Raw genomic sequence first — 72,089 nt, forward strand, 5'->3', positions numbered from 1 at the left:
TTTAGGGATAAACTAAAATGTAATTGACTCGTGAAAATTGTTGGTTTTTTCATATACAATATCCTTGGATTGTGGTTTGAACGTCCAGGAAGTTCTCAAGTATGAATAAATAAATTAAAATCATTACCAGAATTAATTTTGTATGCAGTTCAATTGCTGAACTTTGGATCCAATTAATTGATCCCGTCAAGATTTAGGTTGATTGGTATAGCATTAGTCCTTTCTTATATATATAATCCATCTAGTAATAGGTGAAAAGATACAAATCTAACTTGTAGGGTCTAATATTCAATATTATGTAACCTATGATTTTTATTTTAAATAAATAAATACCATTCAAATTCTCCTCACTCTTATCTCTTTTCATGCGATAGATATGAGGAGGATATAGGGCTTGGGACACCTATGTTAAAGATTAAACCTAAATAATAAAATACATCTTGTAACTTAAGTTTAGATGGATGAATTGGTTGTACGAACAAGTTTGGTGTATCGATTTGGAATGGGTGTATCCCCTTAATTGTAGGGCGATTTGGGGTTGTGAAATTGAACGTCCACATCTTATTGAGTTGGTAAGGACCATGTTTCTCGCCAAGTGCTGCAACATAAATTGACACTTGCCTTGCATAAACACCATCAAAACAAACAGTTGGTACAACATAAATTGACACTTTCCCCTGCATAAACCATCCAAACAAACAGTGATCGACACCATTGTTGTGAATAGCACATGGACAACATGCCACGTGGCAACTATGGTGGTAGGGAAGATCATATTTCAAATGTTTCATTCAGGAGGTGCAGGTGACGGTTTGGTCATGCACCCTTGTCTCCTCCCTGGTTCCCACTCCTTCGTCAATTGGCCCATAAGCATCATGCAATTTCTACAAGATTTTAATGGTTATTTGAGTTTAACTTTCAAATTTTTTTTACACTTTCGTATCATGGAGAGCGTCCAAAAATATAAGCCTTGTAACTTGTTCAATATAATCAATCAATCTTTCACACATGAGAAAAGCAACTCCCACCTGTCCTATCCTATCTAATCTATATTATTCAGCTAACCTGGTACATAGTAACCGCATGTGTTGCCACATATATGACCCAAAAAAAAAATCATCTATATTAATCAATAACAATTATTTATCATTCATCAATAACCACCGCTATGATAGGTAGTTATGAAAATTAACTTTATACATCATTATAGAGAAAAACTTTATATAAGACAATTTTATCATGTGTTATATGGTTGATGTAATAAGATTGTTCAATGATATAATAACATATATAGTTTTCATAACCGTCCATAAGATGGTAGTTATTGATAAACAATATAACATAATTATTGATGATTGATAGATGAAATAAAACAATTGATATATATATGTAACAACGCGTACTACTATTTTATCAGACGATCTTACCACATCATATAGATGAGATAATAAAGCTGTCTCATATAAATATTTTGTCGGCGTTATATTATTAAATGGTTACACCACATCAATTAGGTGATGTAGTAAGGGCTGTCTTATATAAGTTTTTCTCAGGACTCAGTAATGATGTTTTTGAAACAATTTCTTTCGTGTAAATTGCGAACGAACAACTATCACAGTAACTGTAAGTACCAAGACAGCATATGGGCCACCAGTAATTACAAATACAAGATTTGGAAGATTTATTTTTACGGATTTGATAAAGGGATCGATGTGTCTACTGTTCTCCCCACAGGCCCACTTGAATTATGTATATATCAAAGTAAATGGACGGAGGAATGGAGTTCTTCCGTCTTAACGCATGGGTAGGACCTGGTTCAGTTAATTTTCATATTACAAGCATACCAAATTCATGCACGTTTACCCAGTAGTTTATTATATGTTTTGACTGAAAAATATAGCTGCTAAATAATTATAACTATTTGTCTCTGAATATTTACATCCATGGTTTCATGCATATGTTCCCAAGGAAGCTTTATAATGTATCATTAATTCTACTTTTGGGTCCCCCGATTGATTAAAAAGTGAGAGTAGAGGGAACAAAAGAGGCCCTCAATATCTTCAATTTTGTTTTCAAGGTTCATCACCCAAACACCTGCATGTTCTCTTTAAGAACGTTTTTCATCTAATACAAAACCTCCATTTAATGCCCTTCTATGCTTCTATCACTACAAATACCTGAAAACCTAACTCCCAATCTCCATACAAATCTCACTGTTATTCTAAGAGTTCAACCTCTCAGAATATTAAAACTTCTATCATGTCTTCTCTCAACCTCCTTATTCTTCTCTTATGTATTTCTGTGCATGCATGCAATTCCCGCTGTTTAAGTAACATTGTTAAAGAGATCGGGAAGCAAGGCCATCTCTTTACCGAGGTCGTCAACTAGGCATAGAAAATTGAATATTTTATGTTATTTAATCACTAATTTTTTTATTTTTTTTCTAAGCATTATTTGAGTGGTTCTGATTTTCATGGTTTGGTGTAGGATGTCAATAAAGCTAATTTATACAAGTCTGTTACTCAACTATGGCCACAAGGAGAACAAGAAGTAGAGAACAAGCAAAAGAAAGCCCATGAGAATTGGGATGGTGAAAACACTATGAAGACAGAGGAATCAAAGGCTTTCTTGAAGGAAGAAGCCTCAAAGCGTGCAACTTCAGGTTCTCTTCAAACGATATTATCGTATCGCTTGTTTACGTTCACGTCTCACCCGAAAAACGACAAAGCTTCTTAAATTTGGGTATTTAACATGAGCATAAACCAAAATCATCTAATCGGTTACACCATTTCTTCAAGTTTATTAAAATAATGACCCTACCCTAGTAATATCTGTTTCATCGCTTTTCTCATCAAGCTGTGACATTTCTTGAACGAGAAAAGAGTAAAAGGGACAACCACTTTATTAAATTTGAAGTATGAAACTATACAAAACTGTTCCAGGTGCAACGTGCACAGAAAGTCTCTTATTCTGATACGAGATGTCTCTAATCATACATATACATACACATATATATGATGCATTATATAGGAATATTAATTGCAACAAAAGATAAACAAATAGAAAATTTTCATCTTCATCTTCATCTTGCAACTTCTTCCTTTAGCCTTTACAATTATTACTATTATTAATGATGTTTAACCATGTTGTATCTACAGGAAATAATATCCAACCTTCTCAACTAGTGGCTAAACCGGAGGTATGTTAAATAGAACAACCTTTGTATTTTTAAATCTTTAGATTAATGTTTAATGGTTGATGGCTGTAGGGGTGACCAAGACTTGTGGGCTATCTTGTTCAAACATATCCTCCATGAGATGGAATGGAGGATATTTGTCTGTCTTTTTTTATGGATATCTATATTTTTTTTAAAGCACGAATATAAATTTGTGTGCAAGAGAAAACTTTTGCATGTGAAAATTGATAAGAGTTGAAAATATTTTAAATTTTAGCCATCTCATTTTTATTATAAAAAAAAAAAAAGATAAAATTTTATGAGCTCCTATCAACTCTTGTACAGTTTGTACGTAAGAGTTAACTTTTGCACCTACAATATGATGTTTAAAACTGAGAACTGTGTGCATATATATATATATATATATATTGATTACATGATTGAGAGTAAAGGATAAATAAATAAAAATAAAAAATAAAAACTGTGAATGGTGTTTAACTGCATGATTCTGATGAGTATGTAAGAGAGGAGAGTAAAAGTTAAACAGTAGTAAGATTTTATAAATTATAATATTATTGATTACATGATTGAGAGTAAAGGATAAATAAATAAAAAATAAAAATAAAAACTGTGAATGGTGTTTAACTGCATGATTCTGATGAGGATGTAAGAGTGGAGAGTAGAAGTTTAACAATAGTAAGATTTTATTGTGGTTTTGCAGAGAGTGAATAAGCGCCAAGGACGGTGGATGCTAGAATCTTCAGGACATGATACCGATGAAGCTGTAAATACCAAGGAAAACGAGGTTGTGGAGGATGTAGTTGTAATGGATTATGCTCAACCGCATCGAAAACCACCCATCCACAATGAAAAACCCTAGATCATCATGTGTTATATATATATTTGTTTGTAATTCTTCTTTTTCCTATGTAAGAATTTCTTATCATAGCAGATGATGTTTCCTCGGACTGTTTGTGTGTTATCAAGAGCTTTTTGTGTTTGTCTTGTATCATAATCACAAATCTGAACTAGCTCTACTGTGAGCCTTTTGCTACCAACGTATGAAGAATATTGTGATAAGTCGTTATTGTCATCAACTAGTACAGGTGGGTTTAGCCTCAAAATCAGTCCATTGTCAAATATTTTTAACCGACCATGTGAATAATATCAGTTGTCCAATAATTGCAAGACAGCTTGTAAGCATAAGGTGAATGGCCCGTAACATGGTTTGTATTTATGTTTCAAATTTAATGAGATTGTCTACAAATTTAGGCACAATTGACAAGGATGTGATGCTCTGGTTGGTATTGTTACTTTTAGTTTCTCTATTTACAGTTGATATTGTTCAACAGAGCCCCCCAATCTGATATCAAATCCTTCGTAATCAGGCCTCAGCGCAATCAATTAACATTCATAAACATATCGTTTAAACACAGTATTTTTCATTAAATTCATTTAAGAAAACCTATAAGCTGACAACTTCAACTGATTGTTAGAAGTTTCGTTTTTTGTTAAGAGTAATTACTCAAAACTTGCTCGCTTAAAATTTGAAGTCAAAAATATGTTGCAAGGCCTTCGTTGGAAAGGAAGCAACAAGAAACAAATCCTTCCGAAAAGAGTCATCCATAGACTTTTGCTCGAATTTTAACTTCTCTACTATAGATAAAATTGTGATAGCTATCTTTTCTAGCTATGCCATCAACGACAATCGACTATAAAAAATATAAGCAACAAATTTTAAATATATTGCAATCTCCCCAGGCCTACCTCTTACGCCAGATAGAGAGAGAAGGCACCATCAATTGAAATATGCAAAATGATTTTTTCTTCTCTTCTAACATTTCAAGCTTTTCTATCTTCTGCAGTAGGTGCACTTGTTTGATTTTGTTCAACTGCAACTAACAATGAAAGGTCTGACAAAGTTGATAAATTCGGAGGTCTTAATTCCCAACTTCAGATCAACCTCTCCGCCACCCAACCAGAAGAAATCAAGATTAAGTTTTACAATTGCTTCATCCAAGACCACCTGAAATAAATTTCAAGTTAACAGTAAAATGCTAACTACAATACTCTCCCTATACAGAAGCATAGCTTGGTCCAACACAAAAAGTCTTTTATACAAAATTACTCAATAAACACAAAAACGATAAAACCTCAGTCTTAACAGGAATATAATTTTCTCATTTTGTCCAACATGAACAACTTAGTAAGTACTCTCAATCAATAGTTTTGCACTTGAAAGAGATTTCTACAGACAAATAAGCTTTCAGCTTTCATGACAACACACATACACAAAATTAGCTAGCTTGAATCAATGCTCGCTGTTTTTGGGTGTTAAAATGTTTCAACCTTTGTGTCAATCCAATTTTTTCACTCTGACAGACTTTCATCATTGATCTTCAACAACAATAAAATAGATTACTCCACACTTGTATGAGGAATCCTAACATTCACCTTCAGGGCTATAATTTTGGCAGACATGATATCTGGACAAGTGGACCAACTCACAGCTGTCATAAGGGTTGGAAGGATTCAATTCACAAGCCTGAGCTCAATGGATTGACACACATATAAAATAAGGGGGTTCTCCTTTCACAATACCTATAAGAAGTTGTGTTTATGAAGCAGCCACACCACCCATAACCAAATTGGGAAGATGAGAGATATAAGCCCAGGCAATTAAGTCCTAGGGGCCTCTGTGTTCATGCTGCCTCAAGCAGCTAGACACAAGACACTAAAGCTGTATTTTCTCTGAATGTCCAGTGCAGCTGTAGTGAAAAAGCCTCAGATAAGCTTAAAATAAGATGCCTATTAAAACGCTTAGAAGTTTACAAGATCAAATCAAACCGTTATTTAAAAAAAAAAAATTATCCTGATTCCATTTTTGGTCAATTTTATTAAAATTAGCAGCATTTACTCTTAACTTTGCTTTAGTAGTCATGGATGCATCACTATAGCAAACATAAAACAGTGCTTGAGAATGATGATCAATAACGATATCCACTAAATAATATAAAAGCAAAAATTATTCTAATTAGAATGATGTGCTAGACAAACACTAAATTTTAAGAACGGCATCTAGTTTTAAAAATTTAACCCTTACAAGACAGCAAAACACACAAAAAAATTGCATAGAAAGAGTAAGTACCGGAATATCTGTTCTCATGCCAATACATGTTACCGCATTGTGCTCATATCCAGTCAAATTCACCGAGGTCTCCTCAGGAGCAAGCCTCACTGCATAATAAATAATATCAACCGTTATCATCATTTTTTACAAAAGCAAGTTAACAATTAGTTAACATTTATGAACTACTACTTTTCACTGAACATGTCCCAACATGAACATATACACTATCACATCCCTATAATTGATAAAACTCAATTATCAATCTGAACATAAATCAACAGAATTAATATCATGATATATGAATCAGATTACTCAATAAAACACTACAGGTTTTTGTATCTTTCAAGGTTCAGACATATCAATTATTATTTACCTAGAATCAGAAAAATACAAGGAAAAAAAAACCTGCTGTCAAGGGTGGATGTAGAAGTGTAAAACAAGTTTTAGAAGAATAATTCCAATCCCATTTTTTATTAGAAATACAGTTTACTTTAGTATTTCCCTTTATAAACAATTGAGACAATATATACTGTAAAGACCTAAAGGTTTTAGTCATAAGGAAATTCACCTTTGCATAGATTGATTGTTTTCCATTCTTCTTGGTTGCTTCTCTTTCTTTTCCTCTTCTTTAGTTAACTAAATTTGTATTGTATCAGAACAGGTTCTCTTTTGAATTTGATATATCTTCTTTTAGAATTGATGTCTCCCTTTATTCTTTTTTATTACAATTGATTTGAAGTTTCTCCTTTGAGATTTCTTTCAACCATAACAAGGGGAAACTCATTATCTACAGGCTATTACAGTAAATTTTACCAATGATAATTACACCTACTCATGGAAGGATATGTGAAGCTACATATTTAGTATAACAAAGGCTCCTACTAATCTTAAGGCAAGTAATTATGAATCTTTGCTAGTTACTTTGAAGATGAATCATATCAAAATTATTACTTGTTAATAATCTTTGGATCAATCTATCGGTGTTCACTAGGCTAAGTTTTCTACCCCCAAGGAAATCTGGGATTACTTATCCAAGTTGTATGTGCAGTCCAATTAAGCTAAGCGGTATTGATTGGAATCTGAAATTCAAACTACAAGACAAGGGAAAGGAGCATAGAAGGTTTTAATTCAACTACTTCTTTTGGGATTATTATTCTAGCGCCTTCGACATAAAGATTTAAGTAATGGACATATAATCATGACAAATTAGAATTATAGGAATTAATGGGTGCTCAAAATATCAAGGACATGTGTACATGGCACATGTCAGAATGCTATGCACGTGCATGTATGTTTTCATCCCTATCATTAAATGATGCCAAGCTCTGCACCATAAGAGGGAGCATTTCTACCTAGTCAGAAAAATAGAAGAGCTTAAACCATTATTTCAAATCATTTTCCTATCATAGAAAAATAGAATAAATTGCAAGGATGCCCTATCAAATTTCACAATTATGTGCTTTACATAAGATAAAAAAATAAATAAAAAAATAAAAACTTCTATAATATATTCACCTACTGAGCATACAAAAATAAATAAGAATTGATGCAAACCATATAGCTTCAGAATTCTTAAAGGAGGGAGTTCCATTATTTTCTTATACTCTCTTATTTCTAGACTTTCCTATTTCTATTTTTTTCTTTTTAATAGTCCTAATTATGTAAGATTTCTCTTTATAGGTGAAGTTTTGCTACCATCAATAGGTTTATTTGCTTTCCCAACAATACTAGGATAATTATAGAGGTCATTTGTAACCTTGAGGACATAGCCTTTTGATTTAACAACATAGTCTTTTGATTTAAGCTCAAGATTGAGTTACTTTTTATATTCTCCATATTCTTTAGAATCAACAAGTGTTAATTTTTTTTATTTTCAGTATTGTTTGAATAAACAAAAATCTTGTTAAATTTTCTTTAACTTTGGGTATTCATTGAATTAACAGCATTGACATCTATCCTACGCTGCATCAAGAATCAACTAAACCTGAAAGGTGAAAAAGATTTTTGATCAAAAACTTCTACCAATTGTCTTAGACTTATTACTAAAGCCTGACACTTTTACAATCATTATATTTTTTTCTACAGCTGAGAAAACTTATCACTTAGTACATTACAGTATTAACAGATCTAAATACAACAGCTCCTCAAACAAACAATAGTATGCTACTATGCTGTACAATGTTTTCTCGTGTACCAGTTTTACTATCACCTGTCAACTTTTGTATTAATCTTTTTTTATTCTTAAGGTGCAACTAGACACACCAGAACTAATATAATTTAGTTGGGAATCACTAATTTAGACTGGATTCTAAAACTTTGAATAATTAATAGAACCTTAGATACATGTAACTGCAATTTTCAAACAAGAATAGGAATGAGTAAATCATAAGAAATTGTTTGGTGATCCAGTGAATAACAGCTTACAGTTAAATTTCTTTTTTGGTATCTTGGCATGGTTGAGCGTGTACAAAAAATTCTTGACAGTTTCAGCATTAAATCGAGCAGTATACTGCAAAATGTAAGATGGTTCAGCAGCATAATCAAATGTAAATCGTTAATAACTGAAGACAACCAAGGTACCTGAACAACCACTACATAATACTTCGAATTGTTGCGGTCACTACAATCAACGACATTGGACTGCGCTTGTGTATTAACCTAACAAAAACATAAAGGACTTAGCCTAGAGTATTGAACGTTTAAATTCAATGTTAAGATAATTACTAAGGAAATTAGAAGATAAGTGTACCAAGACGATGCTTTTGCAAAGATGATCAATGGAAGCCGCACCAAGGATGTCTCTTCGTGATTCGAGAGGGCAGTCGTAGTAATCAGCCGGGACTTTCTTGAATAAAAACTCGTTCACGCCATTCGATTGAAGAATGTTCGAGAGGCGAGCTTCGGTGTCGCAGATTGAAATTGGCTCAGGATGCGGTGCAGAGACGGCGTCGTTTTGTGGAAGGTAAGTGTGCTCCAATTTTGATATTCGTTCCAGTATTTGAGTTTGGACTCGCTCCAGCTCCGCTAGTGTTTCCTCCATTGTGCTGCCTCTTCTTCGCGGTGCGACTGTGAGCGGTCTATGTGACGATCTGGGCTGTTCATCTTCATTTAGTCCCTTGAAATTTGAATGCTGTCCTCATTTGTTGAACTACAATCTCTGGGCCTCCACTCTATAATTTAGATACCTGAATGGTCCATTAACGTGTACAAGACTATCAAAACTTAGGATGGTTAATTATCGTTTTTTTATATTATTTAAAAAAAAAATTATGTAATACTTGCTCATTTATTATTTCCCTTATTTAAAATAAAAAACAAATAAAACAAAAAATATTAACAATAGTTGAAAAAATGAAAAGGCACAAAACATATAAAAAATAAAAAAGTATTCTACATTTCTGTCTCTATTTTGTCATAATATTAATACTTACCCCGGAAAAAATGATAGGAAACGCGTGTTCACTAATTTTAATTTTCAGATAGGCCTGTTGTCCTCCCCTGAAGTTTCAGTTTATATCACTCAGACCCCAAAGCTATGAAAATTAGCCTGGACCTCCCCTCACATTTAAAGAATTATCCAATACCTCCCCTCACATTTAAAGAATTATCCAACACCTCCCCTTTAGCCGTTAGTTGATACTTGCTATGTCATCTCGTATATTTCATTTACCTCCATTGAGATTTTTGTAGGGGAAATCCAATAAGCATGGATTCATGCCATGTGTCCTAGGAATTTGCTTTTGTTCAACGGTTAGATCTACATCATGTGCCAGCCTATCTTGAACTAATCTCATTTACAAGTTAAGTGATGTTTTCAAGTTAAACATTATCCACAAGTTAAAGGTTGGCAACAAGTTAGACTTCACTTACAAGTTTACTATATAAAATGATTTTTTACCAAAATGTGGGGGGGACCTTCTCTCTCTTTTCCATTCATGTAAGCCCCCATGGCAAGAGAGGTCTTCTTTCTTCTACACACATATCTCATTAAGAGAAGAGAGCAACTCTTTGTAATTTGTAATCGAAGGGAAAAACACCAAAAACAATAACATGACAGTGAACGTAGACTTGGTTTTAACCCACCGAACCACTTTAAAAATATAATGTCGTTTCTTCTTGTTTTTAGCTTGTTTATCTCTCATTTTCGACCTATTTGTTCCCCTTTGTTGGTTGATCACAATCATATAATCATCTGACTTGGTCTTGCTAAAGTCGATTGAGTATCACTAGTTGTTGCGAATTTTCATAACACCAGAGATCAATTAATATTCAACTCATCCACTTTTGTTAAGAAAATATTAAAAACACCATTATCATTAATATTATGTTAGTTCCATCCAATTTTTATTTAAAAGTCTATTTTACCACCTCCTATTACTTTCCAACTTCACAAATTTCTTAAAACCTTCACTTAATAAATATTCAAATTCATTAAGTCAACCTTGTACTTACAATTATATTATCCCAAGGAAGGTTACACATTTAGGTGATATATTTAGATAAAAGAGAACCTATGATAATTGTGCTTTTAAAGAGAAAAAGTAGCTAAATTATTAAAAAGGAGATTAATATGAATAGAATAATTTAAACTTGATTAAATGAATGAGAGATGTTAAATTATTGATTTATCTACTTTAGAAATAATTATATTTAATTAAAATAGAGTGATGCTATTGGTCTCTTACCTTTTATCTTAGCTGACCCCAATTACTATTTTTTTCTTAATTACAGTTTTATCCTTTATGAAAATTACTAAATAAGACTCAAAAGTATTTGTACACAATTCATCAAAATAAATCTTTTGATTTTAATTTAAAAAACCTATTTCTTTTTCTAAGTCATAAACCCAAATTTTATTTTGAAATAATCAAAGATGCAGTGAGCTTGATCAATAACATACATGCATTAAATTCTTTAAGTTTATTTTATCATATTTTATTACTTCTAACTTTCAATTGATTTGTACCTACAAACTTTATAAGTTTATTATTCTTTTTTTTTTTTTAAAGAAAACACATGTGATGCGAATGTGAATAATTGCTTATATGCTTGATTGATATGTTAAATAGAGATTAAAAAAAAAAATGTATATATAAAACAAGTAGTACTAAGAAATTATAGCATGCATGAGTAGTAAAAATATAAAGGTAAGGGTTAATTTGTAAATGGATCGAGTTTATTTAGTCATTTAGATAATATTTAAAAAAATTGGAGTTAATTTAGAAGTGGGTTTTATTAAGAATAAAAATTATGGAGGACCCATAGTAACTCTTAAAATATTAAAAGGTCTATATGTTATTAAACCAGTCATTTAAAAAGAAGAGATAAATAAATAGTATCCGATAATCATTTAAAACGAATTTTATAGTAATCAAATGTTTTAAAATCCATACTATAAAATAAAAGAAACACGACTAGATAATTTATAATCAACCTTAAACTAATTTAGAATAGACAAAATTAAAATAAACGGTCTTTTGGTTAAACTAGTTTTTTTGTTAAAAATAATTAAAATATATTTTTTTAAATGATTTATAAAAGCAATGAGGAATTAAAAATTCTTTTTTTAGATTGATAAATCATGGATGGGTAAAGTAGACTTTTAATTTTAAATTGGATGAACTCTAGCACATCACTAATAGCATGGGTATTTTTAATATCTTAATAATGAATGGATGAGTTCAATAGCAATCGATCTCAAAGGGAGGTAAATAAAATTATATAAGATGACATAACCTATCAACTAACACCTAAAAGAGGAAGTATTGGATAATTCTTCAAATGTATGGGGAGGTCAAAATAATTTTTCTTACCTTTGGGGTCTGAGGGGTTTAAGCTGAGACGTTATGGGACGTGTGGGATGATAGTCGTTTCAATTTTCAAACACTAATTTTAGGGAATAATGGTAAAACACATTTTCAAATTCTGAACGCACAAAATTAAAGTAATCATTTTATTTTTTAAAACAAATATATTAAATATAATATAGAAATCTACCTAAATCTATTTTAATTAATTAATTTTTTATTGAGAGAAATTTTTGACTTATTTGTTTAATTATATATGTCGATTGATTTACTTTTTTTTGGATTTATATTTAATTTTATAAAAAGAAATTGATGCATGAAGTTTTTGACTAACCATTTTGATGATTAGACATTATGGATTGAAGACTTCTAAGAATTAAATAATATAAAGAGTCGATAACAAATAATCTCCGTCAGATATAATCAAATAATAAAATCCCTTATTGTTTGAGAAATAATAGAAATTATCGTTAATTTTTGGTGTTAAAATAAATGGTAGAGGGGCAATTAAATAAATGTCAATTCACCTATCTTGTTATAAACTCTAATGGTGAACTAACAGTTGATTAACGATTTTTGTTATTTTCGAAATCTCAAGAAAACTTGCTATTTTATTAAACCTTAGAGGGTCAAGATAAAACCCCTAATATAAATATTAAAAATTAAAACAGTAAATATTTAGTTGATAAAGACTAACTATATGATAATAAAAAAATGTAATATCTAGAGTTTGTATAAAGTAATACTAGATGCAAAAGATTATATATAAATTTTTACATATAAAGTGAATGACGTAAAATGCTTGAAATAATATACATAAAAAAAACCAATTAAATTATTACTAATAAATAAATAAGAATGACATAACAATAAAAGATGTATGTTACTTCAATTTATGTATAATTTTTTTTTTTTATATATATATATAATAACACATTTTATCTCACAATGTTAATTGTAAGAAGTAAGCATAAAGTGAATGTTGAAATCTTGAGAATTTTTTTTTTTTTTTTTTTTTAATGAGTATGATTCTTCTGTCTTCAATGGTTTACCCAAGATTTCTATTGATGGTCGAGATTATTTATGCTTATATATATGTGTGTGTGTGTGCGCGCGCGCGCGCGCTTCAAGCTTCAAATGTTGATTAATAATGATATCACACATGATATTTTAATAATTTTGTAAACTTTGTATTAATATATTATAAATAATACAGTTTAAGTAGTTATAGGTGCGTTTGGTTTATTATTTTGGATAAGATTTTGAGAATAATATTGGATAGTTGAGTAGGGTTATGATTACGAGATTAGGATTTGAAAAATATGTGTTAGGTAGAGTATTTTTACCTTGATATTTGTATTGAATATTTAATTGATATACTTTTTTATAAATGATTTATTAATATAATATTTTGGTGCATTTTGTTAAAATAATGTATTATTATATATATAACTTATCAATTTACATTTTAATAATATTAAACATTTTATTGTTAATTTTTTCACCAGTAAATATTAAAAAACAAAAACTCATATTAATTTCAAGTACTAATCCAACTGTTTAAAAACATCACATTAATACATATATGACAAAAGTACTAATTATCAACATTTACAATCGTTCTTACACATATNATATATATGTGTGTGTGTGTGTGTGTGTGTGTGTGTGTGTGTGTGTGTGTGTGTTTTTCAAGCTTCAAATGTTGATTAATAATGATATCACACATGATATTTTAATAATTTTGTAAACTTTGTATTAATATATTATAAATAATACAGTTCAAGTAGTTATGGGTGCGTTTGGTTTATTATTTTGGATAAGATTTGGGAATAATATTGGATACTTGAATAGGGTTATGATTACGAGAATATGATTTGAAAAATATGTGTTTGGTAGAGTATTTTTACCTTGATATTTGTATTGAATATTTAATTGATATATTTTTTTATAAATGATTTATTAATATAATATTTTGGTGCATTTTGTTAAAATAATGCATTATTATATATATAACTTATCAATTTACATTTTAATAATATTAAACATTTTATTGGTAATTTTTTCACCAGTAAATATTAAAAAACAAAAATCCATATTAATTTCAAGTACTAATCCAACTGTTTAAAAACATCACATTAATACATATATGACAAAAGTACTAATTATCAACCCTTACAATCGTTCTTACACGTATACTCCATTAACAACTACGACATGGTCCACTGTGCTGCCCACAGTGCATTCGTTATGTTATCCCATAAGTCATCATGTTGTCTATAATTCCTTGATGCGGTTGACTCGGTCCTTCTCCATTTCGGCCATCTTCTGCCCCGTTTTGGCGATCAGAATATACTTGTTCATTACCCGTATTTTTAGTATACTGTTTTGAAGATAGGGTCCTCCATATTGTACATTTTGATATAATTATGAAGTACACAACATGCCACAACAATTTTCCATTGTTTGTCTAATGGGTAATTGTTCATTCCATTCAAAATACGGAACCGTCTTTTCAAAACACCAAAGGTTCCCTCGACAACATTGCGCAGTGAAGCATGTCTGTAGTTAAACAACTCTTGTGGCCCCCTTCGATTACGGCAGTGATCAGAAATATGGTAAGCCACTCACCTACGAGGGGCGAGACACCCCTCTCTATTTGGATAACCCGCATCAACCAAATAGTATTTCCTTGTAATAAAATCATACATGTTATTTGAATTATAGGGCCTCGACAGTTGAGCAAATACGCTATAATACGTCAAGAAAATACTTATACCTGGTGGAGGATGTGGGAATCCAAAATTAGGATCATCAATAATTGAATTTAAAACTCTTGAATCATGCGCTGATCCTTCCCATCCAGTAACGACATAAGTGAACATCATCCTAAAGTCGCATGCAGCCATTACATTCTGTGACAACGTTCCTTTGCAATTCTGGTACCTATCGGCAAATTCATGTGGAACCGAAGTGTATACATGTGTGCCATCAATGGCTCCAATACAGTCCTATCATCAAAATTGAATTTTACTGGTTAATAATTCATGAGGAACCAAAGCGTATACATGTGTGCCATCAATGGCTCCAATACAATCCTATCATCAAAATTGAATTTTACTGATATTAACCGGCTATGAACATTAATAACACAATGAACTTAACTATCCACTAATTGAAAACATAATGAACCAGTACCTTAAAGAAAGGGTAATATTTTCGGTTGGCTGATATATCCCATGGAACCTCACTAAAGTCAGGTGGTCTGATAAACTCTGTCTTCAACGCATATATCGCCTTGCAAACTGCGCCAACATATCTAGAGATCGTCTCACCGGAATGTTGGAAATCCTCCATCATCATTCTGATTGTCTCGTTTTGACCAATGATTGTTAGAAATATCATAACTTGTTCTTCCACACTCGTCCTCCTGCTTGGTCGCAATTTGCCTTGCTCTAACAAAATTTCACATAAGTATGTAAAACAGTCTTTGTCCATGCAGCACTTGTCAAAGATTCTGTCAGCATGACCATTGAGTACTTCCAACATGTACTCATGACCAGTAAATATGGATGTATGTCGTGGTTCACGCCCAATTGTTTCTAACGCAGCAACACCGCAGAGTGCAATGGCTATATCTGTCAGTATTTCTTCTTCATCATCTGTAGAACGTCGTCTTCTTCCTATACGGCTAGACGACGCCATTTAAACCTGCACATTTGCAAAACATTGATCCGCAATTAACAAAATATAACAATCAATATTTAATTCTAATAACAATCCAAAACGAGGTTGAAACATGTAATATCACATCAAACAGTAGCACAATTAAGTTCATACAGTAGTGTTAAAAATTCTAATTGTAAGGACAAGTGCCCACTGATGCATACAAAAAGGCTAGCAAACACTTAGGAAATATAGTTTCATCTACAAATTCGAAAAGTCGTTATAAATCCAGTTTGCCTTTTCCTCGGGCGGGAGTTTCACGAATATCTCCCGCCACCCTGGATTTTGATAAAAGTACTTGACAACCGGTAGGTAAAACTGTGTGGGTACTTGCATGGCCATCATGATGTCAATACAATTGCTCATGGAAAATGGATCAAATAGACCACTGGTGTTCTCTTCGTCCCCCTCATCTGCATTGCGATTGGTAGCCCTCGATCTCATAGTCCGCTTCTCCACAAGCTCGTCCGTCAATCTACCAATGACATCCGCAAGTGATTGTCCCGGGTGGCTTCGCCTGCTCTATTTCTTGCTCTTCCATGGCCAGATATGTTTGGCTATTTTTCCCCTGTCGTCCGATTTGGATTAGGTTCAAAGTCACTATCATCCATGAGAACCGCGCCCTGATTGGAATAACTGGAGGTCTCCACCAGTTGAGATGTAGAGTTGTACACATATCTCCCAATGGCAGTTTGCTTCTCAAATATGATTTCATAAAGGTTCTTGTGAGGAAGTCCTTTATGGTAGAATTGTTGCGCCAGTGGGTTTTGCTGGTAATGCAAAAGAATAATAATTAATATTTGGCACTCCAAAAAAAAATGCGTACAATTACGATGTCGTTGATTAATATTAGTTTAAAAAGTTAAAAATTTACCTTCACATATTCTTCCCAAACCTCTACGGGACACGTTGGACTTTGCGACCCGTGATCCCACCTGAACCCCATGTGTTGTAGCAATTTCCGCCATGCTTGATATACTCTTTGCAGGCAAAAGTACTTAGAGGTTAGTTGTGTGACGTTGAGTCTCCTCCCAGCCAATGATGATATGTCGTCCAACATTTCCTGGTAATTTGCTGTTTTAATTAAAGTACCGTGCGCAGTTTTCGCCTGCTCAGACAACAGGACCAAAAATTTGTGGGTCATCTCAACAAACCAGTTCATGTTATCACCCATCTAACGACAATACGGTGAAAACGAAAACCAGCATTGGGACACCATACGAATCATCAATCACATTACAAACAGACATACGCACATGTAAACGTAATCAAGTAAACACAGATAAACATATACCTCGTTCGATCCGACACTGCTTGAAGACGTCAATGAAAGGGAAGATGCTGGGGAAGATACAGACAATGTCGACCAACAGGGTGTATGACGAACTCCAAGTCTGGATAAACATTGAAACTTATGCCTCTGCTGCAAGTTGTAATCAATCCTATGACGTCAGGACAAATTATACTGACATTTGTGCATATGATCGTAATCTACATAACAAATATATCAGTTAGTGAAATCCCAACAAATTATTTCCAATAATCCAATAATTTTTTACTCCCAAAATTTATCCATTACATACAGCATGTTACATAAACAACATATGAAACTGTACAATATTTTGACGCATCTGTTAAACATTGTAAGCAATATAGCACATGTTGTAACCGTTAAACCCCACAAACAAATCCACAATCCAATTGTGCTCAAGTGCAGATATCAGTTTGAGTCAACTAATTATAAAACGCATAATTACAATCGAAATTAAAAGGATTAATGAAAGAAAAAACAATACTAACACAAATTATTTCCAATAAAATAAAAATGAGGAAAATTGCGTCTCGGGTGTCTTGAAACCAAATAGGTCACGGAGCTCACAAACTGGATTTGGGTACTTCGAGGGTCTCTTTCCTTTCCTGAATATTTTGGACAGATATACAATAAAATCAAAAATTATGCGCAGATGTTTTGTACACAATATAACCTACAAAACAAAACAAAAAATCAAACACAATCACCTTTCCCTTCCCTGAATGCGATATAACCTTCAAACCAAAAAAAAAATTCCAACACAATCACCTTTCCCTTCCCTAATGTTTTGTACACTATATAACCTGCAAAACAAAAAAAAAAAAAAAAAATCAAACACAATCACCTTTCCCTTCCCTTAATATTTTGGACAGATCTACGATAAACACAATCACCTTTCCCTCTAGACAGATCTATGATGTGGGTGGTAAATGGTGGTGGGTGGGTTTTGCAAAATTTGTGACGCTGGACAGATCTGGTACATGGGTGGTTCACGTGTGGGTTGTTTGACAGTGAATGTGTGACGTAGGACAGATCTGATGGTATGGGGTGGTTCACGGTGGTGGGTGGTTGATGGTGAATGTGCGACGTGGGCCAGATATGGTGGTGTGGGGTGGTTCACGGTGGTGGGTGGGTTTCACAAAAAAAACTGTCATGGGACAGATCTGGTGGTGTGGGGTGGTTCATGGTGGTGGGTGGTTAACAATGAATGTGCGACGTGGGACATATCTGGTGGTGTGGGGGTGGTTCACGGTGTAAAGAAAACTGAGAAAATGAAATACAAATGCAGTGAAGAAAATTGAGAAAATGAAATACAAATGAGAGAGAAATAAAAGCTGCAAACTGTCTAACGGTCAAAAACCTGTTAGGATCGAATTTTCAAAGTGCTATTGTTTGAATAATAAGCCAAACACTATTGGAAAAATTGGTTTGAGAATATGGAAATAAATAATAAGCCAAACAGACCCTATGAGTTTTAATTTCAATATTGCAAATTTTGAATTAGTGATGTCTTAATACAATAGCTGATGTTAACACTTTGAATTTTGGAAGAATTGCTTTCAAAATATTTGTTATGCCTAAAAAACCAGGGTTGATGTAAGCTTACGTCAGCAAGCATTAATCAGAGTTCAGGAAGGTTTTGTGCCGTTCAAGGGCTGTCACGTCGTCCCAAGATAGAAAGAATACGGTTGTCACCAACTTAGCAGATTCAGGTTTTGTCTAAAAGTGACTATGGACCGCATTCATGTCTAAGCCCCAAATAATTTGATGATATTTTCTAAGTTATCAGCCAATGGAAGCAAGAAAGGACTTGCACGGCACCTACCCACTTACAGTTTTGTAATCATTACCTTTAATTCAACTACTATAAATAGAGGACTCCCCCTCTCATTTTAGGGATCCTGAACCCTCATTCTGATTCTAATTGTAATCTTTATTTTCAGAGCAAAGATAACCTACGAGAAAGAGACTGACTTGATATTCTCTCTGAAAACTCAGTTATTGTACCTCTGCTTGATGTTCACTATACGTGACCTCTTGTAAACTCTCATATATAGAAGAAACAATGGACGTAGGAATCGTTTTAAGCATTCAAACCACTTTAAAAATCATTTCTCATTTATTATTCAGTCTTTGTATTCAATTATACTGATTAGCTCTCCCATAATCATTCATGTGTAATTTCTAAAAATAGCTTAGCACTTTGCACGTGTAGGTCATTGGTGTCAAAATTACGCATCAACAGTTTGGTGCTAGAAAGAGGGCCCTGATTTTATATCTGCTCTTCATTCAGAATTTCTTATCAATCTGTTCTACTTGCGAACAAATGGCTCGTGGTCTTGAAACCGAGCGAACTAGCACCAACAATGAGGAGATCCCCTGTGTATAGGATGTTACTTCTCCCAAAGTACCTCCAGTTCCCCAATGTACCACGACGAATGTCTCCTCGACCTCTCAGCTCGATCTAGTTGTATTGAATTACCTAGAGAGGTTCAAAATACTCTTTAAACGATTAACCGAAGGTTAGATCAGGTTGTACCACCCAATTCTAAAAAGGCGGTGCCACCTCCAAAAACGCCTGTAGGTCACGCTAAAGCTTGGAAATGAGCGAAATCTCATACCATGCGCACTACAGCCCGTAAAAATAATGGAAAGCAGGTGGCTGACAATGGGCTAAAAGGCTCGAAGGGCCTAGTGAATACCGATCGTGCAATAGGTTAAATACTTATAGCTTTTTGACTTGGTGGTAAGTCACATCATGAGCCATCTCACGCCACATCGCATGGGCACCCCTACAAGAGTGAGCGGCATGGAGATTCTCATTATCTCCGGAATGATGGTTCTGACCATCACTGCGAGGGAAATACCTACCATCTGCGGGTTGGTTCTAACCACCGCGGAGGTCGAGATAACTCCCCAAGCCATTCAATGCCTTCACATGACTCCAGCGAACATGTACCAGGGTATTCCGAAGGCTCTAAATGAGGCGTGGAAGAGTCTGCTCTGCGGTCTTTCCTTAATCGCAATTGTGGGAGCAAACCCATATTATAGAAAGTGATCCCCAGATGGCTCTGCTTCCTTAGATTAAGGAGTTACAGCGGGCTCTGGATCAGCTTAGAGCTTAGCAGAATGAGTGAGGGTAGGTCACTGAGGCGTTTTTTTTTTCTCCAGTAGTTTTGACTGCTCATCTCTTGTTAAGATTTAGAATGCCTGATATGCGATCATTCGATGGGAATTCTTATCCAAAGCATCATCTCTGTGAGTTTAACGATCTCATGGAGTTTTACCAAGTTTCCAACTTGGCAAAATGTCACTACTTAGCAGTGACTCTGACTGCCCCTCCTAAGTGCTAGTTTAGATCGCTTCCACCAAGATCAATCAACTCATGGTAGTAGATGAGTTCGTTATTTTTGAGACACTTCCAAGCTAATAGGAAGTTCTCAATGTCGTTGACCTATCTTAGCAACATACGGCATGAGAGGAATTAATCCCTCCAGTCCTATATTGACAGGTTTCAGAGGGAGCTGAATAAGATGGTTAATACACCCGAAGATTCAGTTCGAACTCTTATTATTGCAGGAGTTCGCCCGCAAACTAACCTATGGAAGAAACTGCAATCTGAAGACGATATTTCCTTCACTCGCTTCTACAACCTCACTGAGAAATATCTCATAATTGAAAATTCAGTGGCTGTTTTGAATCGCCACGACCTCGGTCCTTCGACTAGCGCTCCTAGTCAGAGGGAGGAAAACCAAGGAGAGAGTAGTAGAAGACCTGATCACAAATGGGCTAATGACGATCAGAGAAAGGGAAAGAAACAGTGGTTTGAGCCCAAGAAATCTTATGCCTGGGTCCCTCGTCGTGATCGCGATAAGAATCTGTTCACTCTATTGAATGTATTGGTATTAGATATTCTAGGTAAATCAGAAGAAGCTAATCTGCTCGAAGAGCCAAAGCCTATGAAAAATCCCCTTTCAATAAGGAACAGCAAGAAGTATTGTCGTTATCATTGGGATAATTGGCACCATACCGATAAATGTCGAGCTCATAAACATGCTATTGAAGACCTCATTAAAAAGAGGCACTTCAAAGAGTATGTTGATGGTCCAACTCCTACTCAGGAGAAGGATCAAGAGGATGATGGGAAGAAGCATCATGGTTGCAAGGGTCTCCATTTCATTGGGATTATATTTGGAGGACCACACCTCGCGGGGAATTCTTAAGGTGCTTAGAAGAAGTACGCTCAAGAAGCTCGTCATGATCTCGTGAGTGTATTAACCACATCGTCGCGATCTGCTAAGGTGCGTAGAGAGGAAGAGATTACCTTCTCAGAGAAAGACACGGTACGATTGCATCACTCTCATGAGGATGCACTCGTTATCATGGCTGAAATAGGACAGTGCAAAGTCCATAGAATGTTGGTGGACAATGGGAGCATCGTGAACATCCTGTTTCAGCGAGCATTCGAGGAAATGCAATTAGAAAAGGCAGATCTGAAGCCTGTTTCTATCCCCTTCTGTGGCTTTAATAGAGATCGTCTGATTCCCAAAGGAACAATTACACTTCCTGTCACTTTGGGTGAGACCCACAAAGTGACTAAGATGATAGAATTTCTAGTGATAGACTGTTTGTCTGCTTTTAATGGAAAATTGGGACATACACTACTTTGGAACTTCAAAGCTGTCACCTCCATCTATCATCTGAAGATGAAATTTCCCATTCCGATAGGGTGTGGGGAAGTTAAGGGGTCTCAGCATGAATCTCACGAACTGCTATGTAAGAGTAGTGCAAATAGCATGCAAAGGGAAGGAGAAGTCAGTGGGATTTCCCGAGCAGGCTATGACGATCAGCAGGATCGAACCATAGTCAGGTCCAGTGGAAGACAACATAGATCCCGTGTTCAGGAGAAGTATTTCCATAGTGGGCCTGTTGAGACTCTATTCGAGGTATCAGTCGACCAGAATGAGCTGACTCGTGTGTTGAGAATTAGAAGCAATCTCAGCCCTCAGCTCACTACCGATCTAACGAGCTTCCTTAGGCAGAATATAGATGTTTTTGCATGGACTCACAATGACATGGTCGGGATCAGCCCAAATGTAATATGTCATGCACTCAACATCGATAGTGAGATCAGACCAGTTCACCAGAAAAGAAGAACCATGAACCAAGAGCGTTATGTTGCTCTTAAGGTTGAGGTGGATAAGCTCCTCTCAATCAGGTTCATTCGGGAGGCTCATTACCCGAGTTGGGTCGCCGATCCTGTTTTGGTGAAGAAACCCAACGGCAAGTGGTGAACCTGTGTTGATTTCACGAATCTCAACAAAGCTTGTCTGAAGGACAATTTCCCTTTACCTAGAATCAATCAGCTCGTTAATGCCACTTTTGGGCACGAGCTGTTAAGCTTCATGGATGCCTACTCAGGATATAATCAGATCCCGATGTACATGTTCGATAAGGAGCATGCCTCGTTTATCACAGATCGAGGACTGTATTGCTATAAAGTCATGACCTTCAGTCTGAAAAACGTTGGGGTGACCTACCAGCATTCGATTAACCGTATATTTTCTGAGCAGATCGGGAAATCAATGGAGATCTATATCGATGACATGCTAGTCAAATCGCATGTTGCTTCAGATCACATAGTTAACTGATGGATGTTTACTACAACATGCAAAAACTAGCAAGTGCACTAGTCGCTCAAGTAATAGAGTGATGGGTAGGATATCGTTCCCACGAGGACTGGTAGCAAAGCACTAAGTTTCCTATGGTGTTAACAAGTTGAAGTAATCGAAAATCTTGGATTTGTGGGAGCAATTTGTAATTGAAGAAAAACAAAAAATAAATCAACAAGTAATAAATTCTTAAAAGAAAAGGAAATGGAATTCAGAGATTCAATTTAATTAAAAGGGTAGGGTTTTGACTTCGTTTGGATTTATGGGTTATACAAAAGTTACACTATTTTCACATTTACATGCAATGGTTGTAAATCGGGTTCACTACTATGATAACATACCCCTCGGGCTATGTTTTCCTATTTACCTTATTAACATTCCGCACCCAACAATTTGAAGGTTAATAACTCTAAATCATGAAGCACAAGAATCCAAATTGATTCATTAGTTCTTGAATCTATCTCTAGCATCCAATACTATAATGGTTATTACCCATGAAGCTTAACATGAATTATTTCTCAATCTCATCATGTTCATCACATACAACACTTAATTTCAGAGTAACACACAACCATAGCTTCACATGAAAATAGCACAAACATAAACTCAACCCATTTCAAATCCAAACTACAATCAAAACCCTAACCCATAGAAGATTAGTTCATAGCTAATTAACAGAATAAAAACGAAAATACAAGTAAACAGAAAAACATAATGAAATTAAGATGAAAGAATAGAAAACTCCCCAAAGATAATTATTCCAGTAAAATCTGAACTTGTTATCTAACAATCCGAAAAATCCAGCTTTTTCTCTCTAGGAAATGCAAAGACGGCTAACCTAACAGCTCGGGACTCCCTTCTAAAAAGTTAAAGTTTTTCTTTTATACCTAGTCCTAAAAACCCAGTCAAAAACACGCACACACGAAACTGTGCGTTTACAAAACTGAAAATTTTAACTGTGCCGCGGCGAGAATGAAAGATCCACATTCGACTCTGCCAACTTCGCCGCGGCGAAGACAACGTCTTCGCGCGGCGAAGCTTCTTCAAGAGTTCTGAAATTTACAGAACTGCACTCTGCTTGCCTTTCGTCTTCGATTCTTCGAACTCTCGCACCTTGGAAACAAGCTTCATCGTGCATTGTCCTACTCCGGAACTCTCCTAACTTCTGAAATCCTTCAATTCTGAGTCAAAACTTGTCAAATTTTGTCTTTATTCACTAAAAGAGTCCATTTTAACTTGAAACACGAAAAGTAGAGAATTACGCACCAATTCAGGTAAAAATGCACTAGAAAGTACCTGAAATCCGACAAAAAGATTAAATAAAAACTGTATAATTTACGGATTATCATTAACCTCGCGAAAATGTTTGATATACTTCGAAGATATAGAATGAAACTTAATACTCTTAAGTGTTCATTCGGAGTATCCTCAGGGAAATTCCTAGGGTATATGATTAACCATCGGGGAATTAAAGTCAACTCTGAGAAGATCCAAACTCTTCTAGATATGAAAAGTCTTGTCAATCGAAAGCAAGTTCAGAGCCTGAATAGGAGAATAACGGCTCTTAATCGCTTCATATCGAGAGCAACAGATCATTGTTTGTCGTTCTTCAATATACTCAGGGCCAACAAGAGATTTGAATGGACTCCAGAGTGTGAGCGAGCCTTCCAGAACATAAAAGAGCATCTCGGAAAACCACTTCTTTTGTTAAAGCCTCTTCCCAAGGAAATCTTATTTCTTTACCTGTCTGTCTCTCAGTATGCAGTCAAAGTAGCTCTCATTCGAGAAGAGGGTAGAATTTAGTGGCCAGTGTATTATACGAGCAAACAACTACTAGACACCGAAACACAATATCTAGAGATGAAATGATTAGCTTATGCCTTGCTGATCGCTCTAGGAAGTTGTGACCTTACTTCCATACCCACACCATTCATGTATTAACTAACTACCCACTCAGGCAGGCCTTCAAAAGCCAGAGGCTTCGGGTAAGTTACTCAAGTGGGCTATGAAACTAAGCCAGTTCGATCTACATTACAGATCAAAAGCAGCAATTAAAAGGCAGTTTGTTGCTAACTTTATTTCGGAATTCTCTCATCAGCCAGATCAGGAATCCGAATAGTTAGTTAGCAAAGTTGTCTAGGAAATTGTTTGAAATTGATCAACCTGGAGTCTCTATGTTGATAGGTCTTCGAACAGGAGAAGAGCCAAGGCTGGTCTTCTACTCATTAGCCCTAAGGGGACTCACATTTATGGAGCCCTTAGGTTTGGATTCAAAGCTATGAATAACGAGGCTGAATATGAGCCTTATTTACTAGTCTGTGACTAGCAAGAGAAATGGGGTCAGATATGATCGACATCAATAGCGACTCTCAGTTGGTTATCAACCAGATTCTGGGAGAATATCAAGCCAAAAAAGAGAATATGATCAGTTACTTGAAGAAAGTCAAGGCCGCACTCGAGTCCTTCAGGCATTATACGATCAAGTAGATCCCAAGAGATAGTAAATCTATCGCGGATGCTTTGGCAAAGATAACCTCTTCGCTGGACTCCGACGCGTCAGATAGTATTCTGGTTAAGCACATCGAAGTTCCTAGCATAAGTTCACTTGAGCAGGTCGTAGTTGCAACTGAATCCATTTCCTGGATGACTTTGATTATTTAGCATCTCAGAGATGGGGTTCTTCCTAACAACAAGACTGAGATAAGACTCTTACGAACTAGAGCTGCTCATTAGACTCTCATCGGAGATCAGTTGTATAAATGAAGGTTTAGCACTCCCTTCCTTCGATGTGTAACAGATGATGAAACAGACTATATCATGAGAGAGATACATGAAAGGATCTGTAAAAATCACACTATCGCACGATCTCTCGTTAATAAAATTATCTACCAAGGATATTATTGGCCCTTACTTCATGAAGATGTCTTCAACTTTGAGAAGAAATGTGATATAAGTGTCAGAGATTCGCGAACATCCCACAAGCTCCTTCCCACCAGTTAACAACGATGACCAGTCCTTGGCCATTCTCTATGTGGGAATTGATCTCATCGAACCCATGCCAATCGGTAAAAGTGACGTCAAATATGAAGTGGTCACAGTGGATTATTTCACTAAGTGGGTTGAAGTAGAGCCTTTGGCCATGATCACTATGAAAAAGCTCAAAGACTTCGTCTTCAAGAATATAATGTGTTGCTATGGGATTCCTCATACACTCATATCTGATTACGGGAAACATATCGATAATAAGGAATTTAAACAGTTTTGCGAAGAGTTGGGGATTCATAAGAAGTTCGCCTCAGTAGCAAGATCGCAAGCTAATGATCAAGTTGAAGCTATTAACAAGACTATCAAGTACACATTAAAGGCCAGTCTTGGCGCAACTAATGGCAATTGGGCCGATGATCTCCTAGAAGTTCTATGGGCAAATAGAACAACTCCGAGAACCTCTACTTCAGAAATACCCTTCTCGCTAGCATATGGCTACGAGGCAATGGTTTCAGTGGAAGTAGGAGCTGGTTCACTTCAGAGAGAATTTTACAATGAAGCACTCTTGCGTGCAAGTCTGGACTTAGTTGAAGAACACAGCGCGTCAAGGCTCAATTAATGATAGCTTCCTACCAGCAGTAGGCAAAAAGATATCTTCAACTCTAAAGTCAGGAAAAGAGACTTCTAGGTTGGTGACCTAGTGTTAAAAGAAGTCCTTCTTGGCATAAGAAAGCCAAGTGCAGGGGTATTGAGACCTAATTAGGAAGGCACATATTGCGTCACAAAGGTGGTACGACCTAGAACGTATCACCTTAAAAGACTTAATGGTTCTGAAGTACCATGAGCTCGGAATGCTAAACATCTTCACCCTTATTATCAGTAATTCCGAACTCATTTATAGCTTGATCAGTTTTTTTTTTCTTGTTTACTTGTAAATTTTTCATTGTTGTAAATGTTGTGAATAAGATTACCCTAATTCTTCTCAAAGAATCACTTGTGTTGTAATATCAAGTTTTAAATAATCTTATTATTTACAACGTTTTACAAGTTTTATGATCAGATATGCTATATTTTCTTTGTGAAGTACTTAAACTATAAAAGTGCTATCACAAGTGGTAAAAAATTCTTTTATATATATTTCAAAAATATTTACAAAGGACGACCTGGAGCTACATCAAATAGATAGTACAAAAGACTATATTCGAGTAGAGGAGAGAACGATCATTGGTCTTGATTACCAGGATCCCTGACATCAGTTACCATGACCTTTGGGTCGTTCGACTGATCACCGATCTTTAGGTCGTTTGCTTGATTTTTAAGGATTTCTGTTTCTTGCTGATCGTCCTCTAGAGCAGGCTCCTTTTCTTCTTGCTCTTCTTTGGAAAATATCATGGAAGCAAAAGCAACTTGATACTCCTCAAGGAGGTTAGAGATATCCATGTTAGGATTGTTCAACCGTAAGTTGTAAATAGCTTGCAGCGCCCAGTGAGTAGCCTTCCTCTCCATTTCGAGATTATGTTGCTTCATCTGCTTAGTCAGCGAAATGATTCGCCTGTGTGCCAGTTTAAGATCTGTCTGCCTCGCCCTCTTCTCTTTCTCTGAGTTTTCCTATAACTCAGCTCGAGTCTTTTCTGCTGCCTTTTCGCGCTCTAAGCTCTCTTGCAGCTCCTTTTCTCTTTATCCCAACTCGTTAATGAGCCTCTGTATTGTTAGTTGGAGCCCCGTATTGTCGTCATCGTTCTTTTGGAGCTCGGTCTTCTAGAAGTCTATTGCTCATAGAGCAGAATCCCTTTCAGTTAGATACGTATTTGCCTGAATGTGGGTAGCCTTTGCCTTTTTGTCTGAAGCTACAAGATCTTGCTTCAGCTTAGCAATCTCCTCCTTCATCTCGTGGAGCTTGCCAGAAGAGCTAATCTTCATCTTGTTGTGGGCCATATTCAGAGTGAGCAAAGACTGCAAGGAAAAGAATAAAGATTAGTTTTTCCCTAAAAAGCTAAAGGATTGACTTATATGAAAAAGTTCTCGAAGAGAACAAGCCGTCTTACTTGACTTTGCATCTGAAGTGCAATGGCCACCAAATCGGTAGGTTGAGAGACCACATACCTGTCAAAGGTTATGGCAAGTTGGCATTCCAAAAAGGTGTAAACCACCAGTCGCAAATGGCCTGGTAGTTGCCCTAAAAGATCTAACACGGACGGGTCAAGCCTTGTTGCGGTAGGGAACTCTTTGACTTATTCCTTACCTGCTTCCCCTTGAGCAGCAGTGGCCACTCCCTTTTTCCCTTGTGAGCTCCTAGGGGCATTCAAGGTCCCGGGAGTGTCCTTTAAGGTTGGCCTCGCAAAGAAGAGTTGATAAGGCTATAGCTTATCTGGCAATATCCCAAAGCCTTCTGATTCAAACTTAGTTTCTTCTTCGATGGGTATTGTCTTACTCTTCTTCATCTTCAAGGTAGTGGTCTTCTTCCTTGGCGGACAAGCACCGGCTGGCTGGGGAGCTTCTCCACTTCGCTCAATAGGTGGCTGCCTTTTGGCACTAATTTGTATCCCCGTTACAAGGATATCGCTAGAAGTCACTCTAGTTGGTCCAGTTGGGTTGATTCTTAGGAATGCAAACCCCTTAGACTTCTTCGTCATTTTCGTAATCTTCGGTGGCATAGATGTTGCATGGCATAATGGACACGTCAACAAAAAGGTTTTTCTTTTGTTAAAAAGCCTTAAGTTTTTCTATACAAGAAATACTTATGAGCTGAACCATCCAAATATGCGTTGGGACTGAAAAACCCATATTTTCGAAGGTTTGCAGTAGTCATAAGCAGCTTCGCATCACGACTCTGGTCTGGAAATTGACCAAATGCTTCAATGCGACTGCAACCAGCTAGCACCAACAATCTAGTTGTTTTGTTTTCTGCAAGAAAGCAAAAGGTTCGTTAGCCTAATGTATTAAGGAAAAGTTAAAGTTAAAAGACAAGCAATCTAGGAATTAAAAGGAAAAGCTATTCAGTTCCTTAAATTTACATACTTCATTGTATTTGAAGAAAAAAATACTTGGTTTCATAAGTCCCATGATTGCTGGGGTAACCAAATATCTCTCTCTTGATCGTTGATCGCTTGGAGAGGTAGTACGAATCCTTGTCTTTACTCTTCTTTAAATAATCGGTGCATCCGAGCTCCTCTGCTGTTGGCTCACCGAGCTTGTACTTTTCGAATGCAATATACATAGTAACCTCTATCATATATGCATTTGGAGTCAACTAAAATAGCACGACCTGGAAGTAGTCGAGAATCGACCTGATGTAGGGGTGAAGGGGTATCTTCACTCCACATTTGAAGATCGCTTCCGCGATCACGGCCATTCCCTTGGTAGGATCCTGAGTAGTGTGCGACTTGTACCGATACACGTCTATGTTGACCGCGTACTGGTCGATCGTATCACCTTTCCAAGACCTACCGAGGTGCCCGGTGGTTGCAAGCTCCCAGGACCCATCGAGGTGCCCGATGGTTGCGAGCTTCCCTCTCTAGTTGTTCTCGCCTTAGGGATGTCCATTGTCCTTAGAGTCTGTAATGGTGCGACAGGTAGGGGTGACTAACTCTACATAATTTACCTCAGATGATGACTCAAAAGAGTAAAACAACCTTGGTTTCTCTTCCATAGCCAACAAAAACCCTAAAAATTCTTAAGGATGGTATTCTAAAGATCTATGCCTTAAGTTTCGACTCTTAAAAATTGTTTTTTTCAATCACTACCCAAGAATGTTCATCATCTAAGCCTATTAGTCGTCCGTAACCAGGAAGATATTTCTTTACCTCTTGATTGCTGGGAACGGATGCTCTGTCGTAGCATTGAGTGCACATTAACCGAGAAGAGGATGAACTAATTTTTTGAGTGCGAAAACGTTGTTTTCTCTCTAAAAATTTGAGTTATGTGGAAAACTTAGAATAGGCTTTGGGTTTTATAAGGTGGAAGACGACGTTTGGTTTCTTTTATAAGTGACGTTTAGGTGGAAACTCGCTTCCAGCCGTTGATTTTGACCACATGTCACCAATCCGCGTGAAGGTCAACCGGCGCTTCTCTTTATCAAAATTGCCAAGCATCGATGTGATTATCTCTTCTACATTAAATGCATCCTCATCCGCATTTAATGCTTTAAAAGGGAATGTCGTTTCAGCATGGCTTGCATTTAATGCTCATGGCTGACACTTATTACGTAGAGATACGTCTGTCAAATAAAGCTTATTTTATTGACCAAGATAGTTGTCAAGCGCAACGGATAACATCTGAAAAGGTTATTCGAATAAGACATTTTTTTCACATGTCAGACTGGAACACCAAACGAGATGATTCTCAGTTTTCGACGGCAAAATATTCTAAGTGTTTTCAGGTTGTGAATAATAGATAGAGTTTGAAACACATTTTCATAACACTGAGCAGGATCTGGCTCAGGTCGATAGACCTTTGTGGACGATCACGTCAGGTTGCTCATGTAATTCTTGAACTCCATGTCACGATCTACACTCAGTTCATTGGTCGGATCAAGCCATCAGCCTCATGTCATTTGTAACAATGTGGTTGTTCTCAGCTGTCAACTCGGGCAGACATTCCTGGGGACAAGTTAGATCGTGGCATAATCATGAAGTTCTCAAGATTGAACCTTAAGAACTGTGGAGCTTCTGTTATGCCTGAAAAACCAAGGTTAATGTAAGCTTACGTCAGCAAGCACCAATCAAAATTCAAGAAGGCTTTGCGCTATCTAGGGGTTGTCACGTCACCCCAAGACAAAAAAAATACGGTTGTCACCAACTTAGTAGATTCAGGTTTTGTCTGTAAGTGACTCAGGATTACGCACCTGTCCAAGCCCCATATAATTTGAAGATATTTTCTAAGTTATCAGCCAATGGGAGGCAAGGAAGGACTTGCACGACACCTACCCACTTGTAGATTTGTAATCATTACCTTGAATTCAACTACTATAAATAGAAGACTACCCCTCTCATTTAGGGGATCCTAAACCCTCATTCTGTTTTGTTTGTAATATTTATTTTTAGAGCAAAGATAACCTACGAGAAAGAGACTGACTTGATATTCTCTCTGAATACTAAGTTATTGTACCTCTGCTCGTTATTCGCTATACGCGACCTCTTGTAAACTCTCATATATAAAAGAAACAGTGGACGTAGGAATCGCTTTAAATATTTGAACAACTTTAAAAATCATTTCTCATTTATTATTCAGTCTCTGCATTCAATTATACTAATTAGTTCTCTTATAATCATTCACGTGTAATTTCTAAGAACAGCTTAACACTTTGCACGTGCGGGTTGTTGGTGTCAAAATCACGTATCAACGATATTAATGTTTAAAACTAAACTATCACAAAATAATAATAATAGTAATAAAGAAATGTAAGTTTAAGTGTTTTCCGAATTATGATTGAGTAGAGAAAAAAAAGGAAAAAGTCATAAATTTTTATATTTATTTAAATCGGGAGAAAGAATAAAAAATATGGAAAGAATAATAAAAATATATATAAAGTCTACTCTAAAAGTACTAAATATTAAACATTCTAACTAAAATTAAGATTGCTATTAGTTGTATTGCTGTAATGATATACTATGCATAAAATAAATTATTTAAATATATAAGGAGGCCGATTAAAAAAAAAAACCTTCTATAATTCCTTATAAATATAATATATACAAAGTTTCTAATAAGCTGCTATGCCCGTGTAGTGAGGAAGGGAGAAAGTATTACGTTGACTTTTCACCAAGGTCAGGAATTTCAAAGTCTTAGGCTTCGTTTGGTTCAAAATTGGGAATACTACTCTTAGTATTCCCAAAAAAGTTAAACAGTAAAATACCCAAAAACTCTCATTTTTGGGAATACTATTTTCAATATTATTCAATTTTTTTGAACCCTCTAAATTTGTTAATTTAATTAAATACCCCTAAATATTTTTTTAAAAATTATAAAAACACCCCAACAATCCACATTTACTAGATTCCGGCCACCACCGTCGGAAAATGGTGGATCTGGCCGGAAAAGGCCAGATCTAAGGCCAAAGATCTGGTCGTTGACGGCCAGATCTTTGGCCGTAACAGTCAGTCACGACGGCCAACAAACGGTCGTCGTTGACCATCAACGACAACCGTTTGTTGGCCGTCGTTGAGAGCAAATACGACCAGATCTGGCCGGAAAAGGCCATAGCGACGCATGACCGGCAAGATCCAGTCGGTCATGCGTCGATAAGACGACTCCGGCCACTTCCGATGGTGGTGGCCGGCTGGGGGTATTTGAGGGTGGGTTAGGGGTATTTTTGTTAACTTTTAATGTTTTATTATAGGGGGTATTTTGTAAAAAAACAAACATAGGGGCCATTTTATTAATTTATAAATCCTACCTCGTAACACTCGCCCAATTCAACTTTTTTTTAACTTTTTTCAAAAAACTTTTCCCAAAACCCCCAAATTTTGAACCAAACGAAGCCTTAATATTCCCAGGTATTGAGTGTTGAACTGTTGATATATTACTTTCACTGTTTCACTCATGTCAACTAAAGTTCAAATCAAGGGGCTATGTTTAGAAATTCTTAAACCACCAACACCATTCAAGTGATTTCCAAGTAAAGGGATTGGAACTTGGATCCACCGTTCGATTAATTTCCAAGTTTTGTGTGATCTCTAGAATAAAAAAAAAAAAAAAAAGGTTTAGAAAAGCCTGTTGCTGTGCGTTAAAACCAAGGCATATGGGTGGTGTCAAACATTGAGTTAATTACAAATTAGTTCCTATAGTTTGGGTCCACTACAATGCAGGAATCCTTTATCTTTAACTAGCAAAATAGTCTCTAACAATGGATGACTTTTAGAGTCAAGTTGACGTGTGAGGGGTGGCTTTCTCTTTTCGCCTGGGTTATACCCTTACTGACAATCGAGGACAGTTAATTTAATTAGTCCCTATGACGTGGGTGCATTACAATTTAGGACATCTTTATTTACAACTGATAAAATGAGTAATGCTACAGCCACCGACAGTAGTACACCGAATTTGTGCATCGAATGACGTGACAAAATCCTGACCGTATATTACCGTCGGTGGCTGTATTATTTTCCCTAGTAAAATAGTCCTTAACACTTTTATTTTGCAAAATAGTTCCTCAAATTTCTTCACTCTCCTCCTCCTTTACCCCCAAGACCCTCAAATTTCGCTTATATAGTCATGGGCCAATTTTGTAATTACCTCTTTTGCTTGGATGACCTTATAATAATTCTCAATTAAATTGTGCCAACCATTTAGTAATTTCGCCTTTGAATAATTAATATTATTTAAGGACCCATGTAAACTATACTAGTTTACATTAACAACCCGTAAGTTTACCTTTTAACCAATTAACTTTTAAAAGGTTATTCCTAGCCCATATTACTTATCTTAACACTTTAAGATATTATGACTAAATCCAATTTATTATTATTTGACCATTTTAGCCTTTAAAATGTCATAAACAATTTCTATGTAACAATTTACATAGAAATTCTATTATTACCCTTAGAAGGTGCTAGCCCTCTTCGGATAATTATTTCTCTCTCTCATCCTTCTCTAACTATACAAGGTTATTGGTGTGACCATGCAGGTCCACCGTGGGTTAGCCGTGAGCCAATTCCGGATCAATCTGAAACCTTGTTCGAAGGCTCAACCACTATGGTAAACATCCTAGCAATGTGTCATAGCCCCTAAACCACGATGAAGGAATAGCTCCGTCAAACCTATATTAGGCCATATTTTCCATGTAGGTAACGTCCTTCCATTGTCATATCCTGATCGAGTACAAATTCACATATCGTCAAAATCTTAAACTTGATATCATTCTGAATCATCGATCAATATGTCCAAACTCGTCATCATGAACTTATGTTCGTATGAATAATGTTATACTTTTATAAGAGATTTTGGTTATGACATTTATCAACGTTCATCCAAGAACTCGGATTCGGATGAAGTTAATAGGTACTCCTGATCCCATATTTTTTAGTCAACGGATCCTGTCTTGACTATCGTTCATTTTTAAGTATGGACAATGCATGACCAAGAAGGCTTTAACATACAAGGCATGGTTAGCCTCATACTTATATACCATATGAATCATGCGCATCCGTACTTGGTTCAACCACAATGTCCCAAGTCAAAGGACTGCATCATACACTAATATGACTAAATGATAAATCATTGACTACATGCAATTCCATGTGATTCATCGTTCGTCGGTCACGTTCGAAAAATAATTCACCAATTGTTAATCCATACTAATGCCCTAGTGACATGACTATCATTATCATTCGTACTTATATCAACTCATGATATCTTCTTTTTTTGGAAGCATTTAGTATGCCTACTATGCAATATTGTTGCCCAAACAATATTGCTTCTGTAGGGAACCTTTCGATAATTTCATTTACTTATTAAATAGATTATCGAGACAATTCATATATATACTTTATTTAAATGCATGACAAATTAAAGGAAGCAACTTATATATTTATGAATCTAAGAACTCTTTCTTTTATTTATTAATATATCAATACAAGACAAAATGCTCTAAAATTGACAACACGAATGGTTTCTGGGCATACACTAACAGGTTGCCTTGAAGAAGTGGAGGTAAGAGGCTTGTGATCAAAGCTCTGAACCATTATAAATCTTTGAGCATTTCTCTTCCCTTAACTCATTTATTTCTTGTTGCATATTTATTACTTAACATTATTGTTATTGATTGTTCATGGCATTTGGGTAGTTGGAGGTTTTAATTATTCCGCATTAATTTTTGTATCTCCTATTCACCCCCTCTAGAAGCATTTGTCATATTAGGGATTTACAATTGGTATGAAAGCTTGGGCTCTTGTTTATAAAATCAAACGATTTTAAGAGTTAAACGATCTAGATATGGTAAACACATCAACACCTCTCTTTAGTGAGGGTCATTGCACTACTAGACCACTATTATTTTGCGGTGTAAACTACACATAATGAAAGAATAGAATGAGATTACATATTAGGTCCACGAATTATAACTTGTGGAAAATAGTAGAACAAGGGAACTTTGTTCCCTTGGACCTTAGTACGAGTCTTCCTAAAGAGGAAGATGATTATACAGCTGATGATGAAAAAAAATTAAGTCTAAATGATAAAGCACTTAATATTTTGATTTGTTCTTTTGATGCTACAGAAATTCTTAAGAGTTTCAACTTGTGAAATAACAAAAGATGCTTGGGAAGTTCTTCAAATAACTCATGAGGGAACAAGTCAAGTGAGAGAATAAAAAATAAAGATATTATTACGAGATTATAAATGGTTTGAGATGAAAAGTGGAGAAAGCATCACAAATATGTATAAATGGTTCTCAAATTTGGTGAATGATCTCAAGGGCCTTGGAAAGAAGTTTGAGACTCTTGAATTAGTGAAAAAGATTTTACGGTCTCTATCAGAGAGCTGGACAATGAAGGTCACAGCCATTGAAGAACCAAGGATCTCACCAAGATGTAAATGAATGAGCTAATTGGAAGTTTGCCAACTTTTGAGATGAAGAGAAAACCGAAAGAAGAAGCAAGCAAAACAAAGAGGGAAATTGCCATCAAGACGATCAATGAAGAAGAGGAAGATGATTCCTTCATGGAAGAAGATGAAATCAATATCTTGGCTGAAAAAATTACTAAATTTCTTGGAAGAAACAAAAGGATGATTTGGTGGGAAGCAAATGGAGGTTTTGGTTTGCAAAAGTGAAGAAAGTGTTTGTAAACATTTATAACTGTGTTTATAGTCCTTTTTATACTGGAAAAGCTGGGCGGGAAGCAATCTCAACCGCCCACTTTCGCCACGTGGTGTTGATCAAGCTAAGCAATGCAATTGTCGTTTCGGAAGATGAAACATCACAACCAATTTCAACCAGTGTGTCCTTTCAACTATAGCCACATTAAATGTGCAATCAGCATGCCTATTAGCATGTAGCCACATTAAATGCATGGACGTGATGCCTGTCATTCCCTTTTTAAATGACTTTTTTGCCCTTGAAATAGAATATTCAAATAAAGCCGACAACACCAAATTCTCTCAAGTTTTTGGCATCTCGTAGAACGAAGTATGCTCGTTGCAAGGTAACAATCTACCCAACACACTGGTTTGTCATAAGAAAAGTCACTAAGAGCAAGTTCGCGCATACAACTCGGATAAATATGGTCAAGCCAAATTCACAAGTCAAGTTAATCCAGTAATAACTTGCACATCGGTAGCATGTCTGGAGAAGCTCATAGTTTTCGAAGCTTGACATGACCTCCAAAAACTAGGAGGCAAATGTTGAGCAAGAATTTGTGGATAGCTTGGAGCAAACAGTAGCTTGGAGTGAGCTGTAGCTCGGAGTAACTTGTGAAACGATGATCAGATGGAATCGAGCTGCGATCAGAAGTAAAGCTAGCTACTCGACAGTTGTCTTCCAAACCGTGGATGAGCCTTATCACCTTAGTTAGACATTATCCTTTAAAATCAAGGAGAAGATCATGGGATTAACTGCCTACAATGTCGGCATGATCGCTACACCAAAAATCATGGGATTAGCTTCCCTAAAATCAAGCCATTTACCCATAATTAAACTCTTGTAACCATTATCATTCATGTACTATATAAACCTCCTCCAAATCTTTGTAAAAGGGGTTAGCAATTCTAGAGTTAGAACTTTTTCGTTGTAATCACAAATACATTACTAAAATAACAAAGGATGTAAGCTTGAGAGTTAGCTTGCCAATCCTCTTTAAAAATCTTTTTGCATTATTATTCTTAGTTATTTTCTTGTTGATTATTTACGATCATGTAGCCATTGAGTCTGATTCTGTCAAGTTCAATCGGATTACTCTAGTTGTGAAAGATTTCGTAACAACATGTTGTATTGGTTGTGAAGTAATATGGAATTTTTGTGCACTATCTTGTAACTCAAAAGTATCTACATACTTTCATTTTGATGATAACAAAACAATATGCCCTATGATGTTGAGCTCATAACTGTTTTCTTTAGCTTATCTTTATTTGTAAGGAAAACATTCACTAAGTACAAGACATAACATATTAGGCAAATGAATTATGGACAAACATAAAGAAAGACTTGCAAGATGCTTAGTCTATGATATTTCTTGTTCTTTAAGGGTTTTTATTACTAAAACACCATAGCTTTAACAAAATCATATAAAATCCCTACTAGTATTTGGAATAAGATTTTAACCCCTATTCTGTTAAAAACCATTAATAATATTATGTTAAAATTGAAAATGACATTATTACCTTCTACCACTAAAACCTATTCACCTTTACCCATGTAACTCTAAAATCTGACAAATTAACCCCGATCTCTAAAAATCTAGAAAGAGGTGACACCATTGGAGCAGTACGAGGTTAGATCAGGCCTCGAATACCATTGAAAAAGTGGTGGGAGGCAAGATCATGTCTTATTGGATGTTGGAAAAGTAGCATGAGGCCAGATCTAGCCTTTTTGGCCGTTAGAAAAGCGTCACGAGGTAGATTTGGCCTTATTGGCTGTCGATTAAGCGACCCTTGACCAGTGTCTTGGAGGCCAAAACTGGCTTTGTTACTTGTTGGAAAAGTGGTGCAAGGCCAAATTTTGGCCTTATTGGCTACTGTAAAAGTTGTGCAAGGCTAAATCTGGCTTCGCGTTGCTTCATTGGCGGCTTGGAAGGTTAGATCTTACCTTGCAGTCCGACTGCAATTATTGAGTGGTGGGGGGAGTAGAAGAAGAGGAAAATAAGTTGAGTTGGAAAAGAGAAGAAAAAAATTAGGGATAGAATTGAGACAAAAACAAAGTAGGGTTTCTTAGAAAGATGAAAAGTCTTAAATACCCTTCTTAAAAATTAAAAATTACAGATATACCTTAATGTTCGTTAACTTTAATTGGAAAAGCTAACAGAATATGGGCTAGCCTCTTATTTCAAATACTAGCAGATGGTTCATGATTTTGTGAAACCTAGAGGGGTCTATTGATTAAAACCCTATTCTTTAATTTGTTGTAAAACTATAGGAAGAATTCTAAATGTTGATTTCTTGTTTAAAGCTCATGACATGTATGTCATCCACATTCATATAGTCTAAGACATGAAAAATGGATTCTCAAAATGTTCAAATTTGGTGACCAAAAGTCCTAGTTTTTGTTTTTCATATTTTACTATTATTAAATGATTTTTTCATCCGCAAATACCTTTTGTTGGTCAATAATTATACTTGATTTTATTTGCAGACCAGAAAATGAGTTTGAACTAAATCTGAAAACTTACTTTTTGATTCATTTGAATTTTTATTTCTTAGATTTTTATTGAATCCAAATGGGGGTTGTTTATTTGTTTACATAAAATAAGTAAATGTAAGAGTTATAAAATGAAAGTCATTTACTTGAATTATATTTATGTAAATAAACCAGAAGATCTCTCTCTTTTTTTTTTTTTTTCTTTTTCTTTTTTTTATGTAAGTGAATTGTATTAAAAAAGAAGAAAGATTTACAAAGGCCTACAAAAAAGGCAACCAACCTACATTGGGACATCCCCCGCGTAGGGTGCAAAAAATAAACAAATGCCTAAGCTTCACGCTACACAATTCTCTTGGGAGCCTATCTAAACCAACTTGGGAGATAAGACCCAAGAGAAATAATCTAGCTAAGAAATCGACAACAAAACACCACCATCAGGACAATCCCTTGGGTTTGGCTCCAAAAAACACATACAATGAGACACAAAGAAGACTAAAAGCAAAGAAAACAAAGAGAGTGAGGATACACCGCAGCAAACTCTTCACAACAACAAGAGCAAGTCAGTAAGTCTCTCATCAAAAGAACAACATCTCACCCGATTACATGGTCATCAATAACGTCGGGAGTGGAATGGGCGTCTTTGAAGATGGTTCTAGGAAGTCCCCATGTATAAGCCAACTTCCCATTTTTATAGGAAGATTTAATATTACTAAGGTTCATGGCATTGTCTCTCACCATACTTTTGATAGTATCGATAACACGCAATTTAGGGTTTACAAAATTGTTTAAATGCATTTTCTAAAAATCCTTGAACTCAACCACACGACTAGCCAGATAGTGCCACCAACTGGTCAACCATCTGGGACTATATCTAAAGTATTTATGTCCTTCAAAACAATTGGTCGTGTCAGCCAAACGACCAACCAGATGGACATTGGCTCACAACGACTATATTTACCACATAGATTTGACTAGCCATTTGGAACAAATAGGGAACCATCTTCAACTGAATTTTTAAATCATTTTCAAGCCCAAAGATTATATCTAAAGGTTTTTTTGAACTAACCCACCTTGGATGAATTTTACACAACTCTTTGCACTTTTAAATTTTCATTTTCATTCAAGAGTGTTTGAAAAAGATATTAAACTCTAATTTGTTATTTTCATTTTAAAACTTCCCCTAGCTACATTTATATGTGTGATTATTTTACAATGGGTGTGTGAGCTTCAAATTAGTGTGTACACTCCTTGGGAAGATAAAATCTATTTTATCTTCATTTCTTTGTGAGATTTGAAAATAGGTTGCACTCTTGGTGAAATGGGAGATTGAATTGACACCCTAAAGTAAATTGGATTAAAGTGTTGTATAACACTTGTATAAAGGTTTAGTTGCACCTTGGAAGCCAAATTGTATGAAGAAAATCTAGTCTTGATTGAAGATTATATGTAACCGTGGAAATCTTCAAGGGAGATTTTGAAGGAGTGGACATAGGTGGGTTTTATTATCTTGGATATTAAAGTAAATTTTATGTGTTTGTGATGGAAGATGAAATTTTGGTGGTCTATGTTAGCTATGGAAGAAAATTGATTTTTTCTTGAAGTTCCGAAATTTTGATGACAAAATAGTGATGTTGCTTGATTGTGTTTCTGGTGTACGTAAAAGCTTAGGAGGAGATGTTAAATGGTGTTCTATTTTGGGTTATTTGTTAGGGAGACATGTAATAGCTCTTTCTAGCTAGTAGACTTTGGAAAATATAATATGAAGTCACTAAATATTTCATAGAAATTATATATATATAAGTACAAAATAGTGGGCCCAAAAATTTCTTTACATTATTAAAAGTGTCATTTACATAAACTCAAAAACAGTGGGCAGTAGTGCCATTCTCCTCCGCTCTCGACGTTCCATCAGACAGCTTCTCACCTATTTCCTGCAAAAACAGAGAAATCAACGGAGTGAGCACTAATTGCTCAGTAAGTAAATCCACTATGATACCCTTCTATCTCCGTTGCTCATATTCTGAATTTCTTTCCTTACATCACACTTTTCTATTCTTCTCAGTTCTTTCTTTGTTCTTTCTTTGTTCTTTCTCTATTTCTAATTCTCTCTGTTCTTTCTCTATTTCTAATTTCTCACTACTCATGATAGTAAGCATGGTATCATGCATAGGTATGATGCAAGTGACAAATGCATAGGATGTGCATTTTTCTTTCTATTTTTCTATTTCTTATTCTGTTTTTCTTTCTTTTCTGTGTTTCTTTCTTTCTCTGTTTTTCTTCTTTCTTTCGTTATATTCTTTCTTTTCTTTCTATTCTTCCTTTTCTTTTCCTTTTCTTTCTTTCTCGTTCTTTTCTTTCTTTCTTATTCTTTTCTTTCGTTCTCTTATTCTTTGCTAATCAGACTCGGTTGAGGCATGGATTCAGAACCCTGACCGTGTGAGTAAGTACAGTCCTCATCTACTTGCACTTCTTACGGACTGTACAGATTCTTCTTCTTCTTAGGCCATTCACTAAAGGTGGCGTGCATGTAGGTATATTCTTCTGGGTACAATCCTCATCCACATGCACTCTTACGGACTGTACAAATTCTTCTTCTTATTCTTAAGCCACTCACTGAAGGCGGCGTACATGTGGGAATATTCTTCTTCTTGTCACTCACAGGTTCCCCATCGCAACAACCTTTATTTCTCTTATCTTTCTTTTAGAAATTAGTATTCAATTTCTTTTCTTTAATAATTCTCTTTTCTTTCTTTGCTCTTTAATATTCTTATATGCATGTATGCATGTAGATGGGTTTTTTTTCTTCTTATTGTTCTTTCTTAATTCAAATGATTAAATGCAAAGATGCAATATGGCACGTAAACATGTCATTCTCTATTTTCTCTACCATCTACAAACTCATATCAAAAATATAAATCAACATACTCATACATGCACTTCTCTATGAAATTTCATCAAACATTTTGCATGCACAAATAAAGCACTAAGGTGATTACACTTTCATAACAATCTCTAACAACCAAAATTTAGAGCAAAGCTCCCTAAAAACAACTTCAAACCTGGCCAGGAAAATACACTCCATAACTCTACTCAAATTCTTTCTTAGCTCATCCAAACTTCCATCAACTACTATAAACACAATCATCACTCCTCATGGTGGAATTCTAACCGTGAATAATCATCAATTCCATCAACAAATCTCAACACTCAAGCATATAAAATACATATAAAAATTTCTCTACACCCATTATTGCTCAAATCAAGGGCTAGGGTTGGATTTACTTACCTTGAACTTAGGTAGTTCCACACTAGAATCTCTCTCTTTCGTAGATTTCCTTTTCTTCTTAAACCCTAAGCATATAAACTATAAGAATTCATCACTTTAAAAAAAAATTAATCTCACATCTTATTGCAAGAATTCTTACATTTGGATACTTAGGATTGAATATCTACCAAAATCCCAAAAATCCTCTAAATTACCTTGGAAATTTGATGATGAAATTGAGAGAATTTGGGGATGAAGGTGGCGTGTGAGGGGTAGAGAATGGTAGGGTCTTCATTCTTGAACCCTTAATATCTCATTTATTACTAATACTTTCCCATTTTGCCATTGTACTTTCTATGAAATTCCATCTTTACCCTCTAGTCAATTACAATAATGCCCTTATTTCCATTGCATTCTTCATGAAATTCTATTACTTTTCACTCCCCACAGTTTCAACTAATTATGGGTGGAATGACCATTTTGCCATTAAGGAAGTTTTCTAGAATTTTCTCAAAAATTCCAACAAGTTCTTTGCCCCGGAGAAATTGTTTCTTCGCCTCGGTGAAACATTCCAGAGTGTACGTTGCTGCAATAAGCTTCTTCCTTGCAACGGCGAAGTCTGCAAATCCTAAGTTCTTAACCTTTCACCTTGAAATAAATAAAACTAAGGGCATTAAAGCATAAATAAGTTACCTCACTGTGGGTGTTACAAGACATAAGTTTCTTAAGTGGTTTGGGTTTGTGTCTATTTTGATTGCTAGGGAAGTTGTTCCCGTAATGGTACAGGTGTCTTAAAGACGAGGAGTGTAGCTATCAACTCTCAAACAACAATCAGTTGAAAGCTTTTAAAATTTGTGTCTTATTAGTAGGCACATTTTGGTCTTTTTGTGAAAGATCCTGTTAGCTAATGAATTTCAATAATGTCTATTATTTTCAGTAGATTATTCTTTTCAAATTACTGAAAAGAATTTTGATAAGAAAAAGAGTTAACGACATCTTCCCACCCGAAAAATGGCCCATTGACAAATTCATACCCGCCTACTTTTCAAGTACCTTTTTTTCTACCTAGAGAAGAGATTCTGTTAATAATTTTCGTTAAAAACAAATATTTTTATTGTGAAGATGAAAATGTCCTTGATTGTTTGATTGAAAATATTTCTATTTTTGTGTCCGTGCCCCAACTAATCGTCGATCGCCCCTAGATTTGTGTTTGTGCGACTGGTTAGGGCAAATTGTCGAACAGTTGGTGGGTGTTGTGCAGGGGGCAAGTGAGGTGATGTCGGGCAACCGGGAAAATGGCTAGGAGTTTGTACAATTAATCCACAACACAAACAATCAATCCACACAAGCTCTAAATAAAACCAAAATCCAGTCAAATCAAAGCCAAAAAAACTAAGAATCCAAATCAAACCAAAATCCAGTCAAATCAAAGCCAAAACAACTAAGAAAAACAACCCAAATATGGCAGCAAGTGGTGCTATTATGGACGTGGATCAGGGAGTTGTCAAGAGGTGGGGTTATGGAGGTTTTGAAGAGGAGGCACCAGTGATGCCAAGAGTGGTAGCGGGGGTAGTTTTGGCTATCGAAATCGACTATAATTTGGCTGAGAAATCTAAAGCCCTAACATAACGGCAACAGGCAATCGGTGGGGGGGAGACAGGCTGGAACCTTAGGGGTTTTGGTCAAGGGAGGGTGGGGATGTCAGTGGTAGGTCAGGAAGGCCAACGATGACAGGACCGACCCACTTCGCGCCTGAGTTGGTCAATGAAGGGTGGGGAATCAATGCCGAGCACACCTTCATCTCCCCATTCCCCATATTGCAATTTGAAATTTTGATTCCTGTGCAAATTGTCAACTGACCATTTCACTATTACTTACAGATGGCTTATGACTATACTACCCTTTATCACAATGAAAATTGTTAACAGATTTCTGCTCCGGGTAGTAAAAGGGTATTTAAAAAGTAGGTGAGTATAAATTTGTCAATATGTCATTTTTTAAGTGGAAACATGTCATTAACTCTAAAAGGGTATGCTTTTTTCAGGGAATGTTGTATTACTGGGAGGGGGCGTTGGGATCATATAATATTTTATTATAGGGGTATATTATATTAACGGAAAGAAAGATCACCTTGAAGATTACTAGGAATGTTTAGAAAATGTGTTTGGTTGGTTTGAATATATTGGTGAATAATATGTTTGGTTGGGAGGATAAATGGGTGGGTATGTTATATAGATTACTAAATTGCCCTCATTTTTAAATATTAATATAATAGTATTTATTATTATTATTTTTTAAATCATTTCTTTTAACCCCCTACATTTGAAATTTTGCTAAAACACCCCAGCCATATTAAACTTTAATTTGTAGCAAAATCACCCTACCCATCCCAAGCCATTGCCAACAGCCAGCCACCACCATCTGCTGCCACCAGCAGTCAACGGAATGGCACACGACTGGCCGTATATGGTTGGTCGTACGCCAGCAAAGGCGAAAATGGTCATAAATCACAAATCCATGGGTGGAAAATGGCCAGATCTATGGCCATTTCACGACCATAAATATGGTCGTGAAAAGGCCAAATCTATGGTCATGGAAAGGCCAAATCTTTGGCCGTTTTCGGCCATAGAAACGCTAGATCTAGCCGTTTCTGGCCATGGATTAGTGATCGATGGCCGAAAAAGGCCTTGTCGGCACATGATCAGCCATATTTTGCCAATCGTGCACCATTACGACGTCTAACACCAGCAGTGGTCTTGGGTGGTTGGGGATATTTTGTTAACTTTTAAACTTTTTTGTGGCTGGGGTGTTTTAGTTAATTTCTCAAATGTAAGGGGGCTGGGTAATTGTTATTTGGTAGACATTTGATTGCAATTGTGTCCGAAATGGTTTTTAATTAAGGGTAAAATGGGAAAAAAAAATCATATTACCTCAGTATTGTTTTAATAACACCCCCTAATAAGGTAATAAGATTATCCCTCACATTACCCACAATAAACACTATTTGTAATAAAAGATTACTGTAATATTTTATTACTTGCAAATCAAACACATGAATCTTGCAAAATAAATGAATATTACCCCCGTTATCTTATTTACCCCCGATTCAAATGGCCTCGGAATGTTATATTAATAGAAAAATAGATTACCTTGAAGATTAGTATGAATGTTTAGGAAAATGTGTTTGGTTGGTTGGAATAAATTGGTGGGTATATTTTATTAATATGTTTGGTTGGAATGAATAAATTGGTGGGTATATTATGTAATTTACTAAATTGTTCTCCTTTCAAATATTAATATAATTTTTATTTTTATTTTTATTTTTTTAATAATCTTTTAACCCCTTACGTTTGAGATATTGCTAAAACACCACAGTAGCCAAAAAAGTTTAAAACTTAATAAAAACACCCCCACCACTCCAAGCCACTACCTGCCGCCTACCACCACCGCCAACGATGACAGAAGTGGTCGTAATAACGCATGACCAGCAAGACTTGGCTAGCTGTGTGCCGATGTAGCCATTTTCGACCAGAACCATGATGGATCTGGCAAAAAATGGTCAAATCTATGGCTAGAATTGGTCGTCGTTAACGGCCAAAGTTTTGGCCGTTGTAGATATGGTCGTTTCCTACTAGATCCATGGCGATCTGGTAGTTTCCGGCTAGATATCTAGTCGAAAATGACTAGATGGCGCATGATTGGCCAAATTCGACCGGTCGTGTACCATTCTGGCAACCTCCGGTAGCTATCGGTGGCTGATCTGGCCACCACCCTTGGGTAATTTTTTTTAAAAATCTAAGGGTATTTATGTCCTAAAATTTTTGTATATAAGGATAAAATAGTCCTTGAATTTTTTTGTTATTTTTTTTCAAAACAAGGGTATTATTATCTAAAAAATTTAATAATTGAGGGTAATATTGTAACAAAAATAAGATTATCAAGTAATCTTAAAATACCTAAGAAAATTGAGGTAATTAGATTACCTCCTATATTAACAACTGTAATTACTATTAGTTTTGGAAGATTACCGAATCTTATATTACTTAACAACTAAATGTGGTAATCAAGTAATATAAAATGACATTATATCATTACCTCAGTAATCTCCCATTACCCCAACCAAACACACATAGTTTACGAGGATTACCCTTTTACGGGAAAATTGTTAAAGGGTTAAAAAAAAGGTAAATGCGCTTTTTTTTTTCTTTTGAAAATTACTAAAAGGGTTACTAATTTAAGAAAACGGGTGTCAAATTCATAAAGTTGGATGAGGGTATTTATGACATTTAACTAATTAAATAAACTCAAATAATATATATTTTTTTTAAAAGAGTTAAGATTAATGGGAATGTTTAGGAAAATGTATTTAGTTGGTTGGAATAAATTGATGGGTATGTTATATTAATATGTTTAGTTAGGAGAAATAAATTGGAGGGTATGTTATATAAATTACTAAATTGCCCTCCTTTTTAAATATTTATGTAATATTATTTTTTGAATAATTTTTTTTAACCCCCTACATTTCAGATTAACTAAAATACCCCAGCAACAAAAAAAGTTTAAAACTTAACAAAAATACCCCCACCCACCCCCAAGCCACTGTTAGCAGCTTGCCACCATTGTCGGCAACGACGACAATAGAGATTTGGCCGTGAAAAGGCCAGATGTTTGATCGTGAAACAGCCAGCCAAATTCAGTCGATCGTGCGCCATTCCGTTGACGCTGATGCCTGATCTGGTCACCACCCTTTGGTAATTTTTTTAAAGTCTATAGGTATTTATGTCCTTAAAAAAATTGTATATAAGGACAAAATAGTCTATGAATATATTTATAAATTAATTTCAAAATAAGAGTATTTTTGTCCAATAATTTTATTAATAAAAGATAAAATTGTAACAAAATTAAGATTATAAAATAATCTTAAAATGAGTAAGAAAATAAAGGTGATCAAATTACCTTTTAATTACCAATAATAATTACTATTGGTTTTAAAAGATTATTATAATCTTATATTACTTAATAATCAAACGTGATAATCAAATATTATAAAATATATTATTTTAGTAATCCCATCTTACCCCAACCAAACACTAAGAAAAAAAAAAACTGCTGAACAAAAGGAGGTAGCAACCCACAGGTTGGAGTGGTCCGAGTGGATTTGGTATGAAGAAAGGAGTACGGATATTGAATAAGTGAGCATCAAGCAATCACGTGATTGCGTTTGCCTTATGACATAAGATGCAGGACTACTATTATTTCATTCACGTCAACTAATTACGCAGCCCGTAGCACAAAAACATTTCTTTAATCACGAAACAGTACCATGGAGAGTTAGATAGAAAAATAAAAAAGTGATGGTCATGCCATGTGATATGATGATTAAATAAATTATATTACCACCATTTTTTAAGTTTTCAAAGTTATGAATATTACATTCCTTTCTATATTCTTACCTCGCACCGACCAACAATTACCACTGCAATTACACATCTTATTCTAATATGCTATATCTTTTTTAAATTATTATTTTNAACTAAATGTGGTAATCAAGTAATATAAGATAACATTATGTCATTACCTCAGCAATCTCCCATTACCCCAACCAAACACACAAAGCTTATGAGGATTACCCTTTTACGGGAAAATTGTTAAAGGGCTAAAAAAAAGGTAAATTTGTTTTTTTTTTTTTTTTCTTCTGAAAATTACTAAAAGGGTTCCTAATTTAAGAAAACAGGTGTCAAATTCATAAAGTTGGATGGGGTTATTTATGACATTTAACTAATTAAATAAACTCAAATAATATATATATTTTTTTAAAAGAGCTAAAATTAATGAAAATGTTTAGGAAAATGTGTTTAGTTGGTTAGAATAAATTGATGGATATGTTATATTAATATGTTTGGTTAAGAGGAATAAATTGGAGGGTATGTTATATAAATGACTAAATTGCCCTCCTTTTTAAATATTTATGTAATATTATTTTTTGAATAATTTTTTTTAACCCCCTACATTTCATATTAACTAAAATACCACAGCAACCAAAAAAGTTTAAAACCTAACAAAAACACCCCTACCCACCCCCAAGCCACTGTTAGCAGCTTGCCACCATTGTCGGCAACGACGACAATAGAGATTTGGCCGTGAAAAGGTCAGATGTTTGATCGTGAAATGGCTAGCCAAATTCAGCCGATCGTGCGCCATTCCGTTGACGCCGATGCCTGATCTAGCCACCATCCTTTGGTAATTTTTTTAAAATCTATGGGTATTTATGTCCTTAAAAAAATTGTATATAAGGACAAAATAGTCTATGAATATATTTATAAATTAATTTCAAAATAAGGGTATTTTTGTTCAAAAATTTTATTAATAGAGGATAAAATTGTAAAAAAATTAAGATTATAAAACAATCTTAAAATACTTAAGAAAATAAAGGTAATCGGATTACCTTCTAATTACCAATAATAATTACTATTAATTTTAAAAGATTACCATAATCTTCCGATACTTAATAACATCAACTATTATAAGATACAGTAACCCTATGTTACCCCTGACCAGACACAACCTAATAAAAAAAAAAAGAACTGCTGAATAAAAGGAGGTAGCAACCCACAGGTTGGAGTGGATTGGTATGAAGAAAGGAGTACGGATATTGAATAAGTGAGCATCAAGCAATCACGTGATTGCGTCTGCCTTATGACATAAGATGCAGGACTACTATTATTTCATTCACGTCAACTAATTACGCAGCCCGTCGCACAAAAACATTTCTTTAATCACGAAACAGTACCATGGAGAATTAGATCGAAAAATAAAAAAGTGATGGTCATGCCATGTGATATGATGATTAAATAAATTATAATATTACCACCATCTTTTAAGTTTTCAAAGTTATGAATATTACATTCCTTTCTATATTCTTACCTCGCACCGACCAACAATTACCACTGCAATTACACATCTTATTCTAATATGCTATATCTTTTTTAAATTATTATTTTTTATATTTTTAAAATTTTCATTTAATAGCAACATATGTGGTAGAAAAATTTTAAGATATTTAAAAAAAATAAAATAAATGAAGAATTTCTGGTAATCTATAAAAAATTTATTCACATCAACGCTAACAAATCAACCTTATAAATTTTCTTTAATACAGAATTTTTTAAAGTTAGTATTTCTTGCGCGTGGTAAACAAGCAACGAAATGTCGAAATAAGTAAAAGTCATGTCCAATACTTCTAGAATACTTGACCGTTGAAAACCCAAAAACATCCCTCCTTCAGTCTCAAGTCTCAACTCAAGCTCTGCTATAAAACCTTCTAAAACCCCTCACCTCCTCAAGTCACAAACAAAACATTACACATTTCCATCACGATGCAAAAGAGTTCTTCAGCTTCTTCTCTTGGCCCTGGAGGCCTTGACCTATCTCAAGCCTTCTTCAAATCCGTACACAACTCTGCCCCACCTTCACCCACCAAGCGTCACATCAAGGTCTCTGTCGTTGGCACCGGAAATGTGGGTATGGCTATTGCCCAAACCATTCTCACTCAAGACCTCGTCGACGAGCTCGCTCTCGTCGATGCCAATCCCGATAAACTCCGTGGCGAGATGCTCGATCTCCAACACGCCGCAGCTTTCCTTCCCCGTACCAAAATCCACGCCTCCGTTGATTACTCTGTCACCGTTGGATCTGATCTCTGTATTGTCACGGCTGGCGCCAGACAGATAGCTGGCGAGTCTAGGCTAAATCTTTTGCAGAGAAACTTGGCTCTGTTTAAGGATATTATTCCTCCGCTTGTTAAGTACTCCCCTGACTCTATTTTAATGATCGTGTCTAACCCTGTTGATGTGTTGACTTATGTTGCCTGGAAGCTATCCGGGTTCCCTTCGAATAGGGTTATCGGGTCGGGGACGAATCTGGACTCCTCCAGGTTTAGGTTCTTGATTGCAGATCATCTCGACGTCAACGCTCAGGATGTTCAGGTTTTTCTTTCTTTTTGATGTTCATAATAAAATTTATATTTAAAGTATGCATGTCTTTTAGATAGTTGGTTTTAAAATACTCATATGTGGTCGAATAGTTTGTTAGGTTAGTGGATTCTGGGATAATTTTTTAAAGTTACTGTATTATAAGATTTTTGTTTCTTGAATAAGAGTATGTTTTGCTGTGGGTTCTGTGGATTTTTTGTTATGACCTCTAATATATTTTCAGTATTTTAATATAATGGATAATCTTGTTTACCCATGAATTTGAATAAACTTTAGAATCTATATATGAAAAAAAAATTTGCAGATTTTGTGATGTCTTTGTAATAAGAGTCTCTAATGGTTGTAAAATTCTTTTGGATCATAGGCTTTCATTGTTGGGGAGCACGGTGACAGCTCAGTGGCATTGTGGTCTAGCATAAGTGTTGGTGGAGTGCCAATACTGAGTTTCCTGGAGAAACAGCAAATAGCATATGAGAAGGAAACGCTGGAGAACATACACAAAGAAGTAGTAGGGAGTGCGTATGAAGTGATAAGTCTGAAAGGTTACACATCTTGGGCCATTGGGTATTCAGCTGCCAACTTGGCACGATCCATCCTCAGAGATCAGAGAAAGATCCATCCAGTTTCAGTCCTTGCTAAAGGATTCTATGGCATTACTGGAGGGGATGTGTTCTTGAGTTTACCAGCTCAGCTTGGTCGAGGTGGTGTCTTGGGTGTCACTAATATTCATTTGACTGAGGTGGAGGCTCAGCGCCTTAGGGACTCCGCCAAAACCATCTTGGAGGTGCAAACCCAATTAGGAATTTGAGAGCACAACAATGAACATCATTTGGTCGTTCTTTTGCATTTTATCCGAGCTTTTTCAATTTGTAAGGGTCTATCCAGTTTCTTTCAGTGACACTTATTCGATCTGTAACTGTAAGGGACTTAAATTGCTCGGCCGTATGATACAGTTTCAGTTGCTGTTGTAATATTTATACTAATAAACGTAATATTTAAATATTTCTCTGGTCATTCTTCAATTTAGATGGATTACAATTACACACGGTCTCTGGTCTAAAATTTCGAGTCATGCAATTCATTTCTTTGGGGGCAAGAAATGCTTTCAGTGGCCAATCCATGATGGTAAACAAGAAGCCGTTCTTTATCATAAAATTTATATTCCTTTCATCAAACGTATATGTGATTCAATATAACGATGAATTCAAAAGATGACAACCACATTTAAGAATTTTTAACAGCATAAATTGGATCATTTTCAATAATTTTTGTGTTTACTCAATTTCACCAGAAAGCAAGCCACACAAAAATTAAGCATACCTGTCAACACTCCATTGGTGTAAAGCCCCATGACAACAAACCCAATGGCTCCCTCAACGGCCGCCGCCAAAACCACCACATCACTATCCTTCCACCACCATTTGATAACCCTAGACACCACAATTTCCCAATCCATTCACACTCTCTTCCACTCAATGATACCTCGGTTCTTTCTCCACCTCCTCGAATACTCTGCCGACTTTCGCCTCTCCTTTCCCGTCGCTCTTTCCCTCTATTTCACTCCCATTCGCCCCACTTGCTTAATCCCCTTCCTCTTGGGTCTCCTTCTCGATCTTCTCTTAATCGGACTCGTTAAATCAATCTTCCGCAGATCTCGCCCCCACTACAACCCTAGCATGATCCCCGCTGTTTCTGTTGACAACTTCTCTTTCCCCAGCGGCCACGCCTCCCGAGTTTTCTACATTGCGGGTTTTGCTTATCTGTTCACTGTTTTTAATGGAACTGGTTGGTTTCTCGTTAGCGTTTGGACTTGGGCTTTGCTTACTTCGGTTTCTAGAGTTCTGCTTGGCAGACATTTCGTCCTAGATGTTTTTGCCGGAGCCTGTTTGGGCGTGCTTGAAGCCATGTTTGTGTTTCGCTTTTTGAGGATTTAGAGTTTGAGGTAATTTTTTTTCTTACATTTTTGAGATTGTTCAAGAAATAGAATTCTCCCTCTTGGAAATTTTACATATGTGCTTCAAGTGTTGTAAATTACAAGACTTATTATGGACCAGTTGATTTAACTGTACTTAAAATTCTTGAGATAATATGAAGAATACATTTTGATTGTCCGGAATGTGCTTGAAAAAGCATCTATGAAGTAATATAAGTTGTAATATCATCCGAAGACAGTGCTTCAAAGTTGTAATCGCTCTCATTGGTTTTTGGAGGAATTAGCTGGTTCATAGTTTGTTGGTGTTGGGGAAGCAGTGCTTCTTTGTTTATATTTGTCGAGGACCTCTTGAAAGTTGGAAATGTAGTTTTGGCTGATCCTTTATTTTGTCATGTCTTCTGAGATATGAAAGGTTCCAAGTTAAATGCAAAAACTGCTTAACATTTTTATGAATTACCATCATAAGGTTAGGCCGTCTCTAGTCTATTGGCAAATAAGGAGTTTAACTAACTTTTACATTACACATGGTTGTCTTTGATATGCTTAAAGCCTTCTTCTTATTGTGCATACTTTTTAAGAACTTTTGTCTGGCAACTGGAGGATCCTACACGGAACAAAAGTTGTAATCCTGTCTCTCTTCATTGTGAATAATAGACATCATTCTGTTTTGTGTTTCTTGGCATAGATTATTTGAGTTGAATGAGTAAAATTGATCTTTGATTTTGGTGTGCTCCTATGTGGTCATTAATTAATTTTGCGAATTGTAGTATATAGATAATCCAAGTTAAACTCATTTAAGCCTTATATCAATTTGAAATCCTTATGAATGATAAAATTGGCATGCATAGATGGTTTTGGGGAAGGAATATTATGTTTTTGTGCTGCAATGAATCATATGACTAATAAGTTTTTAAAAAGTAATAAGATGTTGCTGCTTGCTGACTAGGACTCACCTGTCTCTTGGATTGTGTTGTCCTGCTAAACCAGGGCAATGTAAGCTTGAAGATCAAACTATCAAGTCCCAAAAGCTTATTTAGACTTGTTATGTGAATATCATCCATATATTGTAACCTCATCTAATTCTTGTGCAAGCTTTGGGCTGAGTTTGTTGTGGCCCAAACTACTGAACTTCCTATGCTAAAAACACTATGAATATGTTTACAGCCATTTCTCCTTCCAAAGTGTTACTATACTGATTGGCCAATTCCTTAAGGGCGCTGTATATGAACATTTTGATTTGTGCAGTTCTTTGTTGCATTAAAGTTGGGATTCTAATTTATTCTTGTACCTGAATCGAAATGCTAGTTAACATTGCATCACCGGTTTAGATGTAATAAGATATTACTCCAAAATGAATTGCTGATTTTTGAGAAATAGCACAAATGTGGTGGCTGTTGTTCCCTCTGCATTGGTGCGATCTTAATCTTGATATTCAGGTATGCTTGCCCTCTTTAGTAGCTGAAGTTACTTGTTTTCTTATCAATGGAGAATGGAGATGGTTTCTTCAGCATCCTGATATATGTCGTCACTCTTAAATGTAGAAGAATAGAATGGTTTCTAAAAGAACTAGCCGTAATTTTGTCAATTCAATGTGCAAATCTGCTGATATCAAAAACTTTATTTTTTCTACTGTGAGTCTTCATGGTATATATTGGAGCTTTAAATGTGCTTTTTTCCACCAAGTTGATTGGCATTTGGCTTGAATCTCAGCAATTTATTACCATCCATTGGTTGATATCCATACTGTGTTCAATTGAAGATTATATTTAAGGGAAATTGGTTTTTGAACGCCTGAAATTAGAATATTCTCTAGCAGAGCTGTTGGGAGGAGTTTTTATGATCTCTACTTGTGTTGAGCAAGTGCGTATGTCACGCTGAATACTGGCTTAGCTGTGGTTGGACTACTACCGTAGATATATGTATATGCCATGTGCATTTTCATCAATTATTTTGTAAAAACTCTCGGACCCTATGGAACCATTTAGTCATGAGTAATGTTATGTATACTAATCAATTTGTATTAATAGTTGAAATTTTGAAATTTTTTTTTTTTTTTAGTTTTTGGGGGGACTGATGTGGCAATAAGAGAAGTCTACCACATTAATTAGTACTTGAGTTGTATAATTTTTGGTCGGTGCATATAACATTATTCTTTAGTTATATAAAGCTTGGAAGTGGCAACACTCTGCAAGCGTCCTCCACTGCATTGGAAGGCCTGGTAATCTGCTACTGAGATGGGACTGCAGCACGATATCAAAGGTTGTGATTGGCTCTGATGTATTGAAAGTAAAAGTTAATAATGGATAGTGTAAAGATAATTTTGATAAAAAGTAGATTTGACTAAATTTAAGGGACTACTAGGAAATATATTTTTTGGGCGTTTGGATCATATAATGTTTTATTATAGGGGATATTATATTAACAGAATAAAAATCACATTGAAGATTACTGAGAATGTTTAGAAAATATGTTTGGTTGGTTCGAATAAATTGGTGAATAATATGTTTGGTTTAGAGGATAAATGGGTGAATATGTTATAAAGATTACTAAATTGTTTTCCTTTTTAAATATTAATATAACAATATTTTTTATTATTATTTTTTGAAATATTTTTTTTAACCCCTTACTTTTTAGATTTAGCAAAAATACCCTAGTAACCAAAAACGTTTTAAACTTAACAAAAACACCCCTACCCACCCCAACCCATTGTCGGTAGCCAACCACCACCGCTGACAGTGCCATAAATCTGGCTGTGATGCCGACAGTGCCACAGATCTGGCCGTTTCACGGCCAGATCTATGGTCGTTTCACGACTAGAGATGTGGTCGTGAAACGTCGGCTGTTTCCTGACCATAGACTTGGCTATTTCACAGCCAAATCAGTCGTCGTTTCACGGCCACACCTTGGCCGTGAAATAGCCAAATCTGCCTCACCAGTGCACGACCGGTCATATACGGTCAGTCATACGCTATTATGACGATTTTTGGCAGCCTCTAGTGGCGATCGACAGTGCTGCTGGTGATGGCTAGTTCTAGGTATAATGACATTTCTGTAAATAATGATAATGACAGGGGCAATGTCATCCAAAAAATTTAAAAAGCGAGGACAAAAGTGTTTGCATGAGTGATTAAGTGTTTTGTAAATATTAACAAATATAAGGTTAGTTTAGATCAAATGCTCAACTGTTTAGGGGTAATATGGGAAAAAAATTGTAATATCAGGGTAAGTTTTAATAACAGCCTGATTTGAGCATATAATGATTTCTCTCAGGTACTAAGATTATTTACCCCCCAAATGCTACTGTTTGTCACAAAATATTTCGGAAATAATTTTTTACAAACCAACCAAACATCGTTATCTGCTCAATTTAAAAAATATTACCCTAGTTATCTAATATTAACCCGATCCAAACGGGCCCCTTGTGATACTTTTTTTCTTGGTTTAACTGAAATCTCACATGTCCATTTCTATTCCGCCGATGTTACTCGGTGGAAATTTTTGCTTGTCCAAAATTTGAAACAATGAAAAGTAGTTAGCTCAATCATTCATTAAACATTTGCTTTGTTCTTGATAAGCTTTATCCGATAAGGTGGTGTTAATTGACGAAGTGATTGATTGTGACATGGGAAACTTACTAGATCAGCGCTGACAGTAATCGTCATAACTTGCACTTGCTAGTTGAATCATTGTTGTTGTAAGTTTATATGATGATGGAAATGTGTAACATGCCTTGATATAAAGAGGTCTTGTACCTCTTCTAGCACCCATGCCACCTTGCTTTTTTTGTCGATGCATATTTGCTGTTTGATCATTTTAGGTACAATTAGACCATGGATTTGTATGTTAACATAACATGATTTCACAGTCCTTATTATGCTTATTTTTCTGCAGAAACTGAATTTTCAAGCAATCTTGTTTTTTTCTGTAGAAACTGATGGTGTTTGTTTTATATTATTGTAGGATGTAGCTATCAGCTTTATATGTTTGAACACACCGACTTTAGGGGTCCAACCTTAGAAATTAAGTCTTGAATTTGTGGTTGGCTCTTTAGGCTTTGTCTATGTTGGTTCTGTATGGCTGGTCCCTCGTGATTAACTAAAGCTTTTGGCTATTGAGTCGTAATTGGAGGTTGTTAATCTTTGCAGATTGCAGCATCTGCTTTTCATTATTGTTATAATTGACGTCAGTTTGAATCCTATAAAGTAGTCTTTTGTGTCAAATCGATACTGTATGCTTATCTGCCCCAAACAGGAATCAATCCTGCAAGCCTAGAGAGGTTTGAGAATGTGTTGATGCCAGATAAGATTAACAATATGATAATTGAATTATGGTTGCACATCTTAAAACTTGAAAAAAAAAAGCAAAAAAGAAAACTAATCATCAAAATCCCAGAAATCGGCTCTTTTGGGATAAGTTTACGGAGAAATAAAAACTTGGTGGAGCATAGATGATACAAACTTAGTGTATGGTTTATTAACGTAGAGAAACACTGAGCAACCATGTTATTGTGGTTCAGGCTTTTAGTGGTAAACGACTGGTGATTTTACTTTAGAGTTTGGAGAGATGTTAGAACCGAATCTTCTGATATGAGACAGCAGGAAAGCCTCAAGATGAAGACAAAGTCTGAGATGAGAAACCTGGGTTCATTGTCAATTTGTGACACCAGCTTGTGAATGGAGTCTCAAAAAGTAATGGTAACATGTGAATTTAAGTGGGATTTTGTACAAAACAGTTAATTTGGGCGCTGGCTAATTGGGTATAGTGGGAGTTTGGACATGGTTGATGAGCTCATAAAAATTTGGAAGAGCGTTGGGAGAGTTTTTATGATCTCTATTGTGTTGAGCAAGTGCGTATGTCACGCTGAATGCTGGCTTAGCTGTGGTTGGACTCTACCGTAGATATATGTATATGCCATGTGCATTTTCATCAATTATTTGTAAAACTCTGGGACTCCATGGAACCCATTTAGTGATGAGAAGTAATGATGCACTAACCAATTTGTACTAATTCAAGACTAATAGTTGAAATTTAAAATTCTTTTTTTTTTAGTTTTGGGGGAACTGAGTGGCAAAAAGAGAGGTCTATCACGTCAGTTAGTACTTGGGTTGTATAGTTTTTGGTTGTGGTATATAGCATATTCTTTAGTTATACTGGCATTATTCTTTAGTTATATAGCTTGGAAGTGGCAACACTCTGCAAGCGTCCTCCACTGCATTGGAAGGCCTGGTAATCTGCTACTGAGATGGGACTGCAGCACGATATCAAAGGTTGTGATTGGCTCTGATGTATTGAAAGTAAAAGTAATAATGGTAGTGGATCATTTTCAATAATTTTTGTGTTTACTCAATTTCACCAGAAAGCAAGCCACACAAAAATTAAGCATACCTGTCAACACTCCATTGGTGTAAAGCCCCATGACAACAAACCCAATGGCTCCCTCAACGGCCGCCGCCAAAACCACCACATCACTATCCTTCCACCACCATTTGATAACCCTAGACACCACAATTTCCCAATCCATTCACACTCTCTTCCACTCAATGATACCTCGGTTCTTTCTCCACCTCCTCGAATACTCTGCCGACTTTCGCCTCTCCTTTCCCGTCGCTCTTTCCCTCTATTTCACTCCCATTCGCCCCACTTGCTTAATCCCCTTCCTCTTGGGTCTCCTTCTCGATCTTCTCTTAATCGGACTCGTTAAATCAATCTTCCGCAGATCTCGCCCCCACTACAACCCTAGCATGATCCCCGCTGTTTCTGTTGACAACTTCTCTTTCCCCAGCGGCCACGCCTCCCGAGTTTTCTACATTGCGGGTTTTGCTTATCTGTTCACTGTTTTTAATGGAACTGGTTGGTTTCTCGTTAGCGTTTGGACTTGGGCTTTGCTTACTTCGGTTTCTAGAGTTCTGCTTGGCAGACATTTCGTCCTAGATGTTTTTGCCGGAGCCTGTTTGGGCGTGCTTGAAGCCATGTTTGTGTTTCGCTTTTTGAGGATTTAGAGTTTGAGGTAATTTTTTTTCTTACATTTTTGAGATTGTTCAAGAAATAGAATTCTCCCTCTTGGAAATTTTACATATGTGCTTCAAGTGTTGTAAATTACAAGACTTATTATGGACCAGTTGATTTAACTGTACTTAAAATTCTTGAGATAATATGAAGAATACATTTTGATTGTCCGGAATGTGCTTGAAAAAGCATCTATGAAGTAATATAAGTTGTAATATCATCCGAAGACAGTGCTTCAAAGTTGTAATCGCTCTCATTGGTTTTTGGAGGAATTAGCTGGTTCATAGTTTGTTGGTGTTGGGGAAGCAGTGCTTCTTTGTTTATATTTGTCGAGGACCTCTTGAAAGTTGGAAATGTAGTTTTGGCTGATCCTTTATTTTGTCATGTCTTCTGAGATATGAAAGGTTCCAAGTTAAATGCAAAAACTGCTTAACATTTTTATGAATTACCATCATAAGGTTAGGCCGTCTCTAGTCTATTGGCAAATAAGGAGTTTAACTAACTTTTACATTACACATGGTTGTCTTTGATATGCTTAAAGCCTTCTTCTTATTGTGCATACTTTTTAAGAACTTTTGTCTGGCAACTGGAGGATCCTACACGGAACAAAAGTTGTAATCCTGTCTCTCTTCATTGTGAATAATAGACATCATTCTGTTTTGTGTTTCTTGGCATAGATTATTTGAGTTGAATGAGTAAAATTGATCTTTGATTTTGGTGTGCTCCTATGTGGTCATTAATTAATTTTGCGAATTGTAGTATATAGATAATCCAAGTTAAACTCATTTAAGCCTTATATCAATTTGAAATCCTTATGAATGATAAAATTGGCATGCATAGATGGTTTTGGGGAAGGAATATTATGTTTTTGTGCTGCAATGAATCATATGACTAATAAGTTTTTAAAAAGTAATAAGATGTTGCTGCTTGCTGACTAGGACTCACCTGTCTCTTGGATTGTGTTGTCCTGCTAAACCAGGGCAATGTAAGCTTGAAGATCAAACTATCAAGTCCCAAAAGCTTATTTAGACTTGTTATGTGAATATCATCCATATATTGTAACCTCATCTAATTCTTGTGCAAGCTTTGGGCTGAGTTTGTTGTGGCCCAAACTACTGAACTTCCTATGCTAAAAACACTATGAATATGTTTACAGCCATTTCTCCTTCCAAAGTGTTACTATACTGATTGGCCAATTCCTTAAGGGCGCTATATATGAACATTTTGATTTGTGCAGTTCTTTGTTGCATTAAAGTTGGGATTCTAATTTATTCTTGTACTTGAATCAAAATGCTAGTTAACATTGCATCACCGGTTTAGATGTAATAAGATATTACTCCAAAATGAATTGCTGAGTTTTGAGAAATAGCACAAATGTGGTGGCTGTTGTTCCCTCTGCATTGGTGCGATCTTAATCTTGATATTCAGGTATGCTTGCCCTCTTTAGTAGCTGAAGTTACTTGTTTTCTTATCAATGGAGAATGGAGATGGTTTCTTCAGCATCCTGATATATGTCGTCACTCTTAAATGTGGAAGAATAGAATGGTTTCTAAAAGAACTAGCCGTAATTTTGTCAATTCAATGTGCAAATCTGCTGATATCAAAAACTTTATTTTTTCTACTGTGAGTCTTCATGGTATATATTGGAGCTTTAAATGTGCTTTTTTCCACCAAGTGGATTGGCATTTGGCTTGAATCTCAGCAATTTATTACCATCCATTGGTTGATATCCATACTGTGTTCAATTGAAGATTATATTTAAGGGAAATTGGTTTTTGAACGCCTGAAATTAGAATATTCTCTAGCAGAGCTGTTGGGAGGAGTTTTTATGATCTCTACTTGTGTTGAGCAAGTGCGTATGTCACGCTGAATACTGGCTTAGCTGTGGTTGGACTACTACCGTAGATATATGTATATGCCATGTGCATTTTCATCAATTATTTTGTAAAAACTCTCGGACCCTATGGAACCATTTAGTCATGAGTAATGTTATGTATACTAATCAATTTGTATTAATAGTTGAAATTTTGAAATTTTTTTTTTTTTTTAGTTTTTGGGGGGACTGATGTGGCAATAAGAGAAGTCTACCACATTAATTAGTACTTGAGTTGTATAATTTTTGGTCGGTGCATATAACATTATTCTTTAGTTATATAAAGATTGAAGTGACAACACTCTACAAGCCTCCTCTACTACACTGGAAGGCCTGGTAATCTGCTACTGAGATGGGACTGCAGCATGGTATCAAAGGTTGTGATTGGCTCTGATGTATTGAAAGTAAAAAGTTAATAATGGATAGGGTAAAGATAATTTTGATAAAAAGTAGATTTGACTAAATTTAAGGGACTATTAGGAAATATACTTTTTAGGGCGTTTGGATCATATAATATTTTATTATAGGGGATATTATATTAACGGAATAAAAATCACCTTGAAGATCACTAGGAATGTTTAAAAAATGTGTTTGGTTGGTTCGAATAAATTGGTGAATAATATGTTTGATTTGGAGGATAAATTGGTGAATATGTTATATAGATTACTAAATTATCCTCTTTTTAAATATTAATATAACAGTATTTTTTATTATTATTTTTTGAATCTTTTTTTTTAATCCTGTACTTTTTAGATTTAGCAAAAATACCCTAGCAACCAAAAACGTTTTAAACTTAAAAAAAACACCCTTACCTACCCCAAGCCATTGTCGGTAGCCAACCGCCATCGCTGATAGTGTCATAAATCTGGCCGTGATGTCGGCAGTGCCACAGATCTGGCCGTTTCACGGCCAGATCTATGGTCATTTCACGATTAGAGATGTGGCTGTGAAACGTCGGCTGTTTCCTGACCATAGACCTAGCTATTTCATGGCCAAATCAGTCGTCGTTTCACGATCACATCCTTGGCCGTGAAACAGCCAGATCTGGCTTTTTTCGACCATGGATCAGATAAAGCCTCACCAATGCACGACCGACCATATACGGCCAGTCGTACGCCATTATGGTGACTTTTGGCAGCCTTTGGCGGCGGCTGCTGGTGATAGCTAGTTCTGGGTATAGTGACATTTCTGTAAATAATGATAATAACAAGGGCAATGTCGTCCGAAAAATTTAAAAAGCGAGGACAAAAGTGTATGCATGAGTGATCGAGTGTTTTGTAAATATTAATAAATATAAGGTTAATTTGGACCAAATGCTCAACAGTTTAGGGATAATATGGGAAAAAAATTGTAATACCAGGGTAAGTTTTAATAACAGCCCCCCCCCCCCCCCCCTCTCTCTCTCTCTCTCTCTCTCTCTCTCTCTCTGAGGTACTAAGATTACCAGAAATTTACCCCCCAGATCTATGATCGTTTCACGACTAGAGATGTGGCCGTGAAACGTCGGTCGTTTCCTGACCATAGACTTGGTTATTTCACTGCCAAATCAGTCGTCGTTTCACGGCTACATCCTTGGCCGTGAAACAGCTACATCTAGCTTTTTTCGACCATGGATCAGAAAAAGCCTCACCAGTGCACGATTGGCCATATACGGCCGGTCGTACGCCATTATGGCGACTTTTGACAGCCTCTGGTGGCGGCTGCTGGTGATGGCTAGTTCTGGGTATAATGACATTTCTGTAAATAATGATAACAACAAGGGCAATGTCATCCAAAAAATTTAAAAAGCGAGGATAAAAATGTCTGCATGAGTGATTGAGTGTTTTGTAAATATTAACAAATAAAAGGTTAATTTGAACCAAATGCTCAACTGTTTAGGGGTAATATGGGAAAAAATTGTAATACCAAGGTAAGTTTTAATAACAGTTCCCCCCCGGCTCTCTCTCTCTCTCTCTCTCTCTCTCTCTCTCTCTCTCTCTCTCTCTCTCTCTCTCTCTCTGAGGTACTAAGATTACCAGAAATTTACCCTCCAAATGCTACTGTTTGTCACAAAATATTTCAGGAATAATTTTTTACAAACCAACCAAACATCGTCATCTGCTCAATTTAAAAAATATTACCCTAATTATCTAATATTAACCCGATCCAAACGGCCCCTTTGTGATACCCTTTTTCTTGGTTTAACTGAAATCTTACATGTTCATTTCTATTCCGCCGATGTTACTCGGTGGAAATTTTTGCTTGTCCAAAATTTGAAAAAATGAAAAGTAGTTAGCTCAATCATTCATTAAACATTTGCTTTGTTCTTGATAAGCTTTATCCGATAAGGTGGTGTTAATTGACGAAGTGATTGATTGTGACATGGGAAACTTACTAGATCAGTGCTGACAGTAATCGTCATAAGTTGCACTTGCTAGTTGAATCATTGTTGTTGTAAGTTTATATGATGATGGAAATGTGTAACATGCCTTGATATAAAGAGGTCTTGTACCTCTTCTAGCACCCATGCCACCTTGCTTTTTTTGTCGATGCATATTTGCTGTTTGATCATTTTAGGTACAATTAGACCATGGATTTGTATGTTAACATAACATGATTTCACAGTCCTTATTATGCTTATTTTTCTGCAGAAACTGAATTTTCAAGCAATCTTGTTTTTTTCTGTAGAAACTGATGGTGTTTGTTTTATATTATTGTAGGATGTAGCTATCAGCTTTATATGTTTGAACACACCGACTTTAGGGGTCCAACCTTAGAAATTAAGTCTTGAATTTGTGGTTGGCTCTTTAGGCTTTGTCTATGTTGGTTCTGTATGGCTGGTCCCTCGTGATTAACTAAAGCTTTTGGCTATTGAGTCGTAATTGGAGGTTGTTAATCTTTGCAGATTGCAGCATCTGCTTTTCATTATTGTTATAATTGACGTCAGTTTGAATCCTATAAAGTAGTCTTTTGTGTCAAATCGATACTGTATGCTTATCTGCCCCAAACAGGAATCAATCCTGCAAGCCTAGAGAGGTTTGAGAATGTGTTGATGCCAGATAAGATTAACAATATGATAATTGAATTATGGTTGCACATCTTAAAACTTGAAAAAAAAAAGCAAAAAAGAAAACTAATCATCAAAATCCCAGAAATCGGCTCTTTTGGGATAAGTTTACGGAGAAATAAAAACTTGGTGGAGCATAGATGATACAAACTTAGTGTATGGTTTATTAACGTAGAGAAACACTGAGCAACCATGTTATTGTGGTTCAGGCTTTTAGTGGTAAACGACTGGTGATTTTACTTTAGAGTTTGGAGTGATGTTAGAACCGAATCTTCTGATATGAGACAGCAGGAAAGCCTCAAGATGAAGACAAAGTCTGAGTTGAGAAACCTGGGTTCATTGTCAATTTGTGACACCAGCTTGTGAATGGAGTCTCAAAAAGTAATGGTAACATGTGAATTTAAGTGGGATTTTGTACAAAACAGTTAATTTGGGCGCTGGCTAATTGGGTATAGTGTGAGTTTGGACATTGTTGATGAGCTCATAAAAATTTGGGCATCTTTTTTTTTTTTTTTTTCTCCTTTTCCGAAGGATCAGGACCACTTGAGTCAAGAGGAAGAGGTGATAGATTTAGACTTGTATTGTATATGGACTTTGGCAGTTCATCATCATTTCTGGCACAGAGGACCTGAGCAGAGAGATTCAGAAGAGAAAAGCACTGACACTGTTGCAGGAGAAAGAAAGATTGGAAGAGATTAAGACATTGCATCATTTGGAGCTGTCTTCTTGCCCCACCATATTTATGATCAACACTTTCTTTCCTTACCGAATTGTGTTTCAACATCAATATATAATTTAGAAATTTTCATGCTTACTTTACAAATCCAATTTTAAAATTCGAGTCCTATTTGAATCTTTCAATTTTTAGCTAATTAGGAGGGATGCTTTAACACCACTTAACTTATTACTAACATTAATTTCTGTTTTCAAATTTCTAACACTAGAAAATTAAATAAATCATGTGTATATTCTTCCATATTATCACTGTAAACTATTTTATAAGCATGTTTTAACTGAAGTTGGGGAGACTGATTTTCCTTAATAATTAGATTGAAAAATTATATATCAGTGGGAAGGAGCTTTATTGACTAAAGTCCCATCCAGATCCAGCGGAAGGGTAGTGTATAGTAGTATTATATGGGCAAGTTATTGATGAGAATATTTTCTTTTTGACCAATTTGGTAATAATAATTTTGGATTGATGATGATATTTGATAACGTGGGGGCCTTAGCGATTTGCATTTTTCTGGTGGGAAAAATGAAAACGTTGACGAACTGTTGTGCTACCTTAGCGCGGGGCACTTGGGAGTTTTTGTACAATCATTTCATTTAATGAATTGGACTTTTTGACCTTCTTACTCGCTTCTAACATAATTATGAACTATCACATTTACTATACAGTGATATAAAAAACAATTAGATATGGATTTATTCATTCCATTTGTTTTCTTTGGATGTTTGAGAGATGACATTTGATTATATATATATATTAATGATGAAAAGCAAATTTTAGAGATAATGTGATACATACTAGAAAATCATTGACAAGATCCTGCCGGCAGAAAATTAATAGATGGGTTACTTTTGCATGATACAACTTATTAAAATCAAACCTACCACTAGAATTCTAATATATACAGAAAGAGTCATTTATGAGATTCACGTGCGTGGATGGGAGCTTGCTATAATAACTGTTGATTGAGTGTGAGTGTTAGCAAACAAATATAGGGTAAATTCCTCAAACTTTATTCACCCTAGCAACTGAATTCAATTCAGTGCGCTGTACATTACCATTCACACACATGATATTAATTTCTACTCAATAATTGGCCAACGCAATCCGTGACATCGGCCTATGCAGATATTAGAAGAAACTTTCGGTACCGATAGAATACTATTACACCGACGTTGTCGGCCACAATTTAGTGATTTTACATCGATGCCTTCATGTTATTGTATTGATCACACGCCGGAGCCATTTGCCGATGTCGAGAATGGCATCAATGTATGCATGTTTTTTGGTGGTGTCCAATATTATAATTTTGTACAAATTCAGATGGATGGATAGATCTAGGCACTATAAGAAAGGAAAAGATGGAAAATTGGAGGTTGGTATGGGCAGGCATATGCTGTGCTGGTGAGGCACATTTTAATTTGACAAGATATAAACTTAGAGGCGATAAGGAGCATATAAGTGTTGCTCCATGCATACAAGACATAAGGGTGCGTTGGAGGGGCCGGTTGTTAGTGCTTCAATGAGTTGTTTCCCAACTGGAAGTTTTATTATCTCCATTGCAAATTTTATTTCAATGTTTAGTACTTGAGAAACATGGATTTGATTGCCTTCTTGTTGCTTTCTATACCTATCTCATGGCACGCCCATCTTTCCATTATTTTCTTTGTTTTCCTTCTCCATTAAAAACTTTCACCAAAGTTTTATTTTGGTACCCCACTTTCTTATAAAAATATCTTAAAACTTAGAGCATGGATTGATTGTGCTATTAACTCAGTTTTTTATTTCATTTTTTGCATGCTTTATTGGTAATAAAGTTTTAGTTTAAGTTTCACTATCTTTTTGTCAGTGTCAACCGCCGGGAAAGAAGAAGAAGAAGAAGAAGGGTACATATATATAATGCTTCACATTAGCAGAGAATAATGGTTGCTCAAGTACAGTACAGTTGCACCCACTCTAGTCAGACTCGGCGTCTTTAATTTTCTCAATGACTTAATTTGCTACTGTTTTAATTTCTAAAATTAAATTCATAATTGAATATATAGTACAAATAAAAGTATTTATGCTTTACCTAGCTTTAAATTATATATGTGTTTGTGTCTGTAAAATTTAACTTTCTGGATGATTTTCTTATAATTAAATTCAGCACATGGGTGCCAGTGGGAATCCTTGATCCTGCCGGTTTAAAAAGTGGAAGATAGATTCCATCAATTTACAAATGGGAATATTAGACTATCCCTAAGGTTTTCAATTGTATTATTTGGATGACAATTTTCTCATTTTTTATCCAACGGATCCTCATATTTTGAAAATTACATTATGAATACCCTATTGGCTATTGCCCTAACTTTATTTTATTGCCATTTGTGATAGATGTGTGAATGATAACTTTAGTCTTACAAAAAATTACTAAGGTAAAATGGTAATAGTGGTTTTATAAGAAAGTGTTTTGTAAACCTAACCGTGTCAAGACTAAGGGGATAAAGTTCTTATACTTTGAGGGTCTCTTTGGTAGGACAACGGGATATCCATAATTTATTTTTCAAACTTTAAGGGTCTGTTTGATAAAATATAGTCATCCGAGTGAAAATTAAAAAAAAAAAAAAACCTTAAAGATAGTCTGTTGTTATTCTCCAATTAACAAATTAAATATTAATATACAAGGCAAAAAGCTGTAAAATGAAAAATTACATTTACCAATTACCATCCCGAAAGTAGATACACAAAATACACCCCCGTCTTACTAAAATTTTCTCTTTGCTTTGTATTTTTAATTAACTTTTTCTCTTCGATTCATCAGTTGGAGGCATCATTCAGCTCCAACATGCCATGCATAAAGCTTCGTGGCTTCATGCTATATACATATTTTTATTTAAAAAATCTAATAAATATTCATAGATTACACCATCCCATATAACTTGGAAATGATGCTCCCACTCCTTGCCTCCAAAGGGACAAACAAATTAAAGCTATACTGATTAATATTCAGCAAAAGAAAATTAAACACACCTTTTTGGATATACCAACAAATATATTAAGAATTAGGAATCTGTCCCATTCTACTTTTCAGAAGATTAATTGTTTATAATTAAGACAACTGAGACATCAAAATTTGGCTTCTTTTTTTTTCAAAAATATAAAATCATAATCTTGTGTTTTCATTTCACGAGGCAGATTATACTTTGAATATATAGTTTTCAAAGTCAATAGTCATTCTGATCAAATAGTATTCGGAGACCTAATACTAAAACAATATGATAAATTATTTATTTATTTTTATAAGATTAATAATATGTGCATATCGTGACATAGGAGTAGGACCCATGAGATGTAGCTCAATTATTGTCTAGGCATCACTACTGAGGAAAAAGAAAATGTTAAAATTGGGAATTTTTTGGTATCTTCCAGATTGATTTTTGACGTCGAGATTAGTTAAAAGAAGCAAAGGCAAAATCTTGTCATTTAATTAAAGATAAAATTTAGTGCATATTATACGTCACACAAACCATGATAGAAGTTTGTGCAAAAAAATATCTTATTTTGTGTGCTAGATACAATTATATTACGAATAACAGAAGCAAAACTTTCATAACAAAATATTATTCTCATCCCATGAGTTCAAGAAAGTAAAAAACAGAAAAGGAAAATTGTGAGAATTTTTTTATTATTATTATTATAGAAGAAAACAAAAATGAGTAGAGAAACGTGAGGAAACCTAGTGTTAAGGCGTTCCCCTCTCCCTTGACAAATGACCACGTGGATCCACATTCAAAGAAGCCTCATACTAACAGCCTATCTTAATATTATGGCTTAATTGTATTTGTATAAACAAACATTGTGGCCATGTTTATCAGTGCAAGCGCAAGCTTCCTTCAAAAAGAATGAATGAATATACTTTAGTAAATAAATAATTTGTACTTCGTATGAGAAAAAGATAAGAGAGTGAGTATGGTTGGACAGTTATTATTAATTGGATAGTAAAGTGAGATTTTTATTGTTGGAAGCTTTTTAAGTGCTTCAATATGGTTAGAAATGACTTGTGATTGGGACTATCTTAAGCTATTGTGGGTCCAATTCTAATGGGGAATTAGCACATCTTAATACAGACACATGGCTAAGGGATAACACAGATAGCTTTGGTCTCACAAAGAGTTGACACCATTATTTTTAGGAGAGAGGGACTCTGATTTGATTTATTTCTTCTCCCATTTTATATTTAATTTTAATTTGATATCTTGCCTCTGTCTTTCTCATTGTTTAGCTAATACGCACTAACTACACATGTTGGCCTTTAACATATATATATTGTCAAGATTTAAACTATCTTTTAAGTACATATATGTGTTCTTGTCATTTAAAGGTCTCCACTTATCCGTAAACACCTTCGATAAATGCAAATAAATAGCTTCCTTCAAATTAAAGAGATAGAGAAAGATTCTTTCTTATCTTTTGGCCACTAGTCACTTTGATGTTACATTCAACAATGCAGCATAGTTGAGCTTGAGCATACCACAATTTGTTTCCAAGAATAAGATCCTTCATATCTACATGTTTGAATAGTTTTAAAATGACTTCTCAGTGATAAAATATAACAGGGGTCCCAACTCATTAGTAACACCATCATTTTCCTTCTGTTGTACGTAGTTCCATTTCTATACACATTAAACAGTAAACAACTCTGGTTAATTTGATAACAACTAATGAGAAAATATTAGTAATTGGATAAGTAAAGATGATTGTGAGCCACGCCTGGCTCAGTATAAGATTGTTCAGTACTGACAAAACTAAAAACACCTTTAACAAATATATATAGAAAGACATATAGCAAACTCTATCCGGTTCAGATTAGCAGTTTTCTCGATAATTTAGTGCTGCTAAGCCTTAACTCATGGTTAAAACTTAAAACCCTACTTTTCGCTACCATGCAGCAGCTGATTATATAATCCAATTTACTTTGTTAATACAATACAATCTCAATTAATTAAATATCCTGTAATCAAATAGATGAGTTAAATTATTTCCTCGCTCGTTTAGCACCACCTAATATGTAATACGTCTCGAAGTTAAAAAAAAAAAAAAAAAGATATTACGCCCATAATTGGTATAATTTAAATTTGGATTATAATAATAAGATGGTAGGGACCTCGAGAAGAGAAAAAATAAATAAAAGAAATGAAACGGGAAGCGTGTGGAGTGGAAGAGAGAGTCACATGTGGGTAATTATTCTTGTTGTTCCCTTGTGTAGTTAACACGTGTCAGAGCTTTGGCTTCACCACCAACTCCGGTCCCTCCCCGCTCCGTCGAACTCACTCTTTCCCATGCTCATTTTCTTAACTTGCCTTCACTTTACTCTTCCATTTTCTTATATTTTTTTCACATATTTTATGTAATTTAAAAAAAAAAATTATAATGATTTGTCACATTGCTTTTACAGTCTTTTCGAGAGTGGATTTAGCACTTTTACGAAACAACTATATTTTTACTATTGAATTGATTAATTCATTGTCTGTTGCACAGAAAAAATGATAAAGAATTTATTGAATACTGCAATCTTTTTATTAATACTTTCGTTGTAGAATGCTGATATATAATATACTATTGTTTGCCATCATTTCTTAATTCAACTTGAAGTAGATATTTTCATCGAATAAGATTAAACTATGTATATTAAATTAATTATTTTATATCAAAATATTATTTGAAATGTATGTAATGTACGTATAACATTTTCTTCGAGATAAAAGAAAATTTTGAAGGAGAGGATGATAGCCCTCACTCCAATGTGACACCGGCTTTAGGTAAGTTTAGTTCACGCTTAATTTATGATCATAATTAATTCTTTTGTTTATGTTAACGAGAAATTCTTCTTCTGGGACTGGCATTTTATTTTTATGGGATAATCTAAAAATATGTAAATATCTCAATGTCATACGTATTAATTGAATTGAATTAAATTTTTTCTTTTTTGGTCAGCCCCATTTCTGATAGAATTTATTATGAGTCATTGCTATGTCACTTTCATCAACCAAATACAATTCTTGCTTTATATTTTTCCACTGAATCAGCTGGTCCATGATGTTTTAGTTTTAACTCCATTTCCTCAAGTTCTGGGCCTTGCTTTGAAAAGTCGAACAGATAAAATAATGGTTAAAATTAAAAGAAAAATAAAAAGAGAATATCCTTTTTATCAGTTGAAGGCATGACGATGACGATTGAATTCCATGTTGACGGTAACCAGAAAGAAATACGAGAATTCTTTTGAATGTGTCCTCTGCCTCGTTTTGGATTTTCTCTTTAACTTCATAAAAAAATTCCAACCTTATTAATTGACAATGCCACCGATTTCACCCTTCACTCACAATCTGTTTGGTTTCATAATCTGCAAATTTGACTAAGTTTTTAAGAAGTTAGGAGGCTTTTCCTCATTTAATGCTCATTAATTCTATTATATTTAGTGAAATTCTTCTTATATGGTGAAATTTACTTAATCAATTTCCTCAATATTAAACTGTTGTTTAAAATATATAAATAACCACAAAATCATATGCCTTAATTTAATTACCTTTAATAAAAAAAAAAAAAAAAACCAAAATAGTTATAATGCACTAGATTGTTAAGTTTAACATAGTTTAGCATAATCAGATTAATAAATTATAATGTTAAATATTAGAGTATCGAATTTAATATGATTTAACATAGTCTAACGTTATATATTTAAGAACATAATATTTGTTGTTGCTTTAAGGATATAATTGGCAATATAATAGATTTTATGACTGTATTTATCTTTTAAATAAAACATTTATTTTAGAAAAATAAGATTACTAAACTTAGTTATGTATGTTCAAACTCTTTAATTTAAATTTCTACATAACCTTAGTTTAAATTACTATTTAACCTCATTTTTTTTAATTACTGAATGAATGAATTATAATAATAATTCCTCTCTTTTGCAGATATTTACATTTCTTTTAATGTTTACTAGCACCATTTATCATAAATCTAAATATAAAAAAATTAAGAATGTTCACAATTATAATTTTCATCCATAATAATATTTAAATTTCAACATGAATGATTTAGATGAAAATAATAATTTTATATTTATTAAAATGATTAATCTTTATCTAAAGGTATACAAAAAAAATAACCCTTTTAAATTAGAGAAACGTTCTTGGAGAATAAATTTTGATAAAGTTTCCTTAAGGGCATTTTAAGAAAAGGTTGCATTAATTGATGATATTGGTTAAAGGAGAAGTATTTAATTGGTATAAATTGAATGAAAATAGAGCAGTCTGTTTTTGGCATGGAATTCATTTAAATTTATTTATTAGTGCTATCATTTTCATAATTAGTTAACACAATCCTTTAAACCAATATAATTTTTAAAAATAGTTTGAAGTTAAAAAATATGTTACATATTTTTATTCGTTTTTCATGAAATTATATTCTAATTATATCCCATTGATCTTCTTCACTTTTGGTTTTGGATACTAAGTTAAAAATATACTTAATCTCAACTCCAATCAATCATATTCATAAGCATCATTTGATTTAATAATGAATTGTAGAATTAGGAAATAATTATTTAAAAAATCATTTTTTAAGAATGAAATTAAAATCTGACATCTTTTTAATTAACTAAATAAATAAAATTATTCATCTAATTTCTTTTCAGTTTCACCTCTTCACTTTGGGCTTTAGCAGCTAGAAAAATCACTCAAGTCAACTCTAGCACTAGAGTAAAAAAAAATTTAATTTTTTTTTACATTTCTTATTTTTAGAAAATTAAAATAACTCTTATATACTTTAATTAAGTATATTTGATTAACAAAATTAAGAAATAAAATATATTGTTTTAAAAAAAGGAATAGTAAATTAATTTATTTGTTAGTTTAAAGAAATTTTGATATTTAAATTCTAATGCTAATTTAGAGAATAATAAAAAAAAATTATAATGATTCTAGTGCTAGAGTGAACGCATGAAAGTTGTGAATGGGTAAAAGTGGAACAAAAGTAGATGGAAGGTCTTAGGGACGGATGACCCACCTTTAATTAAAAAAAAAAAAAAATATTATTATGTATAATTTATAGATTTTGACACACCCTAACATAAATAATAATAAATAAAAATATTAATACGTATTAGTTTTTATTTTGGTTTACCCTAACAAAAATTTCCGGATCCACCCTTAGAAGGTCATATGAACTAAACCAATTAAAAAAAACTGTCATATTTTAACTTAAAAAAAAAAAAACAAAAGAGTTTTTAAGTAGTTTTCTCATATTAGATACACTTAAGTTAAATTTTGATATAAAATTTAAGTAGATTACATGATAAATGATTAATGAAAGTCTTTATTATTATTGCAAATGTTTGAATATTTGCAACATGATGAATATAAAATTGATAGGTAAAGAGACTTTAAGTAGAAATGAAGATAGATGAGTGTAGTAAGGTATGCTTTACACAAGAAAATAATGTAAATGTGAATCCCTTCTTTCCATAAAGCCAAAGGCTTACTTCACGACAAGGTCATCTTTTGCATTTTCATCTATCTCATTTTCATCGAAGTTTATAAAGTTAGGCACGGGCCCTGCAACACTAAATTATTTTAATCTGCTGACTTTTTTTTTTTTTTCACTTAAACATTTAATCTATTGATGATAAAAAACATCATAAATTCTTTATTTCTTATTACGAATCAATTTATAGAAATAATCTAATATCAATAAATCTTATATCTAAAATTACTGAATTATATTTGCCTATTACAGTACTAGTTTTTAGCCTAATTTTAAGTGAACCTGTCTCCTGTGTAACTGTGAAAGGATAAGGATTAGGGGAAAAATGACGTTTATTCGTAATTGAATATTAAATTTTATACACTGAAATTTGAATGAAAAATTTATTCAAAATTTAATTTAGAAAAAAAAAAATTAATGATCACGCAGTAAATGGCATTAAAAAAAAAAAAAAAAAAAGGCTCAGTTCCTACTCATCAACTGCCACACTCTTCTGTCATTTTTCAAACTCAAAAACTGCAACGATATTTTACCGATAAGAAACACGATAAATTGCCATACCCTCTCGCTCTCTCACCACAGGTAGAAAAAAAAATGAAGAACAAGTCGTTCTCAAACTTTAACTC

The 72,089-nt window shown here is 34.8% G+C and overlaps 5 protein-coding genes across 5 annotated transcripts; 3 read left to right on the plus strand and 2 right to left on the minus strand.

Moving 5' to 3' along the window:
- Positions 1 to 4,683: 4,683 nt before the first annotated feature.
- Positions 4,684 to 9,416, minus strand: LOC116120469. Its single transcript, XM_031406421.1, has 5 exons — positions 9,055 to 9,416; positions 8,886 to 8,963; positions 8,730 to 8,814; positions 6,324 to 6,412; positions 4,684 to 5,201 (listed from the first exon to the last, which is right to left on the minus strand). The coding sequence occupies exons 1-5, from the start codon at positions 9,343 to 9,345 to the stop codon at positions 5,064 to 5,066; spliced, it is 681 nt and encodes a 226-aa protein (XP_031262281.1). The 5' UTR covers positions 9,346 to 9,416; the 3' UTR covers positions 4,684 to 5,063.
- A 6,979-nt stretch (positions 9,417 to 16,395) lies between these two features.
- Positions 16,396 to 17,012, minus strand: LOC116120464 (L10-interacting MYB domain-containing protein-like). Its single transcript, XM_031406410.1, has 2 exons — positions 16,713 to 17,012; positions 16,396 to 16,608 (listed from the first exon to the last, which is right to left on the minus strand). The coding sequence occupies exons 1-2, from the start codon at positions 17,010 to 17,012 to the stop codon at positions 16,396 to 16,398; spliced, it is 513 nt and encodes a 170-aa protein (XP_031262270.1).
- A 31,671-nt stretch (positions 17,013 to 48,683) lies between these two features.
- Positions 48,684 to 50,348, plus strand: LOC116120465 (L-lactate dehydrogenase B). Its single transcript, XM_031406411.1, has 2 exons — positions 48,684 to 49,340; positions 49,711 to 50,348. The coding sequence occupies exons 1-2, from the start codon at positions 48,732 to 48,734 to the stop codon at positions 50,152 to 50,154; spliced, it is 1,053 nt and encodes a 350-aa protein (XP_031262271.1). The 5' UTR covers positions 48,684 to 48,731; the 3' UTR covers positions 50,155 to 50,348.
- A 340-nt stretch (positions 50,349 to 50,688) lies between these two features.
- On the plus strand, positions 50,689 to 51,958 carry LOC116120471 (probable lipid phosphate phosphatase beta). Its single transcript, XM_031406423.1, has one exon. The coding sequence runs from the start codon at positions 50,696 to 50,698 to the stop codon at positions 51,278 to 51,280; it is 585 nt and encodes a 194-aa protein (XP_031262283.1). The 5' UTR covers positions 50,689 to 50,695; the 3' UTR covers positions 51,281 to 51,958.
- Positions 51,959 to 56,686: 4,728 nt separating this feature from the next.
- LOC116120470 (probable lipid phosphate phosphatase beta) lies at positions 56,687 to 62,436 on the plus strand. Its single transcript, XM_031406422.1, has 2 exons — positions 56,687 to 57,286; positions 62,414 to 62,436. Exon 1 carries the CDS (start codon positions 56,694 to 56,696, stop codon positions 57,276 to 57,278), a length of 585 nt encoding a protein of 194 aa, XP_031262282.1. The 5' UTR covers positions 56,687 to 56,693; the 3' UTR covers positions 57,279 to 57,286; positions 62,414 to 62,436.
- Positions 62,437 to 72,089: the final 9,653 nt, after the last annotated feature.

This window comes from Pistacia vera, unplaced genomic scaffold (genome assembly GCF_008641045.1).
Source record: "Pistacia vera cultivar Batoury unplaced genomic scaffold, PisVer_v2 Contig936, whole genome shotgun sequence".
Classification (NCBI taxonomy): domain Eukaryota; kingdom Viridiplantae; phylum Streptophyta; class Magnoliopsida; order Sapindales; family Anacardiaceae; genus Pistacia; species Pistacia vera.

Bases quoted from the DNA above. Each gene is read 5' to 3' on its own strand.
- LOC116120469 (XM_031406421.1), bottom strand. From the start codon at position 9,345: ATGGAGGAAACACTAGCGGAGCTGGAGCGAGTCCAAACTCAAATACTG. The intron at 8,815-8,885 runs GTACCTTGGTTG...TACATTTTGCAG, and splicing joins ATTATGTAGTGGTTGTTCAG to TATACTGCTCGATTTAATGC. The intron at 5,202-6,323 runs GTACTTACTCTT...AATTTATTTCAG, and splicing joins GCATGAGAACAGATATTCCG to GTGGTCTTGGATGAAGCAAT.
- LOC116120465 (XM_031406411.1), top strand. From the start codon at position 48,732: ATGCAAAAGAGTTCTTCAGCTTCTTCTCTTGGCCCTGGAGGCCTTGAC. The intron at 49,341-49,710 runs GTTTTTCTTTCT...TTTGGATCATAG, and splicing joins TCAACGCTCAGGATGTTCAG to GCTTTCATTGTTGGGGAGCA.
- LOC116120470 (XM_031406422.1), top strand. From the start codon at position 56,694: ATGACAACAAACCCAATGGCTCCCTCAACGGCCGCCGCCAAAACCACC.
- LOC116120471 (XM_031406423.1), top strand. From the start codon at position 50,696: ATGACAACAAACCCAATGGCTCCCTCAACGGCCGCCGCCAAAACCACC.
- LOC116120464 (XM_031406410.1), bottom strand. From the start codon at position 17,012: ATGGGTGATAACATGAACTGGTTTGTTGAGATGACCCACAAATTTTTG. The intron at 16,609-16,712 runs GTAAATTTTTAA...TTGCATTACCAG, and splicing joins TTTGGGAAGAATATGTGAAG to CAAAACCCACTGGCGCAACA.